Consider the following 64,082-nt stretch of genomic DNA (forward strand, 5'->3'; position numbering starts at 1 on the left):
CGGTGATAGGGTAGAATATTGAATCAGAGGTGATATGGGATATGATATATGTCCTGTCCAGGTCGGTGATAGGGTAGAATATTGAATCAGAGGTGATATGGGATATGATATATGTCCTGTCTAGATCGGTGATAGGGTAGAATATTGAATCAGAGGTGATATGGGATATATGTCCTGTCTAGTTCGGTGATAGGGTAGAATATTGAATCAGAGGTGATATGGGATATGATATATGTCCTGTCTAGTTCGGTGATAGGGTAGAATATTGAATCAGAGGTGATATGGGATATGATATATGTCCTGTCTAGTTCGGTGATAGGGTAGAATATTGAATCAGAGGTGATATATATGTCCTGTCCAGGTCGGTGATAGGGTAGAATATTGAATCAGAGGTGATATGGGATATGATATACAGTGCCTTGCGAAAGTATTCGGCCCCCTTGAACTTTGCGACCTTTTGCCACATTTCAGGCTTCAAACATAAATATATAAAACTGTATTTTTTTGTGAAGAATCAACAACAAGTGGGACACAATCATGAAGTGGAACGACATTTATTGGATATTTCAAACTTTTTTAACAAATCAAAAACTGAAAAATTGGGCGTGCAAAATTATTCAGCCCCCTTAAGTTAATACTTTGTAGCGCCACCTTTTGCTGCGATTACAGCTGTAAGTCGCTTGGGGTATGTCTCTATCAGTTTTGCACATCGAGAGACTGAATTTTTTTCCCATTCCTCCTTGCAAAACAGCTCGAGCTCAGTGAGGTTGGAAGGAGAGCATTTGTGAACAGCAGTTTTCAGTTCTTTCCACAGATTCTCGATTGGATTCAGGTCTGGACTTTGACTTGGCCATTCTAACACCTGGATATGTTTATTTTTGAACCATTCCATTGTAGATTTTGCTTTATGTTTTGGATCATTGTCTTGTTGGAAGACAAATCTCCGTCCCAGTCAAGTCTTTTGCAGACTCCATCAGGTTTTCTTCCAGAATGGTCCTGTATTTGGCTCCATCCATCTTCCCATCAATTTTAACCATCTTCCCTGTCCCTGCTGAAGAAAAGCAGGCCCAAACCATGATGCTGCCACCACCATGTTTGACAGTGGGGATGGTGTGTTCAGCTGTGTTGCTTTTACGCCAAACATAACGTTTTGCATTGTTGCCAAAAAGTTCAATTTTGGTTTCATCTGACCAGAGCACCTTCTTCCACATGTTTGGTGCGTCTCCCAGGTGGCTTGTGGCAAACTTTAAACGACACTTTTTATGGATATCTTTAAGAAATGGCTTTCTTCTTGCCACTCTTCCATAAAGGCCAGATTTGTGCAATATACGACTGATTGTTGTCCTATGGACAGAGTCTCCCACCTCAGCTGTAGATCTCTGCAGTTCATCCAGAGTGATCATGGGCCTCTTGGCTGCATCTCTGATCAGTCTTCTCCTTGTATGAGCTGAAAGTTTAGAGGGACGGCCAGGTCTTGGTAGATTTGCAGTGGTCTGATACTCCTTCCATTTCAATATTATCGCTTGCACAGTGCTCCTTGGGATGTTTAAAGCTTGGGAAATCTTTTTGTATCCAAATCCGGCTTTAAACTTCTTCACAACAGTATCTCGGACCTGCCTGGTGTGTTCCTTGTTCTTCATGATGCTCTCTGCGCTTTTAACGGACCTCTGAGACTATCACAGTGCAGGTGCATTTATACGGAGACTTGATTACACACAGGTGGATTGTATTTATCATCATTAGTCATTTAGGTCAACATTGGATCATTCAGAGATCCTCACTGAACTTCTGGAGAGAGTTTGCTGCACTGAAAGTAAAGGGGCTGAATAATTTTGCACGCCCATATTTTCAGTTTTTGATTTGTTGAAAAAGTTTGAAATATCCAATAAATGTCGTTCCACTTCATGATTGTGTCCCACTTGTTGTTGATTCTTCACAAAAAAATACAGTTTTGTAAATTTATGTTTGAAGCCTGAAATCTGGCAAAAGGTCGCAAAGTTCAAGGGGGCCGAATATTTTCGCAAGGCACTGTATGTCCTGTCTAGGTCGGTGATAGGGTAGAATATTGAATCAGAGGTGATATGGGATATGATATATGTCCTGTCTAGGTCAGTTCTACATCTACACATACAGTTTAAATGTCACAAATAAACTGCTTTTCACAGCTGTTCCCTAACATTAAAACAAATTATACATTTTCACATAGGATTCAAGATGTTTTTAAAATCACAACGTTACAGTATGTTTTATTACGTAGGCTACCCAGCATTCTCTGCTTAAGGACGTAGTTGTGAATGCAGCCGCAGAGCATGTTTATAGTGTGTCGGTTGGTGGGGTTTTTGTTATTGTCATATTTCATCAACATTTAGTCGTCGATGTTACATTCTTTGCAAATGAAGCACATTTCCCCTCATACACTCACCGGGTATTATCAATGGCTGAGCGTACACTCACCGGGTATTATCAATGGCTGAGCGTACACTTACCGGGTATTATCAATGGCTGAGCGTACACTTACCGGGTATTATCAATGGCTGAGCGTACACTTACCGGGTATTATCAATGGCTGCCCCACCTCCAAAAAAAAAAATATATATATTTTGTGATGAAGTGACGTTCCGAAAATTTCGGAAGGTACATGATTGGCTTAAAACCAATTGGAACAAGCTAGGCTCTTCATTGGCAGGTTTTTTGCTCTCTTTCTCTGAATTGGAACAAGCTGAAGCATCTGATTGGAGGAGAGGAGTAATGGAACAATTTGGACAATTGGAATAGAGAGGAATGCGTGAAAGGATCACACAAAGAAATTGCCCGTTCTTCTCAGTCAGGAAGAGGGGGAAATGGGGGCGGAGTTTTGCTGGGTGACAAGAGGACCCGTTCTTCTCAGTCAGGAAGAGGGGGAAATGGGGGCGGAGTTTTGCTGGGTGACAAGAGGACCCGTTCTTCTCAGTCAGGAAGAGGGGGAAATGGGGGCGGAGTTTTGCTGGGTGACAAGAGGACCCGTTCTTCTCAGTCAGGAAGAGGGGGAAATGGGGGCGGGTTTTGCTGCGTGAGAGGAGGAGTCGGCTGGGAACATGTCAACAATGCATATTCAGTAGCCATGTGCTTTGAGCATCAGGTCAAAAACAGTGATGATGAACCAGAGTATACATAGGGAAACAGGATGAAAATGGAAGGTAATTATAGCAATGTAAATCCAATAAACATTAAATTATAATGTCAGCCATCTCTATACACAAAATAACACACCATCGTTGCTCTAATGTATTGTGTGTGTGTGTGTGTGTGTTCGACCTTAGTACACGGGACATTAGCATGCACACAGGCTCTATTTCTTCTAACCGTCAGGTGGATGTATAACATGTGCGGTGATAGGGCGCCTGGAGCATTGATCGATTGGCGTTACACCATCAAGAACAGTTTGAAGAAAGTGCATCTGGGCCACCGACCTGTGGACATGTTCAAAAATAAATATATTTTTTAAAAAGTAAGTTATTCATGTATTATTATTATTATTTTTTAAATTTTACTCCTTTTTCGTAGTATCCAATTGTTGTAGTAGCTACTATCTTGTCTCATCGCTACAACTCCCGTATGGGCTCGGGAGAGACGAAGGTCGAAAGTCATGCGTCCTCCGATGCACAACCCAACCAAAGCCGCACTGCTTCTTAACACAGCGCGCATCCAACCCGGAAGACAGCCGCACCAATGTGTCGGAGGATACACCGTGCACCTGGCAACCTTGGTTAGCGCGCACTGCGCCCGGCCCAGACAATCCTACTGGCCAAACCCTCCCTAACCCGGACGACGCTAGGCCAATTGTGCGTCGCCCCACGGACCTCCCGGTCGCGGCCGGTTCCGACAGAGTACTCATAAAATGTGCATGTTGCTTGGGAACGGTCCGACGTTAGTCTGGTGTCTCGCCTCAGACCCGCCTACCATGGGTTACCCTACCAGTAGGTCTTATAAACTACAGACAATATAGCTCTGAGGGTCCTCAACACACACAAGCCTCTACACCGCGTTCAAGGTCTCGGTCCAGGTAGAGGGGAACTGAACTATTTACAATAGAAACATCCGACCATCACAACCAGTGGCTCAGTGTCCTTCACCTCTCCCCTTAGTGTCCTTCACCTCTCCCCTTAGTGTCCTTCACCTCTCCCCTAGTGTCCTTCACCTCTTCCCTTAGTGTCCTTCACCTCTCCCCTTAGTGTCCTTCACCTCTCCCCTTAGTGTCCTTCACCTCTCCCCTTAGTGTCCTTCACCTCTCCCCCTAGTGTCCTTCACCTCTCCCCTTAGTGTCCTTCACCTCTCCCCTTAGTGTCCTTCACCTCTCCCCTTAGTGTCCTTCACCTCTCCCCTTAGTGTCCTTCACCTCTCCCCCTAGTGTCCTTCACCTCTCCCCTTAGTGTCCTTCACCTCTCCCCTTAGTGTCCTTCACCTCTCCCCCTAGTGTCCTTCACCTCTCCCCTTAGTGTCCTTCACCTCTCCCCTTAGTGTCCTTCACCTCTCCCCTTAGTGTCCTTCACCTCTCCCCTTAGTGTCCTTCACCTCTCCCCTTAGTGTCATTCACCTCTCCCCTTAGTGTCCTTCACCTCTCCCCTTAGTGTCACCTCTCCCCTTAGTGTCCTTCACCTCTCCACTTAGTGTCCTTCACCTCTCCCCTTAGTGTCCTTCACCTCTCCCCCTAGTGTCCTTCACCTCTCCCCTTAGTGTCCTTCACCTCTCCCCTTAGTGTCCTTCACCTCTGCCCTTAGTGTTCTTCACCTCTCTCCTTAGTGTCCTTCACCTCTCCCCTTAGTGTCCTTCACCTCTCCCCCTAGTGTCCTTCACCTCTCCCCCTAGTGTCCTTCACCTCTCCCCCTAGTGTCCTTCACCTCTCCCCTTAGTGTCCTTCACCTCTCCCCTTAGTGTCCTTCACCTCTCCCCTTAGTGTCCTTCACCTCTCCCCTCAGTGTCCTTCACCTCTCCCCTCAGTGTCCTTCACCTCTCCCCTTAGTGTCCTTCACCTCTCCCCTCAGTGTCCTTCACCTCTCCCCTTAGTGTCCTTCACCTCTCCCCTCAGTGTCCTTCACCTCTCCCCTCAGTGTCCTTCACCTCTCCCCTCAGTGTCCTTCACCTCTCCCCTCAGTGTCCTTCACCTCTCCCCTCAGTGTCCTTCACCTCTCCCCTTAGTGTCCTTCACCTCTCCCCTAGTGTCCTTCACCTCTTCCCTTAGTGTCCTTCACCTCTCCCCTTAGTGTCCTTCACCTCTCCCCTTAGTGTCCTTCACCTCTCCCCTTAGTGTCCTTCACCTCTCCCCTTAGTGTCCTTCACCTCTCCCCTTAGTGTCCTTCACCTCTCCCCCTAGTGTCCTTCACCTCTCCCCCTAGTGTCCTTCACCTCTCCCCTTAGTGTCCTTCACCTCTCCCCTTAGTGTCCTTCACCTCTCCCCTTAGTGTCCTTCACCTCTCCCCTTAGTGTCCTTCACCTCTCCCCTTAGTGTCCTTCACCTCTCCCCTTAGTGTCCTTCACTTCTCCCCTTAGTGTCCTTCACTTCTCCCCTTAGCGTCCTTCACTTCTCCCCTTAGCGTACTTCATTTCCTCCAGCCACTGGGCCACGGTCTTACCCCCCGCAGCAACAGAGCAGAACCCCACGCCGCCGAAGCGGCTGTGCCCCGTCTCCCGTCGCTTCGGCAACCCACATTTGGAGCAGACGTACTGCTCGCGTTGCCTTCTCTTCCCAGATGTCCCCTCCTCTTTGTCCTCCGCCATCCTCTTCCTCCTCCAAGCCGTTGTCCTTGGCACCGGAGGAGGTAAAGAGGAGCCCGTCTGTGGTCCTTGGGCTTGCAGGGTTTGGGAGGGGCCGGGAAGTGCGGGGGATTGTTGCTCCAGGTGGGCTGGCAGAATGGGCGCGTGGGCGGGCCCTCCTTGCTGGGTGGTCTGGCGTGGGACTGGTGGGGGCGGCGTAGGGAAAGGGAAGAGTGCCTGGATTCCCTCCCGCTGGTAGTGGAGGGAGGGGCTTGGCTGCAGGGAGGGGCTGGGCTGCAGGGAGGGGTGGGGCTGCAGGGAGGGGCGGGGCTTGGCTGCACGGAGGGGCTGGGCTGCAGGGAGGGGCTGAGCGGTGACGCTGAGTCTTTTCCTAGGACAATGGACGACTTCCCCTTCGTTGCCTTGAACCGCCCCTGAACGATCCTCTCCTGGTGCCGGGCAGGGTAGATCAAGCGCGGCTTGTCTAAGTCCGGCAGCGCCAGCCACAGCGCCACCAGACCGTCTACCCTGCGGTCCGACAGCCCCTGACGGTTCCTCACCCCCACCAAGCCCCTGGCAAGCCGACAGACATGCTGGTAGCCCGGCAGATTATCAGGGCCCTTCGTCTCCCCCTGAAGATAAAGAGACATGGAAGAATCGATGAGGACGATGTCACACACATTTAGGGGTAACACATAAGATTCTTCTACAAAAGGAAATAGGAGATGTTATTTTATATCGTGTAACTGATGGAATCTGTTTAAATGTACCGTGTGTCAAGTTAAACTGTAGTTTGTTTTGTTTACCTGTTTAGTGAATGATCACTGTGAGTAGTTTTAATGGAGTTTAGGCCATGAAAACGGTGTGTATGCTCATTTAGAAACCATGACCCAATCAGATAAGAGGAAATTGCCTAGGATCAGAGACCAGGGCCCAGAAGATGGTTCGCTAAACAAAGAGAGGACCGAGGACATTCCACCGGGGGAAAGACGTTGGGGTCATAGAATGTAAAGCTGGGGAGGCGACGTCTACAAGGGAAGAGTATAAGACGTGCTGTGAGCTTTCTAAGTGGATGCACTCAGCTGATTGGCTGATCCGTGGTATTAAGCTGATTGGCTGATCCGTGGTATTAAGCTGATTGGCTGATCCGTGGTATTAAGCTGATTGGCTGATCCGTTATTAAACACTGTACGACGCCGACAGTGAAGCACCATCTCCTTCCTGCCGTATTAAACACCCAAAAACTTGTCTTGAGTTTGTCTCAATTCCTTATTTCAGAGGTTGCAATAACATTTTTCTTTTTAACAACACAAAAAGGTCAATTATATTTACCTCTGAATCAGAGGAGTGGTCAGGGTGAGGAGAACCGTGTCGACCAGGGGCCTCAGGAGAGGTTCCGTCTTCAGGGGCCTCCGGAGAGGTTCCGTCTTCAGGGGCCTCAGGAGAGGTTCCGTCTTCAGGGGCCTCAGGAGAGGTTCCGTCTTCAGGGGCCTCCGGAGAGGTTCCGTCTTCAGGGGCCTCCGGAGAGGTTCCGTCTTCAGGGGCCTCCGGAGAGGTTCCGTCTTCAGGGGCGGTGGGACTGGTTGGCCCAGACCTGGGTGCGTCAGCGGGTTCCCCTGACAGAGGTGCCGCTGAGCTGGAGGACGGGCCGCTCAAAGGAGGGACATGAGGGATGTGGACTGTCGGGTCCACATCCTCCTCCTGAAAGCCCTCGTCCTCCTCGTCGAGCTGCTCGACGGCGACTGCCTCTTCCGGAAGGTCAGGGTCCGCGCTGACATCCTGCAGCACTCTGCCAGTCTGCGAGTACAGGTACTCCACTCCGAGGAGTTCCCCTATTAAAGCAACAAAAATCAGAGTGCATTCAAAGGCAGAGTAGGGAAGTGTTAATTTAATGGAATGGAATTAATGCGATTGATGTAAATGTTCATTCTCTTACTCGACTTACCCGTGTACTCGCTAGGCTTGGAGTCGTCCTTAACCTGCTCCTTGCCAAGCACCCTTTGGCTGCTAAGGTTAAGGATGTGCTGCAGGTGGCCACTGTAACAGAGCAGGGGCTGCCTGTTCTTTCCCTCCACTGCTGCTTGCGCACGGTCCTCGTTCCACCTCACCAGTCCATCCAACAGGAATGCCTGGAAATGCATTGCATTTGCCCCGGTACCTGAGAGAACAATGCATGATTAGGGAGGGAGAGCTGTTGCTGTTAACATTAAACATTAAGCATTACTTTAAGCTCCACAATGACAATTACCTGGGATGAACCGGTTGAGGTGGAGATGGAATGACTCCAAGGATGTGGAGCCCCGTGCGCAGCGATAAACCGGCAACATCACGCCGCCCTTGGTGATTTTGCCGGTCTCGGTGTACAGCTGTACACCGGGTGGGTCCTGTATGCAGTGGAGGTGGCGCCTCTGCTCTTTCCAGATGGCCTGGATGCGGATGGAGTCCAGCAACGGGATGCCCAGGGTGTCGACCCCTGACCTCTCGCTGTTGAAGGTCTCGAGGAGGTCAAGGAGAAGGACTTCGGTCGCCGCAGCTCCACGCGTACGACGCCGACAGTGAAGCGCCATCTCCTTCCTGCCGATCTGCCTCGAAACCTCCGCCTCGGTGAGGCCGACCATCCCGTGCTCCCCCTCCAGCTCAGACCTCTTGGCCTCCAGCAGTCGGCGGACATCGCCTGCATCCCACTCAAAGATGCAGGCTGACAGCTGACGCATGAAGGGACCGTAGAGCTGGTGGCTCTCAGTAGTGACACCTGACGCGAACCGCCGCATCAGGTGCCAGACGTCCAGCCGAACCACCAGCTGGTCCCACTCATTGTACATGGCAGCTGTCTTTGATCCGCCGAAGCTGGAGCAGCAGTCTCGGTCCACGTACATGAGCTGGGGGGGCGCCACCCCGGCGAGCCGGTACCGCTCCATGAGACCAGCCGCCATGGGGAGCAGGCCCTCGCCCTCACCGGCAGTGAGGACACTGACGAGGACCTGCCCATGCCCACCAACGACGTTGGTAACCCAGGCGGCTGTGTCTGCAGCGGTACCCGCAAGCTTTTTAGTCATCTGGAGACAGACACACAAAGACAGAAAGGTAAAGACATTATTGGGGCGGCAGGGTAGCCTAGTGGTCAGAGCTTTGGACTAGTAACCGGAAGGGAGCTGACAAGGTACAAATCTGTCGTTCTGCCCCTGAACAGGCAGTTAACCCACTGTTCCTAGGACGTCATTGAAAATAAGAATTTGTTCTTAACTGACTTGCCTAGTTAAATAAAGGTGAAATAAAAATAAAAAATAAATAAATATACAAAACCAGACATGACTTATCTCTACATTTTTAAGTGAAAACTCACCTTCTTGGTAGAGTCCATCTTTAAGATGGACCCAAAGATGGAGGTGACCCTGGCCTTCACCTCGTCCAGCCGCGACAGCACGTCATGGCTGTAGACCGTCAGCAGCAAGACGGGTGAGGGCACCAGGGCCATCTCCGGCGGATCGGTGAACTGCCGCCCAATGCCCAAGGCCAGAAACTGCTCGCACTCCCCGAGGTACCGTATACAACTCCGCATCCAGGACTCGCTGTGACTTTCACACAGCTTGCTGTAGGTCTGTGACGCACTGTTCCCCAAAGTTTGCGACCTCAGCATCCTCACAACCCGCAGGTCACAGGACAGCCTAAGAGGAGAGAGAAAGAGAGAGATAAATCATATGAATGACATGCAATTAATTTGACTTCATTACTAACTAACAAAATTCTTGTGAATTTACTTGTATGTCAATATTGCTGGAAACTGGCAGCGATGCCGAGCGTCCAGCTGACTGACAAGGTCCCGTGACCAAGCCGCAACCTTCTTCTTACACCGACCGCATTCCAGGTACTCAGTGGCCATGAGATACCAGCGGTCGATGTCCAAAACCCTCCGGATGGTCTTGTAGAGCCCAGCCTCGCAGAGTGTGCCTCTGCACCCAGACTGGGGGCATGCCAGCCTGTATGCCCATATACGTACGGGCATCCAAAGGAACAGCTGACATGCGAAGAAGGGCTCGGGGGATGCGGGCGGATGATTGTAGATCGGCCGCGGTTGGGTAGGCGTCCACCACGTGACCAGGTCAGTGGCGAGTGTCGACCTCCCAAAGCTGTTCCTGGTGAACAGCGTGCGGCCGATCCACCGCTGCTGCTCCTTGGTGAGAGATGAACGCCAACTCTCTGGAAGCAGCAGCTGAGTGAGAGGAGAGAGTGACGGGGGAGAAAGGATGGTGATGTTTCAGAGAAACGGACAGGGAGAGAGGACGCAGGAGACAAGACAACTGGGCAGAATGGCATACTGTTTACTATCTTAACTGTGTGGTGTCAGTACAGTCGATGAATTTACCTCAGCACTTTCGGAGGCGGGCCTTGGAGGCAGGAAGGACTGCCGGGGCAAATCCTGCTCTTCGCTCCACCCCTGTGGGGCAGGAACAGGGGCAGGAACCGGGGTCGGGACTTGGTCAGTTGGAGACCGAGGGAGCGATGGGGGGAGCTGCAGGGCTACGGCTTTTGCAGTGACACAGAAATAAGTTGAATGAATAAATAAAATAACTAAATGCATGCATGAATGAATGAAGACATATCACAAATTTAGATTACATTGATTAAATTAATTGCACATTCCAACATGCCCACATCAACATCAATCATTGATACGATGTGACAAATGAATGAAATGAGCGTTGGTCAAGTTTTAGAGTAAAACAAATGAAATCAGTGATGAAAATGGAAAAGAGAAACTCATGATTACGCTACATACATGGATGACAGCTACATACTGGATGACAGCTACATGGAGGATGACAGCTACATGGAGGATGACAGCTACATGGAGGATGACAGCTACATACTGGATGACATCTACATACTGGATGACAGCTACATACTGGATGACAGCTACATACATGGATGACAGCTACATACTGGATGACAGCTACATACTGGATGACAGCTACATACATGGATGACTGTTACATACTGGATGACAGCTACATACAGGATGACAGCTACATACAGGATGACAGCTACATACTGGATGACAGCTACATACTGGATGACAGTTACATACATGGATGACAGCTACATACTGGATGACAGCTACATACTGGATGACAGCTACATACTGGATGACAGCTACATACTGGATGACAGCTACATACAGGATGACAGCTACATACTGGATGACAGCTACATACTGGATGACAGCTACATACATGGATGACAGTTACATACATGGATGACAGCTACATACTGGATGACAGCTACATAGATATCCTTGCTAGACAACAGAGACGCACCAATAAAGATCTTTAGACGGGTTCGTAGAGCCAGTGTATTTTATTTTATATTATATTATTACTGTCGTCTAGTTAGTTATCCCATTTAATTTCATATTTACGGTGTTGTTATTAGTCAGCTAGCTGAGTGGTTAAGTTAGCATTAGCCTAGCTATCATCCGCGACCATGAGTTCACTAAGCTACTCTCCTCCTGACAAAGAAGAGGAGGTCTGCTGGACGGAGAAAGAAGGTCTGGGGCTGAACATTGTCGTGAAAGAGGAGAAGGAAGAGGAGGATGTTACAATACAAAAACAAGTAGAGGGTGAGGCTTTTACCGTGAAACAAGAAGAGAAAGGCGTTTCAGTGAAAGAAGAGGAAGACACGTTCAGAGTGAAAGAGGAGGAGGATGTTACAGTAAAAGAAGAGGAGGAAGAGAAAGAGGAGGATGCAGTTTTTGGAGTGAAAGAGGAGGAGGGGGAGATGACTGTCACATCGAAAAAGGAGGAGGAAACTGGACATACTGGATGACAGCTACATACTGGATGACAGCTACATACTGGATGACAGCTACATACTGGATGACAGCTACATACATGGATGACAGCTACATACTGGATGACAGCTACATGGAGGATGACAGCTACATGGAGGATGACAGCTACATGGAGGATGACAGCTACATGGAGGATGACAGCTATATAAAGGATGACAGCTACATACAGGATGACAGCTACATACTGGATGACAGCTACATACATGGATGACAGCTACATACTGGATGACAGCTACATGGAGGATGACAGCTACATGGAGGATGACAGCTATATAAAGGATGACAGCTACATACAGGATGACAGCTACATACAGGATGACAGCTACATACTGGATGACAGCTACATACAGGATGACAGCTACATGGAGGATGACAGCTACATGGAGGATGACAGCTACATGGAGGATGACAGCTACATGCAGGATGACAGCTACATACATGGATGACAGCTACATGCAGGATGACAGCTACATGGAGGATGACAGCTACATACAGGATGACAGCTACATGGAGGATGACAGCTACATGGAGGATGACAGCTACATACAGCATGACAGCTACATACTGGATGACAGCTACATACAGGATGACAGCTACATACAGGATGACAGCTACATGGAGGATGACAGCTACATGCAGGATGACAGCTGCATGCAGGATGACAGCTACATACATGGATGACAGCTACATACTGGATGACAGCTACATGGAGGATGACAGCTACATGGAGGATGACAGCTATATAAAGGATGACAGCTACATACAGGATGACAGCTACATACAGGATGACAGCTACATACATGGATGACAGTTACATACATGGATGACAGCTACATACTGGATGACACCTACATGCAGGATGACAGCTACACGCAGGATGACAGCTACATACAGGATGACAGCTACATGGAGGTTGAAATCTACATGGAGGATGACAGCTACATGGAGGATGACAGCTACATGCAGGATGACAGCTGCATGCAGGATGACAGCTACATACATGGATGACAGCTACATACTGGATGACAGCTACATACAGGATGACAGCTACATACTGGATGACAGCTACATACTGGATGACAGCTACATACATGGATGACAGTTACATACATGGATGACAGCTACATACTGGATGACAGCTACATAGATATCCTTGCTAGACAACAGAGACGCACCAATAAAGATCTTTAGACGGGTTCGTAGAGCCAGTGTATTTTATTTTATATTATATTATTACTGTCGTCTAGTTAGTTATCCCATTTAATTTCATATTTACGGTGTTGTTATTAGTCAGCTAGCTGAGTGGTTAAGTTAGCATTAGCCTAGCTATCATCCGCGACCATGAGTTCACTAAGCTACTCTCCTCCTGACAAAGAAGAGGAGGTCTGCTGGACGGAGAAAGAAGGTCTGGGGCTGAACATTGTCGTGAAAGAGGAGAAGGAAGAGGAGGATGTTACAATACAAAAACAAGTAGAGGGTGAGGCTTTTACCGTGAAACAAGAAGAGAAAGGCGTTTCAGTGAAAGAAGAGGAAGACGCGTTCAGAGTGAAAGAGGAGGAGGATGTTACAGTAAAAGAAGAGGAGGAAGAGAAAGAGGAGGATGCAGTTTTTGGAGTGAAAGAGGAGGAGGGGGAGATGACTGTCACATCGAAAAAGGAGGAGGAAACTGGACATACTGGATGACAGCTACATACTGGATGACAGCTACATACTGGATGACAGCTACATACTGGATGACAGCTACATACATGGATGACAGCTACATACTGGATGACAGCTACATGGAGGATGACAGCTACATGGAGGATGACAGCTACATGGAGGATGACAGCTACATGGAGGATGACAGCTATATAAAGGATGACAGCTACATACAGGATGACAGCTACATACTGGATGACAGCTACATACATGGATGACAGCTACATACTGGATGACAGCTACATGGAGGATGACAGCTACATGGAGGATGACAGCTATATAAAGGATGACAGCTACATACAGGATGACAGCTACATACAGGATGACAGCTACATACTGGATGACAGCTACATACAGGATGACAGCTACATGGAGGATGACAGCTACATGGAGGATGACAGCTACATGGAGGATGACAGCTACATGCAGGATGACAGCTACATACATGGATGACAGCTACATGCAGGATGACAGCTACATGGAGGATGACAGCTACATACAGGATGACAGCTACATGGAGGATGACAGCTACATGGAGGATGACAGCTACATACAGCATGACAGCTACATACTGGATGACAGCTACATACAGGATGACAGCTACATACAGGATGACAGCTACATGGAGGATGACAGCTACATGCAGGATGACAGCTGCATGCAGGATGACAGCTACATACATGGATGACAGCTACATACTGGATGACAGCTACATGGAGGATGACAGCTACATGGAGGATGACAGCTATATAAAGGATGACAGCTACATACAGGATGACAGCTACATACAGGATGACAGCTACATACATGGATGACAGTTACATACATGGATGACAGCTACATACTGGATGACACCTACATGCAGGATGACAGCTACACGCAGGATGACAGCTACATACAGGATGACAGCTACATGGAGGTTGAAATCTACATGGAGGATGACAGCTACATGGAGGATGACAGCTACATGCAGGATGACAGCTGCATGCAGGATGACAGCTACATACATGGATGACAGCTACATACTGGATGAAAGCTACATGGAGGATGACAGCTACATGCAGGATGACAGCTATATAAAGGATGACAGCTACATACAGGATGACAGCTACATACTGGATGACAGCTACATACAGGATGACAGCTACATGGAGGATGACAGCTACATGAAGGATGACAGCTACATGCAGGATGACAGCTGCATGCAGGATGACAGCTACATGCAGGATGACAGCTACATGCAGGATGACAGCTACATGGAGGATGACAGCTATATGGAGGATGAAAGCTATATGGAGGATGACAGCTACATGGAGGATGACAGCTACATACATGGATGACAGCTACATGCAGGATGACAGCTACATGGAGGATGACAGCTATATGGAGGATGACAGCTACATGCAAGATGACAGCTACATGCAGGATGACAGCTACATGCAGGATGACAGCTACATACATGGATGACAGCTACACACATGGGTGACAGCTACATGCAGGATGACAGCTACATGCAGGATAATAGCTACATACATGGATGAAAGCTACATGGAGGATGACAGCTACATACATGGATGACAGCTACATGGAGGATGACACCTACATGCAGGATGACAGCTACACGCAGGATGACAGCTACATGCAGGATGACAGCTACATGCAGGATGACAGCTACATAGAGGATGACAGCTACATGGAGGATGACAGCTACATGCAGGATGACAGCTACATACATGGATGACAGCTACACACATGGATGACAGCTACATGCAGGATGACAGCTACATGCAGGATAATAGCTACATACATGGATGAAAGCTACATGGAGGATGACAGCTACATACATGGATGACAGCTACATAAAGGATGACAGCTACATGGAGGATGACACCTACATGCAGGATGACAGCTACACGCAGGATGACAGCTACATGCAGGATGACAGCTACATGCAGGATGACAGCTACATGGAGGATGACAGCTACATGGAGGATCACAGCTACATACATGGATGACAGCTACATGGAGGATGACAGCTACATACATGGATGACAGCTACATACTGGATGACAGCTACATACAGGATGACAGCTACATGGAGGATGACAGCTACATGGAGGATGACAGCTACATGGAGGATGACAGCTACATGCAGGATGACAGCTACATACATGGATGACAGCTACATGCAGGATGACAGCTACATGGAGGATGACAGCTACATACAGGATGACAGCTACATGGAGGATGACAGCTACATGGAGGATGACAGCTACATACAGCATGACAGCTACATACTGGATGACAGCTACATACAGGATGACAGCTACATACAGGATGACAGCTACATGGAGGATGACAGCTACATGCAGGATGACAGCTGCATGCAGGATGACAGCTACATACATGGATGACAGCTACATACTGGATGACAGCTACATGGAGGATGACAGCTACATGGAGGATGACAGCTATATAAAGGATGACAGCTACATACAGGATGACAGCTACATACAGGATGACAGCTACATACATGGATGACAGTTACATACATGGATGACAGCTACATACTGGATGACACCTACATGCAGGATGACAGCTACACGCAGGATGACAGCTACATACAGGATGACAGCTACATGGAGGTTGAAATCTACATGGAGGATGACAGCTACATGGAGGATGACAGCTACATGCAGGATGACAGCTGCATGCAGGATGACAGCTACATACATGGATGACAGCTACATACTGGATGAAAGCTACATGGAGGATGACAGCTACATGCAGGATGACAGCTATATAAAGGATGACAGCTACATACAGGATGACAGCTACATACTGGATGACAGCTACATACAGGATGACAGCTACATGGAGGATGACAGCTACATGAAGGATGACAGCTACATGCAGGATGACAGCTGCATGCAGGATGACAGCTACATGCAGGATGACAGCTACATGCAGGATGACAGCTACATGGAGGATGACAGCTATATGGAGGATGAAAGCTATATGGAGGATGACAGCTACATGGAGGATGACAGCTACATACATGGATGACAGCTACATGCAGGATGACAGCTACATGGAGGATGACAGCTATATGGAGGATGACAGCTACATGCAAGATGACAGCTACATGCAGGATGACAGCTACATGCAGGATGACAGCTACATACATGGATGACAGCTACACACATGGGTGACAGCTACATGCAGGATGACAGCTACATGCAGGATAATAGCTACATACATGGATGAAAGCTACATGGAGGATGACAGCTACATACATGGATGACAGCTACATGGAGGATGACACCTACATGCAGGATGACAGCTACACGCAGGATGACAGCTACATGCAGGATGACAGCTACATGCAGGATGACAGCTACATAGAGGATGACAGCTACATGGAGGATGACAGCTACATGCAGGATGACAGCTACATACATGGATGACAGCTACACACATGGATGACAGCTACATGCAGGATGACAGCTACATGCAGGATAATAGCTACATACATGGATGAAAGCTACATGGAGGATGACAGCTACATACATGGATGACAGCTACATAAAGGATGACAGCTACATGGAGGATGACACCTACATGCAGGATGACAGCTACACGCAGGATGACAGCTACATGCAGGATGACAGCTACATGCAGGATGACAGCTACATGGAGGATGACAGCTACATGGAGGATCACAGCTACATACATGGATGACAGCTACATGGAGGATGACAGCTACATACATGGATGACAGCTACATGGAGGATGACAGCTACATGGAGGATGACAGCTACATGGAGGATCACAGCTACATACATGGATGACAGCTACATGGAGGATGACAGCTACATACATGGATGACAGCTACGTGGAGGATGACACCTACATGCAGGATGACAGCTACACGCAGGATGACAGCTACATACAGGATGACAGCTACATGGAGGTTGAAATCTACATGGAGGATGACAGCTACATGCAGGATGACAGCTACATGCAGGATGACAGCTACAAGGAGGATGACAGCTACATGCAGGATGACAGCTACATACAGGATGACAGCTACATGGAGGATGAAAGCTACATGGAGGATGACAGCTGCATGGAGGATGACAGCTACATGGAGGATGACAGCTACATACATGGATGACAGCTACATACATGGATGACAGCTACATGCAGGATGACAGCTACATGGAGGATGACAACTACATAAAGGATGACAGCTACATGGAGGATGACAGCTACATGCAGGATGACAACTCCATGGAGGATGACAGCTACATAAAGGATGACAGCTACATGGAGGATGACAGCTACATGGAGGTTGACAGCTACATGCAGGATGACAGCTACATGCAGGATGACAGCTACATGCAGGATGACAGCTACATGGAGGATGACAGCTTCATGGAGGATGACAGCTACATTGAGGATGACAGCTACATGGAGGATGACAGCTCTCAAACCTGTTTGAAAATATCAGGACGTCTGGGACTGCTCAAAGACGTGATCAGTAGCCCTCAGATTGTGTCTCTGACCAGCTCACATTAAATGAGTGTCGGTGACGGCCGCACACCCCGAGTAGGCAACGACACAGTGACTTTGTCCCAATCACAAAAACTTGTCAAAGACAGCTAAATCGGGGCCAAAATCATGTAGTGTACAGGCCCCTTCCTGTACTGTGCCATCCCCACAGCATCAGCAATGGATTTGTCCACTTAAAATATATATAAAAAAAATGTATATAATTTGCAACTGCTCAGGAGGCGAGTAGTTTAGTGAACTCATGGTCGGGGATGTTAGCAAGCTAGGCTAATGCTAACTTAACCAAATGAATAATAACAACAGCATAAATATGAAATTAAATCGGATAACTAACTAGACGACAGAAGCGGGTTTAAAACACAGTGGCTAATATACACTAACCCGTCTAAAGAGCTTTATTGGTTCGTCTATTTTGTCTAGCAAGCTACCGAGGAGTCTGACTAACTGTTGCTGCTGTTGAAAAGAAGCGTTCCGTCCACTAGATTATACGTCACACCAGCAGCATCGCTTTAAAGTCGCACATCGCCACCTGCTGACTGGAGTGGGTAACGCAGTTGAGTAAAATGTAACTTCAGCCAGTTGAGTAAAATATAACTTCAGCCTCTTGTGAAAATGTGAGCTGCTGTCTGATGAAGAGAAACAGATATATCTAGCCTCCAAATACTGAAATAAGATACATATATTTTTGTTAGAGTGCACTGAAAATATTCAGCTGCAATAATAATTATCTTGATAGTTTGTAAAGCTAGCCAATGTTACAGTTTGAATAGCCTAGCCAGCTACTGTAAATGTCCATTTGTGTTTCGAGGCTGTTGTTACATCCTAGATAAAAGCAGGTCATTGGCTGCCTCGATCACAAGAGGTCTGTACTGGACTTCTGATTGGTTCCAAGTTTAGGAGTTTGGCAAATTTGCCTGAGCAGACAGACAGCGTGTTAAAATATACTTTTCATGCGAAAATGTGCAAGAATTTAAGGTGACGACAAAAGTTATAGACATGACAATGTTGTACTGTGATATCTTGCCCACTCGTCAGCAGATGACGGTCTGCGACTTTAAGGCGATGCTGCTGGTGTGACGTATAATTTAGTGGACGGAACTCTTCTTTCAACAGCAGCAACAGTTAGTCAGACACCTCCGTAGTTTGCTAGACAACAGAGACGCACCAATAAAGATCTTTAGACGGGTTCGTAGAGCCAGTGTATTTTATTTTATATTATATTATTACTGTCGTCTAGTTAGTTATCCCATTTAATTTCATATTTACGGTGTTGTTATTAGTCAGCTAGCTGGCTGGTTAAGTTAGCATTAGCCTAGCTATCATCCGCGACCATGAGTTCACTAAGCTACTCTCCTCCTGACAAAGAAGAGGAGGTCTGCTGGACGGAGAAAGAAGGTCTGGGGCTGAACATTGTCGTGAAAGAGGAGAAGGAAGAGGAGGATGTTACAATACAAAAACAAGTAGAGGGTGAGGCTTTTACCGTGAAACAAGAAGAGAAAGGCGTTTCAGTGAAAGAAGAGGAAGACGCGTTCAGAGTGAAAGAGGAGGAGGATGTTACAGTAAAAGAAGAGGAGGAAGAGAAAGAGGAGGATGCAGTTTTTGGAGTGAAAGAGGAGGAGGGGGAGATGACTGTCACATCGAAAAAGGAGGAGGAAACTGGATATCTGGGCCCGGTTTCCCAAACGCATCTTAAGGCATCCAATGGTTCTAACGATGAAGTTAGCCATAAGATGGTTTTGAAAAACCGTTCCCTGATTAACACTAGTAAGTACCGTCTTAAAAACAGAGGCACAAACTCTGCAGTTGTTGAACTGATGTTTGGTGTTAAAGGGGAAATCTGCAGTTTGGACTTTTAAATGATTTATTTATAGCCATTGATTCTTGAAGAATATAACACATGAGCTTAGTTCAACTGTTGTACCCCATCAGAACCCCAAATAAGCTTATTTTTTTACTCCAATGTTTAGAAACAATGTAAACCAACAGTGTATAGCCTCAACATGGTTATAACAAAATGTTGATATCATGGATGGTCAGTCTTTGTGTAACAGTATAACTTTAGACTGTCCCCTCGCCCATACCCGGGCGTGAACCAGGGACCCTTTGCACACATCAACAACAGTCACCCACGAAGCATCGTTACCTATCGTTCCACAAAAGCCGCGGCCCTTGCAGAGCAAGGGGAACTACTACTTCAAGGTCTCAGAGCAAGTGACGTCACCAATTGAAACGCTATTTAGCGCGCACCGCTAACTAAGCTAGCCGTTTCACATCCGTTACACTTGCACCCAAAGGTCTGTCTTTGCATTTGAGAGTAGTTACATTTTTCCAGCCCCATTCCTCATCTTATTACCAAAACAGTGGTGGAATGACAGATTTGTTATTGTGTAAACGGCATATTGGTTGATTGATGTGTGGCTTTTTAAAATGGGGCAAACTAGGATTTAAACAGCAACAAAATGCCTGCCCAGAGATTTGGCTTGGTAAACAGCTGAAGGATGGAGCAATGTAACCACTCTCAAATTCATAGAAAAAGCTATTGTAGGAACCTTAACCCAAAACCTAGTGACCTCATCAAGAAGTTCAGACATCTTGGCGTAACAGATATAAGGTGTTGACAGTCGTTGGACCCAGGTTTGAGTTCAGCTCAGGGCCTCGCTCTGAATTCACTACATTATGAATACAAGGACTGGACATCCATAAGGTCAAAATTATAGTTTTAACCAGATTTTGAGGCTATACAGTGTTTGTTTATGAACAATGGTGTTTAACGAGCTCATGTTTTGGTTTCTGATGGGGAAATACAGTTGAATCATTTGAGGCATTTATAAGTTCTATTCTTCAGGAATCAATGGCTATTATGATGTCATAATGATATAATGTCTGACCCCATTTAGTCGACTGGTCGATAGGCTGTTGGTCGACCAACATCTTTTTAGTCGAGCAAATTATACATGTTTTTTATGGCACAAGACACATGTCCTGCGCCGTTTCAGTGGACTAATCCATTGCGGAGGCTGTGGGGATGGCACAGTCCAAGAAGGGGCGTGTACCCTACATGATTTTGGCCCCGATTTAGCTGTCTTTGACAAGTTTTTGTGATCGGAGACCAAATCCCCATGTTGTTGCCTACTCAGGGTGTGCGGCCGTCACCAACACTCGTTTAATGTGAGCTGGTCAGAGACACAATCTGAGGGCTACTGATCACGTCTTTGAGCAGTCCCAGACGTCCCGATATTTTAAAACATGTTTGATTTTAACGGAACATAATCTACAATGTATTTTTAGTGGTGAGATGTGCAATGACATGTTTTGAGAACGGTGATCAGAAATAGCCAATGAGAGCTCACCAGAGAAGAAGCCATGGAGATGATAACATTGTGTAGACCCCCCTAGTAGGAGAGATGACTACTAGTATGTGTTTGTATTTGCCTTTTAACCAAAGCCAGTGTGAAATCGATACAGCTTTGATGTTCACGAGCAACATAATCTACAATGTTATTCAATTCAAAGTGTTTGGTGGATATGTCAACTCTGTAGTGTGAGGGTGAATATCTGACTGAAAAGGTTTATGCTTCTGCTTTCAGACACAGCTTGTTCTAGCTCCGTTAACAATCTAATTACATAATCACATCATTGTGTAATTACATCATCACGTCATTGTGTAATTACATCATCACGTCATTGTGTAATTACATCATCACGTCATTGTGTAATTACATCATCACGTCTTTGTGTAATTACATCATCACGTCATTGTGTAATTACATCATCACGTCATTGTGTAATTACATCATCACGTTATTGTGTAATTACATCATCACATCATTATCATCACATCATTGTGTAATTACATCATCACGTCATTGTTTTAGAGAGGTTGTAAATCAAATCAAAGTTTATTTGTCATGTTCAACTTACAGTGAAATGCTTACTTACAGGCTCTAACCAACAGTGCAGTTCAAGAAGAAATATTTACCAATTCTTAAGTAAAAAAAAATAGACAAGTAAAGAAATCAATTTAAAAAACAGTTAAATGACAGTGAAAATAACAGTAGCGAGGGTGGTACTGGTACAGAGTCAATGTGCGGGGGCACCGGCTAGTCGTGCTAATTGAGGTAATATGTACATGAATGTATAGTTAAAGTGACTATGCATAGACGATAAACAGAGAGTAGCAGCGCCGTAAAAGAGGGGTTGGGGGAGGGGGTGGTGGGTCACAATGCAAATAGTCCGGGTAGCCATTTGATTACCTGTTCAGGAGTCTTATGGCTTGGGGGTAAAATCTGTTGAGAAGCCTCTTGGTCCTAGACTTGGCGCTCCAATACCGCTTACCATGCGGTGGTAGAGAGAACAGTCTATGACTGGGGTGGCTGGGGTCTTTGACCGTTTTTAGGGTCTTCCTCTGAAACCGCCTGGTGTAGAGGTCGTGGATGGCAGGCAGCTTAGCCCCAGTGATGTACTGGGCCGTACGCACTACCCTCTGCAGTGCCTTGCAGTCGGAGGCCGAGCAGTTGCCGTACCAGGCAGTGATGCAACCAGCCAGGATGCTCTCGATGGTGCAGCTGTAGAACCTTTTGAGGATCTGGGGACCCATGCCAAATATTATCAGTCTCCTGAGGGGGATTAGGATTTGTTGTCTTGATGTGTTTTGACCATTCTAGTTTGTTGGTGATGTGGACACCAAGGAACTTGAAGCTCTCAACCTGCCCCGTCGATGAGAATGGGGGCGTCCTCGGTATTCCTTTTCCTGTAGTCCACAATCTCCCTTGTCTTGATTACGTTGAGGGATAGGTTGTTATTCTGGCACAAACTTAATGATTGTGTTAGAGTCGTGCCTGGCCATGCAGTATTGGGTGAGTAGGGAGTACAGGAGAGGACTGAGTACGCACCCCTGAGGGACTCCAGTGTTGAGGATCAACGTGGCAGATGTGTTGCTACCTACCCTCACCACCTGGGGGCGGCCCGTCAGGAAGTCCAGGATCCAGTTGCAGAGGGAGGTGTTTAGTCCCAGGATCCTAAGCTTAGTGATGAGCTTTAAGGGCACAATGGTGTTGAACGCTGAGCTGTAGTCAATGAATAGCATTCTCACATAGGTGTTCCTTTTGTCCAGGTGGGAAAGGGCAGTGTGGAGTGCAATAGAGATTGCATCATCTGTGGATCTGTTTGGGCGGTATGCAAATTGGAGTGGGTCTAGGGTTTCTGGGATAATGGTGTTGATGTGAGCCATTACCAGCCTTTCAAAGCACTTCATGGCTACGGACTTGAGTGCTACGGGTCTGTAGTCATTTAAGCAGGTTGCCTTTGTGTTCTTGGGCACAGGGACTGTGGAGGTCTGCTTGAAACATGTTGGTATTACAGACTCAGACAGGGAAATTGAAAATGTCAGTGAAGACACTTGCCAGTTGATCAGCACATGCCCAGAGCACACATCCTGGTAATCCGTCTAGCCCAACGGCTTTGTGAATGTCGACCTGTTTAAAGGTCTTACTCACATCGGCTGCGGAGAGCGTGAAGACACAGTCGTCCGGAACAGCTGATGCTCTCATGTATGTCTCAGTGTTTCTTGCCTCGAAGCGAGCATAAAAGTGATGTAGGTCATCTGGTAGGCCCATGTCACTGGGCAGCTCGCAGCTGTGTTTCCCTTTATAGTCTGTAATAGTTTGCAGGCCCTGCCACGGTGCAGTACGATTCAATCTTAGTACTGTATTGGCACTTTGTCTGTTTTGATGGTTCATCTGAGGGCATAGCAGGTTTTCTTATAAGCTTCCGGGTTAGAGTTAAAATTTTCGGTGGGGGAACCTTCCTCTTGGGGGGGGGGGTGTATTATGCTAATTCGTTTTCAGGGGGGGTGCAGACATCAACTCTAGGGGGTTAACCTGTCTCCCCCTCATCTACACTGATTGGAGTGGATTTAACAAATAACATCAATAAGGATCATGTCTTTAACCTGTCTCCCCCCTCATCTACACTGATTGGAGTGGTTTTAACGAGTGACATCGATAAGGATCATGTCTTTAACCTGGATTCACCTGGTTAGTCTGTCATGGAAGGAGCAGGTGTTCTTAATGTTTTGTTCATTCAGTGTATAAAGTCTTCTGTCCCTGTAAGTTCACATGTGGAACTGCATGAAATGGGTTTTAGTTTCCAGTCATTTAGAAATGTCCCACATTATCCTCTTTATTAACAGAAACTCATATACAGTATAGTATTAGTTTAAAACTAAAATGGACCAATCCTGGATCGCCCCCTGTATTATCAGCCACTGAAATAGGAGAGACCAAAACACCCCATGTAGCCCATGGCAACCTGATGACTCAGAGTCACGTCATAAACAAGTACAACGGTCACCGGTTACCAGGTTATTACTGCTAAATAAACTGTTCACCATCTGGGACCATTCAACAGTCTAGATTTACCAGGTTATTACTTCTAAATAAACTGTTCACCATCTGGGACCATTCAACAGTCTAGATTTACCAGGTTATTACTTCTAAATAAACTGTTCACCATCTGGGACCATTCAACAGTCTAGATTTACCAGGTTACTACTTCTAAATAAAAACACTTTTGAGGCTCTCATAGGCTTACAATTACAAATACAGATACATTCTCTTGGTAAATAAATAACTTCAATCATTTATGTATTTATGAATCATCCACTATACAAAACATGTATGTTGTTGCTCACTTGACTTCTTCTTTTTAAGATAATTATCAAGTAAGTTTCTAAAAGCATTTAAACATTCATTACAGACGACATGGGCGTCATCTTTTAGCTAAAAGACTTCTGCTGTTGTGGGCCTTTCTTTAACCATCTGTCTGACTTTGTTGTTCATACAGGAGAGAGACGTGACTCTTGTGGATCCTCCGGGGAGCCTCAACAACATCATGAAGCTGACGAGGCAGAGAAGAGTCTCTCCACATCAGAACACCTCAAGAAACACCAGCAGAGACCCACAGGGAAGAAACATCACCACTGCTCTGACTTTAGAAAGAGTTACTCAAGATCATATTCACTAAAAGTACACCAGAGAATTCACACAGGAGAGAGAACATATCGCTGTAATCAATGTGGAAAGAGGTTTGCTCACTTAAAAACACTGGTATTACACCTGAGAATACACACTGGGGAGAAATGTCACAGCTGCTCTGATTGTGGGAAGAGGTGCACCTCTTTAGTAACACTTAAAATACATCAAAGAATCCATACAGGAGAGAAACCTTATAGCTGCTCTGACTGCGGGAAGAGGTTTTTTTGGTCAGGACATTTAAAATCACACCAGAGAATACACACGGGAGAGAAACCTTATAGCTGTGACCAATGTGGGAAGAGTTTTACTCAGTCAAACAACCTGATATCACACCAGAGAACACACACAGGTGAGAAGCCTTACCACTGCTCTGACTGCGGGAAGAGTTTCTCAAGAACAGATACACTAAAAGTACACCAGAGAATCCATACAGGAGAGAAACGTTATTGCTGCTCTGACTGTGGGAGGAGATTTTTTTGGTCAGGACATTTAAAATCACACCAGAGAAGACACACCGGAGAGAAGCCTTATAGCTGTGATCAATGTGGGAAGACTTTTACTCAGTCAAGCAACCTGATAGCACACCGGAAAACACACACAAGAGAGAAATGTCACAGCTGCTCTGATTGTGGGAAGAGATGTACCTCTTTAGTAACCCTTAAAATACATGAGAGAATCCATACAGGAGCGAAATGTTATAGCTGTGACCAATGTGGGAAGAGTTTTACTCAGTCAAACAACCTGATATCACACCAGAGAACGCATACAGGGGAGAAGCCTTACCACTGTTCTGACTGCGGGAAGAGTTTCTCCAGATCAGATTCTCTAAAAAGACACCAGAGAACACACACAGGAGAGAAATCTCATAGCTGTGATCAATGTGACAAGAGATACTCTGATAAAAGATCACTGATTAAACATCAGAAAATTCATACATGAAGGAGTTGTTCCATGATATCGATGAAATGATGTCACAATATAGAATGTTTTAACATTGTAGTAGGAGTATTCTAATGATGTCACAATGTAGAATGTTTTAACATTATAGTAGGAGTATTTTAATGATGTCACAATGTAGAATGTTTTAACATTGTAGTAGGAATATTCTAATGATGTCACAATGTAGAATGTTTTAACATTGTAGTAGGAGTATTCTAATGATGTCATAATGTAGATATGACATACATGATATCAATGATATAATAATGAGTATTTGAATGATGTTCTATTGATTTCAGTGTAACATGGATATTAAATAGCCTGATAGCCTCATCAGGGGAAAAATCCAGGTTCTGAATTGAAAGATGACTATTTAACAACAAAAGGTGTTGCGTTCACACTTACCGCGTTGGTGACCCACTTGAATTAAAATGCAACACATCAACATGTAGCTGTTTGCTACTCATTGTTGTTTAACTGGTGATGTACATATTATTCACAGATTCCATGTGGTTTTTGATCTGTTAGTTTTAACAGGACGTCACCCCCCACCCCGCCCCTCCCCCCTCTTCGCGCAATTTATTTCCAAGTGATATCGATTTGAGTGATGACAAATAAGTGTTGCATTTCTCTTAGTTTTGGGGCATCGGACATTTAAATGCATCACTCCAAAAATGTAGGTTGACTGTCTTCTGCTAATTGTCTTTATTCCACTACTGAAGAAGCATGTCTCAAATCACCTCATATTTCAAACATTCAGCCTGACAAAATATACATGTTTTATTATTCTATGCCTCACCATTAAGTGAAGTATTGCCACTACATATTAACAAAGGGGTGTATATTTGGTTTTGATATTGAATATTTCATAACATTTTCAATTCATGTAACGTTTGCAACCAACTTACAGTTTGTATAAATGTTTATAAAACAATGTAGTAAAACAAGTTTATATTTCTGGTTGGATGTTACATCCTATTCTTACTATTTTAATGTATTTTCCTCAGAATGATCATTAGTCTTTCAGTTTTTATTGTTATTCTTTAGTTTTTCTATCCTCATATTAGTTTTTGAGGGGTCTCCATTTTGCAGTGTAATAATGATGTTGAATAATAATAAACTACAATCATCAATCTGACTCCATTACCATGTGAACGCTATAGGGCCCGTAATAGAATCCAGTGGGTGTAGCCAAGGTTGTGAGTCTATCGTCACCACTCAGAATACTATAAGATGCAAGTGTCTAGGTTTAGGGCCCGTAATAGAATCCAGTGGGTATAGCCAAGGTTGTGAGTCTATCGTCACCACTCAGAATACTATAAGATGCAAGTGTCCAGGTTTACCATTATGCAACTATTATTAAGGCTGAGGAACAAGGAGCTAACATTGATGTCTTAGCATTAAATGATTGAGTTAACCTTAGCTCAGAGATGCACAGTTAGAGACTGAGCATTTATGCTATGTCCAGTGCGTTTGGAAAGTATTCAGACCTTGAAATATCATAAATATATATATATATATATATATATATATATATATACATAAATATACTTTTTTCACATATTATTATGTTATTATTCTAAATGGGTCTTATTAATCAACTAATTATTCTAAAATGGATTAAAAAATATTCATAATCCTCATCAATCTACACAAAATACCCCGTAATGACATCACAATACCCCGTAATGACATCACAATACACCATAATGACATCACAATACACCATAATGACATCACAATACACCATAATGACATTATTATTATTATTATTTTTTTCTTCTTTTCTTTTCTTTTTTTCTACTGTGTTATTGACTTGTTTATTGTTTACTCCATGTGTAACTCTGTGTTATTGTCTGTTCACACTGCTATGCTTTATCTTGGCCAGGTCGCAGTTGTAAATGAGAACTTGTTCTCAACTAGCATACCTGGTTAAATAAAGGTTAAATAAAAAATAAATAAATAAATATGATGTTATTATTCTTATTAATCAACTAATTATTCTAAAATGGATAAAAAATATATTAATAATCCTCATCAATCTACACAAAATACACCATAATGACATCACAATACCCCATAATGACATCACAATACACCATTATGACATCACAATACCCCATAATGACAAAGCAAACACTGATTTTTTGTATCTTTTTTGGCTCATTTATAAAAAATATAAAAAAATAAAAAATGAAATATGACATTTACATAAGTATTCAGACTCTTTACTCAGTACTTTGTTGAAGCACCTTTGGCAGAGATTATAGCCTCGAGTCTTCTTTGGTATGACACTACAAGTTTGGCACATCTGTATTTGGGGAGTTTCTCCCATTCTACTCTGCAGATCCTCTCAACCTCTGTCAGGTTGGATGGGGAGTGTCACTGCACAGCTATTTTCTGTTCAAGTCCGGGCTCTGGCTGGGCTACTCAAGGACATTCAGAGACTTGTCCCGATGCCACTCCTGTGTTGTCTTGGCTGTGTCCTTAGGGCCGTTGTTCTGATGAAAAGGGAACATTTGCCCAAGTCTGATGTCCCGAGCGCTCTGGAAAAGGATTTCATCAAGGATCTCTCTGGACTTTTCTCCGTTCATCTTACCCTCGATCCTGACTAGTCTCCCAGTCCCTGGCGCTGAAAAACATCCCCACAGCATGATGCCACCACCATGCTTCACCATAGGGATGGTGCCAGGTTTCCTCCAGATGTGACGCTTGGCATTCAGGGCAAAGAGTTCAATCTTGGTTTCATCAGCCCAGAGAATCTTTTGTTATCATGACTCATCAGAGTCTTTTCGGTGCCGTTTGGCAAACTCCAAGTGAGGCTTTCATGTGCCTTTTAGTGAGGAGTGGCTTCCATCTGACAGTTAGAAGCAGCCTCTTCCCGTCTGCAGTCGCATAGGTTGGGAATGAGACAGAGTGAGTCACAGCCTAGAGAAACCTTGAACCTGGTGAGTCATCAAACACTGTGAGCAAACCTCAAGTTATATTTCTAAGTGCACCATTATACTGTCTGTCCCTGTCCCTCGCTCCTCTCTCTCCCACCAGCCTTATACCCTCTGTCCCTGTCCCTCGCTCCTCTCTCTCCCACCAGCCTTATACCCTCTGTCCCTGTCCCTCGCTCCTCTCTCTCCCACCAGCCTTATACCCTCTGTCCTTGTCCCTTGCTCCTCTCTCTCCCACCAGCCTTATACCCTCTGTCCCTCGCTCCTCTCTCTCCCACCAGCCTTATACCCTCTGTCCTTGTCCCTTGCTCCTCTCTCTCCCACCAGCCTTATACCCTCTGTACCTCGCTCCTCTCTCTCCCACCAGCCTTATACCCTCTGTCCCTGTCCCTCACTCCTCTCTCTTCCTCCAGCCTTCAAGCTGCTAGAAATAACAAGGTCATGTCTTTACTTCCCTTCTTCTTTTAGTAGGAAAGTTCATGTTTTTTTATATCTTACAATCAATATAGTTCTTATTGCAAGCTGAATATTTCAAATGCACTCTGAAACATATATTTATCATTAGACAGCAGCTCACGTTTTTCACAAAAGGCTGTTCCAAGTTTAGGAGTTTGGCAAATTTGCCTGAGCAGACAGTGTTAAAATATATTTTTTTATAAGAAAATGTGCAATAATTGAAGGTGACAACAAATGTTATAGTCATAACAATATTTTACTGTGATATTTTTCCCACTCCAGTCAGCATACGGTGATGTGGAATTTAAGGCGATGATGTTAGTGTGACGTATAATTTAGTGGACGGAACTCTTCTTTCAACAGCAACAACAGTTAGTCAGACACCTTGGTAGCTTGCTAGACAAAATAGACGAACCACTAAAGCCACTTAGACCACTTAGACGCTTTCGTGTATATTTGCCACTGTGTTTTAAATCAACTTCTGTCGTTTAGTTCGTTATCCCATTTAATTTCATATTTACGGTGTTGTTGTTAGTCAGCTAGCGGGCTAGTTAGCATTAGCATAGCTAGCTAACATCCCGACCATGAGTTCACTAAACTACTCTCCTCCTGCTACAGAAGAGGAGGTCTGCTGGACGGAGAAAGAAGATCTGGGGCTGAACATTGTCGTCAAAGAGGAGGAGGAAGAGGAGGCTGTTACAATACAAAAACAAGTAGAGGGTGAGGCTGTTACAGTGAAAGAAGAAGAGAAAGACGTTTCAGTGAAAGAAGAGGAAGACGCGTTCAGAGTGAAAGAGGAGGAGGATGTTACTGTAAAAGAAGAGGATGAAGAGAAAGAGGAGGAGATGACTGTCACGTCGAAAAAGGAGGAGGAAGAAGAGAAGGAAACTGGATATCTGGGCCCGGATTCCCAAAGGCATCTTAAGGCGTCCAATGGTTCAAATGATGAACTTAGCCGTAAGATGGTTTTGAGAAACCGTTCCTCGATTTACACTAGTAAGTACTGTCTTAAAAACAGAGGCACAAACTCTGCAGTTGTTGAACTAATGTGTGGTGTTAAAGGGGAAATCGGCAGTTGCTTCATCCATATTTGGACCTATAAATTATTTAGGACTGGCCGTCCATGAGGTCATAATGATAGTTTTAACCAGATTCCGAGGCTATACAGTATATTCTAGAATTCATCCATGATGTCATAATTATAGTTTAACCAGATTTCTAGGCTATAGAGTATATTCTAGAATTCATCCATGATGTCATAATGATAGTTTTAACCAGATTCCGAGGCTATACAGTATATTCTAGAATTCAACCATGATGCCATAATGATGGTTTTAACCAGATTTCGAGGATATACAGTATATTCTAGAATTCATCCATGATGTCATAATGATAGTTTTAACCAGATTTCGAGGCTATACAGTATATTCTAGAATTCATCCATGATGTCATAATGATAGTTTTAACCAGATTGAGGCTATACAGTGTTAATTTACCAACAGTGGCGTTATAGGAGCTCATGTTTTGGTTTCTGATGGGGAAATAGAGTTGAAACATTTGAGGTGTTTTATAAGTTATATTCTTCAAGAATCAATGGCTATTATGATGTCATAATGATATAATGTTTGACCCCGTTCAGTCAGCTGGTCGATTGTTTTGGTCGACAGGCTGTTGGTCGAGCAAGATCTTTCTTGTCAAGCAGTCGCAAATTATATACATGTTTTATCGCACAAGAGACACCTTGTCTGATTCACGCCTGTCTCGGTGGACTAATCCATTGATGAGGCTGTGGGGATGGCGCAGTCCAAGAAGGGGCGTGTACCCTACATGATTTTGGCCCCGATCTAGCTGTCTTTGACAAGTTTTTGTGATTGGGACAAAGTCACTGTGTCGTTGCCTACTCAGGGTGTGCGGCCGTCACCGACACTCGTTTAATGTGAGCTGGTCAGAGACACAATCTGAGGGCTACTGATCCCGTCTTTGAGCAGTCCCAGACGTCCTGATATTTTCAAACAGGTTTGATTTTTATCTGCACAAAATATGCTCAGCGGTGGATTTTGACAGTCGTTTAGTGGTCCACCTGGCATAAGATGCTTAAGGCATGTCTCTTTCTCCAGAAGGCCTTCTCTCTCTCCAGAAGGCCTTCTCTCTCTCCAGAAGGCCTCCTCTCTCTCCAGAAGGCCTCCTCTCTCTCCAGAAGGCCTCCTCTCTCTCCAGAAGGCCTCCTCTCTCTCCAGAAGGCCTCCTCTCTCTCTAGAAGGCCTCCTCTCTCTCTAGAAGGCCTCCTCTCTCTCTAGAAGGCCTCCTCTCTCTCTAGAAGGCCTCCTCTCTCTCCAGAAGGCCTCATCTCTCTCCAGAAGGCCTCCTCTCTCTCCCACCTACTTCTTCTTGCACCTTCATTGTTTCCTAACTTCATAGTGTGAATTGTTTGCCATTTGATTGTTAGTTGACTTCACTCCCTTTCCACACACTGAGCAGATGTTTTCATGAGAAGGTTTTCACTTAGACAAATTGTTTTATGTGGGGGTTTTGTATTATGCTAATTGTGTCTTCCACTTCATTCACCACTGATTGGACTGGACAAGGGATCATATCATTCAGCGTATAAAGTCTTCTGTCCCTGTAAGTTCACATGTGGAACTGCATGAAATGGGTTTTAGTTTCCAGTCATTTAGAAATTTCCCACATTATCCTCTTTATTAACAGAAACTCATATACAGTATAGTATTAGTTTAAAACTAAAATGGACCAATCCTGGATCGCCCCCTGTATTATCAACCACTGAAATAGGAGAGACTTTGTCCCCTCTCCGTTTGTCAGGGGTCTTGGGGTCAGGGGTCTTGCCGGGGCCCGCCTCTCCTATGGCGCCCTGAGCACCCCCCCCCCAGCACAAGACGATGGGGCAGGAGAGGGAACCCACCATCATTCAGTAATTAGTCATTAGCAGAGAACCCACGCTACGAGCAGAACCCGGAGCAACATGTTCACAACACACAGAACGTAACCGTGGTTACATACACCCACAGGGCAAGACAGTCGTCAAGTTGTGTAAAAGGTCAAATACAGTTTGTGGCAGCAAGAGCCACCATACTAATGGATACACACGGAGTCGTAGTGTACCGCTAACAAAACACCAGTATGACAAACCACACGCAGGGTCGTAGTGTACCGCTAACAAAACACCAGTACGTCAAACCACACGCAGGGTCGTAGTGTAACGCTAACAAAACACCAGTACGACAAACCACACACAGGGTCGTAGTGTACCGCTAACAAAACACCAGTACGACAAACCACACGCAGGGTCGTAGTGTACCGCTAACAAAACACCAGTACGTCAAACCACACGCAGGGTCGTAGTGTAACGCTAACAAAACACCAGTACGACAAACCACACACAGGGTCGTAGTGTACCGCTAACAAAACACCAGCACGACAAACCACACACAGGGTCGTAGTGTAACGCTAACAAAACACCAGTACGACAAACCACACGGGTCGTAGTGTAACGCTAACAAAACACCAGTACGACAAACGTAACCGTGGTTACATACGTAGTAATCTTCGATTCAATATAGTGAAACGTAACCGTGGTTACATACGTAGTAACCTTCGATCCAATATAGTGAAACGTAACCGTGGTTACATACGTAGTAACCTTCGATCCAATATAGTGAAACGTAACCGTGGTTACATACGTAGTAACCTTCGATCCAATATAGTGAAACGTAACCGTGGTTACATACGAAGTAACCTTCGATCCAATATAGTGAAACGTAACCGTGGTTACATACGTAGTAACCTTCGATCCAATATAGTGAAACGTAACCGTGGTTACATACGTAGTAACCTTCGATCCAATATAGTGAAACGCAACTTGTGATATAAAGGCCTTTATTGTTGAGATCTTTTCTTTGTTTTTTTAAGCACTACCTCACTGCACATGGCCACATTCACATGTTCAAGCATTTCGCTACACTCGTAATTGTAATCTACTTGAAGTTAATAAAGTATTTTATTGTTGACATCTTTGTTTTTTTTAAGCCTCACTGCTTTATCACATGGCCACATTCTCATGTTCCAATGTGAATTCTTTGAGAGATGGGCGGGTCTAAGGCTCTAGTGGGAGTGAAAGATGATAAATGGGCGTGAACAAAGAGCAGCACTGAAGATATACAGCAATAGACAATGTAATACTGTTAATGGTTTGCCTAATGGGGGAACCTGGTGAGATAAATACTGTTAATGGTTTGCCTAATGGGGGAACCTGGTGAGATAAATACTGTCAATTTGGTGAAAGTATTCCTTTTCTAAATAACATGTTTCCCAATGATTAATGTAGAGCAAGTGTGAAAACCACAGAAACCTTTCGAATGCCCCTTTGTCCTGAATGGGATTCTAAATGTAATTTTTTTAATCTACATTACTTCCTCATGTTTTCCTCCAATCACAGTGTATGATACCATGTAGAAGCTCTGAGTCATTACTTCCTCATGTTTCCTCCAATCACAGTTTACGATACACCATGTAGAAGCTCTGAGTCATTACTTCCTCATGTTTCCTCCAATCACAGTGTATGATACCATGTAGAAGCTCTGAGTCATTACTTCCTCATGTTTTCCTCCAATCACAGTGTATGATACCATGTAGAAGCTCAGTCTGTACTTTTATCCAATGTATGAAATAAACACCAGTTAAAAGGTTGCTACATAAGACTGAATAGAGACGGCGGGTCACATATTTGGTTGTGAAAGTTGCAAAATACCTATTTTGGATGCAGAAGTTGTTAGCTTGAATGCTAAACGCTCATTGACAAAGGCTGGTAGCAAAGCTGTTAGCTTGAATGCTAAACGCTCATTGACAGGCTGGTAGCAAAGCTGTTAGCTTGAATGCTAAACGCTCATTGACAAAGGCTGGTAGCAAAGCTAGCCAATGAGCATTTTACTGGTTGAAGTTGAAGTGTTTTTTTAAGTATGAAGCAGTTGATTTGTGACAATAACACATTATATTACAATTATAATCCAAAAGTAGTGTGAAATGCACTCATAAGCAACCTGTAAATGGAGGCTATTTTTGCTGTCAGCCTATGAGAACTCCCCTGAGTTTTCTCCACGGTGGTGAATTAATGAATAGACACAGAGCTTAATGTGAGTTTCAGATATACAGATATATGCAGATATACAGTACTACATCCATAACTAGTGGTTTCCTCATTAGCAGATATACTACATCCATAACTAGTGGTTTCCTCATTACCAGATATACTACATCCATAACTAGTGGTTTCCTCATTAGCAGATATACTACATCCATAACTAGTGGTTTCCTCATTAGCAGATATACTACATCCATAACTAGTGGTTTCCTGATGACCAGATATACTACATCCATAACTAGTGGTTTCCTCATTACCAGATATACTACATCCATAACTAGCGGTTTCCTCATTAGCAGGGAAGAGTTTCTGCAACCAAATTGTGTGTGCATCGGCCCTTGTGGGGCAATTTTAGCAAACACAGAATGGGGCCTATATTGGTGATCAAAAAGTCGTCTGGCACACTGCTTAGGATTTCAGCAACTTTAAAAACGTATTTCTAGCCTAAAATCATCCACTTTACTACTAAGGTGAAGAAAATAAGACTAAATATGGCTATTGTTGCTTGACTGGTCTTTTTAAGACAATTGTCAAACAAGTTTGTACACAACATCATGGGCATGAGGCCTTTCAGCTAAAATAAACGGTGGATTTCTGTTGTGGGCCTTTTAACCTTCTGTCTGACTTTGTTTTTGTTGTTCACACAGGAGAGAGACGTGACGATCGTGGATCCTCTGGGGAGCCTCAACAACATCATGAAGCTGAAGAGGCAGAGGAGAGTTTTTCCGCATCAGAACATCTTAATAAACAGAAGCGGAAACGCACAGGGAAGAAACCTCACCACTGCTCTGACTGTGGGAAGAGATTCACATCTTCAGCAGACCTCAAAAGACATCAGAGAATCCATACAGGAGAGAAACCTTATAGATGTGATCAATGTGGGAAGAGATTTACTGATCTAAGCAGCCTGAAAAGACACCAGAGAATTCACACGGGAGAGAAACCTTATAGCTGCACTGACTGTGGTAAGAGTTTTAATGTTCCAAGCAGCCTGAAAACACACCAAAGAATTCACACGGGAGAGAAACCTTATAGCTGCACTGACTGTGGGAAGAGTTTTAATGTTCCAAGCAGCCTGAAAACACACCAAAGAATTCACACGGGAGAGAAACCTTATAGCTGTGATCAATGTGGGAAGAGTTTTGTTTCATCTAGCCAGCTGACTGTACACCAGAGACCACACACAGGAGATAAATGTTATAGCTGTGATCAATGTGGGAAGAGTTTTGTTTCATCTAGCAAGCTGACTGCACACCAGAAAACACACACAGGAGAGAAATCGTATAGCTGTGATCAATGTGGGAAGAGATACTCTGGTAAAAGATCTCTGATTAGACATCAGAAAATACATGAAGGAGTTGTTCCATGATATCAATAAAATGTCATAATGTAGAACCCTAAACGTTTGTCCCCTGATCTATTGATTTCATCATGATGTGGATATTAGCCTCATCAGGTGAAAAGTCCAGGTTCTGAATTGAAAGAGTACTATTTATGTGATTAACAAAAAGTGTTGCGTTACACTTATCTCGTCGGTGATCCACTTGAATCAAAATGCAACACTTCAAAATGTAGCTAGCTGTTTACCACAAGTTGTCCTCTAACCAGTGATGTACACATTAAACCCAGATTCCATGTGGTTTCAGAGCTGTTCGTTTAATCAGGATGCGCAACCTCATACCCCCCTCTCTCGCGCAATTGATTTCAACTTGATTTCGATATGAGTGATGACAAATAAGTGTTGCATTTCTCTTCGTTCTGGGGACCTCTACATTTAAATGCATCACTCCGAAATGTAGCTGACTGTCTTCTGCAGATTATCTAACCAGTGAGATAAAAGATGTTAAAATTCCAAAAGATATCTCCCATTTCCACGTGTTATTTTAGTTGTTAGTTTCAACAGCAGTTTCAACCTGATTTCCCCCCAATAGATTTATTGCCAGTTGTCAAAACAGCGTTTTTGGTGCTTATAAGGAGCTCGTTTAAAAAAGATTTGTTTCACACTTTGTTGGTTACTACATTCCATATGCATTATTTCATAGTTGTGATGTCTTAATTATTATTCTACAATGTAGAAAATAGTTAAAATTAAGAAAAACCCTTGAATGAGTAGTGAGTGTGTCCAACTTTTGACTGGTACTGTATGTCTGAACTATCAAATCTAATTGTATTATGTTTATTTGTCACATGCGCCGAATACAACAGTGAAATGCTTATATTTCGATGCACTCACAACATTCAGACATTTGTGTTACTGTTACTGTCGACAATAAAAAGTGGCGTCACAAACTGGCGTCTTCTCCCTTCGGACAACGACAACACTCTGACCTGAGTGGGCGAGTGTAGTGTCCAGATGCGCATTTCGAAGCGCTCTGATTGGTTGGGAATTTGCAGGGCTATGATGGGTGAGGGATAATTTAGGTAGGCTGAGCAGCCAATCTAACGGGACTAAATGGAAACTGAAGGGACTGTGAGGGGACGTTAGGTAGAGAGGAGAGGAGCAGGATGTACTTTTTACTCACTACCAAATATGGCGATGAGAGGAAGCGCAGTGAAAGATGAGTGGGAGATGATAGAGTGAAATGGATTTTGTCCAACATTCTGCACATTTTCTCATAGATGAAACGTTTGATCTCAATACAGTTTTCTGTTTCCATAACTAAAATCTGTAACAAACAGAGTGTACTACGTTTTGCGTTAGAATGGCGTTAAAAGGAGTGCAAGCGTTAATTAATTATGAATAATTAATAAGCTAAATCCTACAAATATAACTTGTCTGCAGTACATACGAGAACTAACGGGACTGCCCCTGTACAGCTCCTGACAGACGTGTACTATTGGTGCATTGAGTTGGTTGGAACCTCTCCAGCAAGCTGACAATAAAGAATGATGAATTAACTATTGACTTTGAGTGTCCCTTTGTTGAATTTCCATGACAGTCCTTTAGATGCCTTTTGGGAAACTCCAAGAGAGCTGTCATGTGCCATTTACTGAGGAGTGGCTTCTGTCTGGCCACTCTACCATACAGGCCTGATTGGTGGAGTGCTGCAGAGATGGTTGTCCTTCTGGAAGTTTATCCTATCTCCACACAGGAACTCTGGAGCTCTGTCAGAGTGACCCTCGGGTTCTTGGTCACCTCCCTGACCAAGGCACTTTGCCCCTGATTGCTCAGTTTGGCTGGGCGGCCAGCTCTAGGAAGAGTCTTGGTGGTTCCAAACTTTTTCCATTTCAGAATGATGGAGGCCACTGTGTTCTTGAGGACCTTCAATGCTGTAGACATTTTTTGGTACCCTTCCCCAGATCTGTGCCTCGACACAATCCTGTCTTGGAGCTCTACGGACAATTCCTTTGGCCTCATGGCTTGGTTTTTGCTCTGACAGGCACTGTCAACTGTGGGATCTTATATGGACAGGGGTATATCTTTCCAAATCATGTCCAATTAATTGGATTTACCACAGCTGGAAGGAAATCAAGTTGTAGAAACATCTCAAGGATGATCAATGGAAACAGGATGCATCTGAGCTCAATTTTGAGTCTCATAGAAAATGGGTCTGAATACTATGGAATACAAAGGGTCTGATATTTCTGTTTTTACATTTTTTATAAATATTCTAACATTTCTAAAAACCTGTTTTTGCTTTTTTTATGTGGTATTGTGTGTAGATTGATGAGAGGAAAACAGCGATATTATATATTATAGAGTAAGGCTGCAATCTAAGAAAATGTGGAAAAAGTCAAGGGGGTCTGAATACTTTCCAAAATGGAAATATCACATTTACATAAGTATTCAGACTCTTTATTCAGTACTTTGTTGAAGCACCTGTGGTAGCAATTACAGCCTTGAGTCTTCTTGGGTATGACGCTACATGCTAGGCACACCTGTATTAGGAGAGTTTCTCCCATTCTCTGCAGATCCACTCAAGCTCTGTCAGGTTGGAAGGGGAGTGTCGCTGCACATCTATTTTCAGGTCTTCGATCGGGTTCAAGTCCGGGCTCTGGCTGGGCCACTCAAGGAAATTCAGAGACTTGTCCCGAAGCCACTCCTGCTTTGTCTTGGCTGTGTACTTAGGGTCGTTGTCCTGTTGGAAGGTGAACGTTGGTCCCCAGTCTGAGGTCCTGAGTGCTCTAGAGCAGGTTTTCATCAAGGATCTCTCTGTACTTTGCTCTGTTCATCTTTGCCTCGATCCTGACTAGTCTCCCAGTGCCTGCCGTTGAAAAACACCCTCACAGCATGATGCTGCTACCACCATGCTTCACCGTAGGGATGATGCCAGGTTTCCTTCAGACGTGACGCTTGGCATTTAAGCCAAGAATCTTGAGAATCTTGTTTTTCATGGTCTGAGAGTCTGCAAACTCCAAGCGGACTGTCATGTGCCTTTTACTGAGGAGTGGCTTCCGTCTGGCCACTCTACCATACATTTCTGATTGGTGGAGTGCTGCAGAGATGGTTGTCCTTCTGGAAGGTTCTCCCATCTCCACAGAGGAACTCTGGAGCTCTGTCAGAGTGACCCTCGGGTTCTTGGTCACCTCCCTGACCAAGGCCCTTCTCCCCCGATTGCGTCACGTCTGGAGGAAATCTGGCAACATCCCTACGGTGAATTATGGTGATGGCAGCATCATGCTGTGGGGGTATTTTTCAGTCAAGTTTGGCTACTTCGAAGAATCTGAAATATAAAATATATTTTGTATTGTTTCACTATTATTCTACAATGTAGAAAAGAGTACAAATAAAGAAAACCCCTTGTGTGTCCAAACGTTTGACTGGTACTGTATATGATTGGAATGTTTTGTTAAGCCAGCAGCTAGTTACTTGAAATGAGACATATAATCATGACATGATTAAAAAATACTATTAACTGACATGGATAGGTAGCTAATGAAACACCAATGGACATTTACAGTAGCTGGCTAGGCTATTCAAACTGTAACATTGGCTAGCTTTACAATACATTGGATAAATGGTCCATGAAGTTACCTCTTCATACTATCAAGATAATTCTTATTGCAGCTGAATATTTTTAAGTGCACTCTAAAACATATTATTATCTAATTTCAGCCTTTGGGAGCTAGATACGTCTGTTTCTCTTCATCAGACAGCGGCTCACGTTTTCACAAGAGGCTGTAGTTACATCGTAGATAAAAGCAGGCTTTTTTTTAAAGCATAAAAGCATTCAGTTGTAAATAAAAGTAAATAAAAGCATTCAGTTGTACTTTAAACTTGTCTGAAAATTAAATATAAACTCTACGTTTTACTCATCTGCGTTACCCACTCCAGTCAGCAGATGGCGGTCTGGGAATTTAAGCCGATGCTGCTGGTGTGACGTATAATCGAGTGGACGGAACGCTTCTTTCAACGGCAGCAACAGTTAGTCAGACACCTCGGTAGCTTGCTAGACAAAATAGACGAACCAATAAAGCTTTTTAGTGTATATTAGCCAATGTGGTTTATCCCACTCCTGTCATCTAGTTAGTTATCCGATTTCATTTCTTATTTACGTTGTTGTAGTTATTAGTCAGCTAGCGGTCTGGTTAAGTTAGCATTAGCCTAGTTAGCTAACATCCCCGACCATGAGTTCACTAAGCTACTCTCCTCCTGCTGAAGAAGAGGATGTCTGCTGGACGGAGAAAGAAGGTCTCGTCAAAGAGGAGGAGGAAGAGGAGGCTGTTACAATACAAACACAAGTAGAGGATGAGGCTATCACCGTGAAGGAAGAAGAGGAAGACGTTTCATTGAAAGAAGAGGAAGACGCGTTCAGAGTGAATGAGGAAGAGGATGCAGTTTTTGGAGTGAAAAAGGAGGAGGAGGAAGAAGAGGAAGAAACTGGATATCTGGGCCCGGTTTCCCCAAAGCACCTTAAGGCATCTAATGATGAACTTAGCTGTAAGATGGTTTTGAGAAACCGTTCCCTGATAAACACTAGTAAGTACTGTTTTAGATACAGAGGCACAAACTCTGCAATTGTTGAACTGATGTTTGGTGTTAAAGGGGAAATCTGCAATTTTAAATGATTAATTTATAGCCATTGATTCTTGAAGAATATAACATATGCCTCATGATCTTAGTTCAACTGTTGTACCCCATCAGAACCCAAATAAGCTTTTTTTACTCCAATGTTTAGAAACAATGTAAATCAACACTATAGCCTCAACATGGTTAAAACTATAATGTTGATATCATGGATGGTCAGTCCTTGCATCCATAGATCTGTCTATGAATTTGAGAGTAGTTACATTTCTCCAGTCTCATCCATCATCTTATTACCAAAACAGTGGTGGAATTACAGATTTGTTATTATTTCAACTGCAGATTGATTGATTGATGTGGTTTTTTAAAGGGGCAACCTAGGATTTAAACAGTAACAAAATGCCTGCCCTGAGTCTTGGTTTGGTAAACAGCTGAGGGATAGGGTCTGGAGAAATGTAACCACTCTCAAATTCACAGAGAAAGTTATTATAGAAACCTTAACCCAAAACCTAGCGACCTCGCCAAAAAGTTCAGACATCTTGGCATAACGATTATAAGGCTTGACAGTCACTATGTATACAAGGACTGGACATCCAGAAGGTCAAAATTATAGTTTTAACCAGATTTTGAGGCTATACAGTGTTTGTTTATGAACAATGGTGTTTAACGAGCTTATGTTTTGGTTTCAGATGGGGGAAATACAGTTGAGTCATTTGAGGTGTTTATAAGTTCTATTCTTCAGGAATCAATGGCTATTATGATGTCATAATGATATAATGTTTGACCCCATTTAGTCGACTGGTCCATTGTTTGATCGATCGGCTGTTGGTCGACCAATATCTTTTTGTTGAGCAGTCGCAAATATAGATATTTTTTTTATGGCACAATAGACACTTGTCTGATTCGCTCCTGTCTCAGTGGACTAATCCAAATGTCTGAATCGCTCCTGTCTCAGTGGACTAATCCAAATGTCTGAATCGCTCCTGTCTCAGTGGACTAATCCAAATGTCTGAATCGCTCCTGTCTCAGTGGACTAATCCACTTGTCTGAATCGCTCCTGTCTCAGTGGACTAATCCAAATGTCTGAATCGCTCCTGTCTCAGTGGACTAATCCAAATGTCTGATTCACTCCTGTCTCAGTGGACTAATCCAAATGTCTGAATCGCTCCTGTCTCAGTGGACTAATCCAAATGTCTGAATCGCTCCTGTCTCAGTGGACTAATCCACTTGTCTGATTCGCTCCTGTCTCAGTGGACTAATCCACTTGTCTGATTCGCTCCTGTCTCAGTGGACTAATCCATTGTGAAGGCTGTGGGGGTGGCACATTACAAGAAGTGGTGTGTATACTACATGTCAGGTGTAGACGACACGATTTCTGTCCCTGATTTAGCTGTCAGACAAGTTTTTGTGATCGGGACAAAGTCCCCATGTCATTGCCTGTTCGGGGTGTGCGGCCATCACCAACACTCATTTAATGCCGGCTGGTCAGAGAGACAATCATGTCTTTGAACAGTCCCAGATGTCCCAATCATTTCAAAACATGTTTGATTTTTTTCGGCCCTAATCTACAATGCTTTTGTAGTGAGTGGTGAGATGTGGAACGACACGTTTTGAGAATGGTGATCAGAAAGAGCCAATGAGAGCTCGCAAGAGAAGAAGCCATGGAGATGATAACATTGTATAGACTACTACTAGTACTATTACTACTACTAATACTACTACTACTGATACTACTACTACAACTAGTACTAATACTACTACTACTAATACACTACTACTACTACTAATACTACTACTAATGCTTATACTACTAATACTACTAATACTACTACTAATGCTTATACTACTACTACTAATACTACTACTCCAGTAGGAGAGATGACTACTACTAGTACTATTACTACTACTGATACTACTACTACAACTAGTACTAATACTACTACTACTAATACACTACTACTACTACTAATACTTATACTACTAATACTACTAATACTACTACTCCAGTAGGAGAGATGACTACTACTAGTACTATTACTACTAGTTCTACTAATACTACTACTAATACTAATACTACTACTACAAGTACTACTTGTACTACTACTAATACTACTACTCCAGTGGGAGAGATGACTACTACTAGTACTACTAATACTACTGATACTACAACTAGTACTAATACTACTACTACTAATACTACTACTACTACTAGTACTACTACTAATACTACTACTACTACAATTACTACTACTAATACTACTACTACTACTCAGGAGGAGAGATGTACCATTCATTACCATAATTTCTCATCTACAGTGTGTGTTTGGAGACGGTAACTTCTGTTAATGCACCCCATGTAATATTATTACAGTCTTACCATGGTGAGAGTGGACACGCTGTTTACAGAGCTTATAACCTATGTTTACAGAGCTTATAACCTATGTTTACAGAGCTTATAACCTATGTTTACAGAGCTTATAACCTATGTTTACAGAGCTTATAACCTATGTTTACAAAGCTCATAACCTATGTTTACAGAGCTTATAACCTATGTTTACAGAGCTCATAACCTATGTTTACAGAGCTTATAACCTATGTTTACAGAGCTTATAACCTATGTTTACAGAGCTCATAACCTATGTTTACAGAGCTTATAACCTATGCTACACTGGTGAGAAACATGTTAGTTTATTTCATTCCATTTATTAGTTTTGTAAATTTATTTTAATTGTCTTTTGTTTGTAGTGCTCCTGTCAATCAAAAAGTATTTATTTTTTTTCTCTTCAAACAGCAAGTAAACAAAGTGTGTTTTTACATCCATTGAGAATGACAATAGTTCCTCGACGTGGCAGATTTAGGTTGTTCCCTTTTAGATAACCACTATTTTTTATTTTTCCTTTATTTTACAAGGCAAGTCAGTCAAGAACAAATTCTTATTTTTAATGACGGCCTAAGAACAGTGGGTTAACTAACGACAGATTTGTACCTTGTCAGATTACTTCCTGTCTGTGTGGATCTCACTGGCACGTGAAACCAAGAGCATATTGGATGACTGTCATATTTCATTCACCCGGTAGATGATACTCAAATGTTCACTGTACCCATCATGAGCTTGCTACCCATCACAAATTAATGTTTACAACAACGTAGGGTGCACAGGTTGAGAGAAACATTTGAGTTATTCCTTCTCGCATCTACGCGCTCTCACATGTTCGTTTCTGGACTTCAATGCACAACACATCAGCTGTATGTGACCAGGAGAAAAAACCTTTCCAAGCCAAACCACATCATAACCGCTGCACACAGCCTACATCATTGTCACCATAATAGCTAAAGTAACGTCGTAGTCAACACAGCTAATAGGACTAACGCGTTAGTAAACCTGCTACAATCATGAGGTAACTTTACAGTGTACAGTCAGTAAGCAGTTTGGCAGTTACACCGGCATGCCACGTTGGTTTTCCTTTGTGAAACCAAAAGCTTGCCTTGACTTGGAAGAGTTCCAGTGTTGTGTTAGATAGTCATAGCCAGCTAGCTAACATAGCATCCCTTTGTTATAGCCAGCTAGCTAACATAGATAGCATCCCTCTGTTATAGCCAGCTAGCTAACATAGCATCCCTTTGTTATAGCCAGCTAGCTAACATAGCACCCCTCTGTTATAGCCAGCTAGCTAACATAGCATCCCTCTGTTATAGCCAGCTAGCTAACATAGCAACCCTCTGTTATAGCCAGCTAGCTAACATAGCATCCCTCTGTTATAGCCAGCTAGCTTACATAGCATCCCTCTGTCATAGTCAGCTAGCTAACATAGCATCCCTCTGTTTGAGCAGGGTGTTTCAGTAGGCTAAACTAGCTAGCTGCATTTGCTAGCTAAGTAAGTCAAACTAAAAAAAAATGACACTATTGCTTTTCATTAATTTTGAACTATTGTCTATCTCACCACATGTTCTACACTGCAGTGCTAGCTAGCTGTAGCTTCTGTTTTCAGTACTAGATTCATCATGTTATGCACTGCAGTGCTAGCTAGCTGTAGCTTCTGTTTTCAGTACTAGATTCATCATGTTATGCACTGCAGTGCTAGCTAGCTGTAGGATATGTTTTCAGTACTAGATTCATCCATCATGTTATGCACTGCAGTGCTAGCTAGCTGTAGCTTCTGTTTTCAGTACTAGATTCATCATGTTATGCACTGCAGTGCTAGCTAGCTGTAGCTTCTGTTTTCAGTACTAGATTCATTCTCTGATCCTTTGATTGGGTGGACAACATGTCCGTTCATGCTGTAAGAGCTCTGATAGGTTGGAGGACAACCTCCGGAAGTTGTCATAATTACTGTGTAAGTCTATGGAAGGGGGTGAGAACCATGAGCCTCCAGGTTTTGTATTGAAGCCAATGTACCCAGAGGAGGACGGAAGCTAGCAGTTCTCTGGCTACACCATGGTGCTACCCAGTGGTGTAAAGTATTTAAGTAAAAATACTTTAAAGTACTACTTAAGTCATTTTTGGGGTATCTGTACTTTACTATTTATATTTTTAACTACTTTTACTTCACTACATTACCCTCAGAAAATGTTTTTTACTATTTACTCCATACATTTTCCTTTACACCCAAATTTTGAATGCTTAGCAGGACAGGAAACTAGTCAAATTCACGCACTTAACAACCGAACATACCCGGTCGTCTCTACTGCCTCTGATCTGGCGGACTCACTAAACACTAATGCTTTGTTTGTAAATTAGGTTGGAGTGTGCCCCTGGCTTTCCGTAAATACATTTGAAAAACAAGAAAATGTTGCCATCTGGTTTGCTTAATATAAAAATTAGAAAATATTTATTCTTACTTTTGATACTTAAGTATATTTTAAACCAAATACTTTTAGACTTTTACTCAAGTCGAATTTTACTGGGTGACTAGAGTCATTTTCTATTAAAGTATCTTTACTTTTACTCAAGTATGTCAATTTTGGGTACTTTTTTCCAACACTGGTGCAACCCAACAGAGTGCTGTTGTGGCTACTGTAGACCTTCATTGAAACACAGTCTTTTAATAAATGATTTGGTGACGTGAACGTATTTATCTACAAAGTTATGATCGGGGAAGAAGAAGAAAACACGCCAAAGGGAACAGTTGGTTAGGATCCCATAAGATGGCCGCTTTCCAATGCATTTCCAATGCACAACACTCTCAAACAACTTCTTAAGGCTAGCCGTCCCGCTAGTGGGACACCAGTTGACAACATCCGGTGAAATTGGAGGGCGCGCAATTCAAATAAATAATTGTAATATTAAACATTCATGAACATACATGAAGTATCTTATATCATTTAAAAGCCACAATTCTTGTTAATCTAACTGCGTTGTCCAATTTACAATAGGCTTTACAGCGTAAAGCATACCATGCGATTGTCTGAGGACGGCGCCCCTCGCAAAATCACAAATAGCGATTTTAAATAAATCACTTACTTTTGAAAATCCTCCTCTGTTTGCAATCCAAAGGGTCCCAGCTACAACATGAATGGTCATTTTGTTAGATAAAATCCTTCTTTATATCCCAAAAAGTCTGTTTAGTTGGCACCATCGATTTCAGTAATCCACTCGTTCAACATGCAAACAAAGGAATCCAAAAAGCTACCGCTAAACTTTGTTATTTATATTATGATAATATAATATTTCGCAACTACATTTCTATTTAATCCTCAGGTACCCTAAAATGGAAAGCGGAAAGCAGTAAAGCAGTATGTTCAATTGAAAAGTAAAACGCGTCCTCTTCATCGCGCGACGACAGACTGATATTGTACTCGGACTCTTTGTACAAAAACTCAAATTCTTACTCGTTTTTGAAGAAACAAGCCTGAAACAATGACCAAAGACCGTTGACATCTAGTGGAAGCCATAGGAATTGCAATCTGCGAGCCGGAATTACATAGGACCCATACCTTTCTATTATAAGAGCCTGGGACCTCACAACAACAAAAAATCTGGTTTGTTTTTCTTTGGATTTTTTTGCCTGCCATATCAATTGTGTTATAGTCTCAGACATCAGACAAACGGCAAAGTGTTTTCTATTCAATGCTACCAATTATATGCAAACCCTGACTTCTGGGCCAATTGTAATCCTTTAGTACTTGATTTTAATAAAGTATTTTATTGTTGACATCTTAGTTTTTTTAGGCCTCACTGCTTTATCACATGGCCACATTCTCATGTTCCAATGTGAACTCTTTGAGAGATGGGCGGGTCTAAGGCTCTAGAGGGAGTGAAAGATGATAAATGGGCGTGAACAAAGAGCAGCACTGAAGGGGCGGCAGGGTAGCCTAGTGGTTAGAGCATTGGACTAGTAACCGGAAGGTTGCAAGTTGAAACCCCTGAGCTGACAAGGTACAAATCTGTCGTTCTGCCCCTGAACATGCAGTTATGGCCACATTCTCATGTTCCAATGTGAATTCTTCGAGAGATGGGCGGGTCTAAGGCTCTAGAGGGAGTGAAAGATGTCCTATGCCGTCATTGAAAATAATAATTTGTTCTTAACTGACTTGCCTAGTTAAATAAAGGTAAAATAAATAAATAAATAAAAAATATACAGCAATAGACAATGTAATACTGTTCATGGTTTGCCTAATGGGGGAACCTGGTGAGATAAATACTGTTAATGGTTTGCCTAATGTGGGAACCTGGTGATATAAATACTGTTAATGGTTTGCCTAATGGGGGGAACCTGGTGAGATAAATACTGTTAATGGTTTGCCAAATGGGGGATCCTGGTGAGATAAATACTGTTAATGGTTTGCCAAATGGGGGGAACCTGGTGATATAAATACTGTTAATGGTTTGCCTAATGGGGGGAACCTGGTGAGATAAATACTGTTAATGGTTTGCCTAATGGGGGAACCTGGTGAGATAAATACTGTTAATGGTTTGCCAAATGGGGGGAACCTGGTGATATAAATACTGTTAATGGTTTGCCTAATGGGGGGAACCTGGTGAGATAAATACTGTTAATGGTTTGCCTAATGGGGGATCCTGGTGAGATAAATACTGTTAATGGTTTGCCTAATGGGGGAACCTGGTGAGATAAATACTGTTAATGGTTTGCCTAATGGGGGAACCTGGTGAGATAAATACTGTTCATGGTTTGCCTAATGGGGGAACCTGGTGAGATAAATACTGTTAATGGTTTGCCTAATGGGGGATCCTGGTGAGATAAATACTGTTCATGGTTTGCCTAATGGGGGAACCTGGTGAGATAAATACTGTTAATGGTTTGCCTAATGGGGGATCCTGGTGAGATAAATACTGTTCATGGTTTGTCTAATGGGGGGAACCTGGTGAGATAAATACTGTTCATGGTTTGTCTAATGGGGGGAACCTGGTGAGATAAATACTGTTCATGGTTTGTCTAATGGGGGGAACCTGGTGAGATAAATACTGTTAATGGTTTGCCTAATGGGGGATCCTGGTGAGATAACTACTGTTAATGGTTTGCCTAATGGGGGAACCTGGTGAGATAAATACTGTTAAAGGTTTGCCTAATGGGGGATCCTGGTGATATAATGTTCAGAGAATCCATTTAGGCAATTTGGTGAAAGTATTCATTTTCTAAATAATATGTTTCCCACGGATTAATGTTTTGTGAACAAAGAGCAGCACTGTAGCTGTACAACAGAAAAAAAGATATCTGACACACTGCTTCGGGTTTCAGCAACTGTAATAATGTATTTATAGCCTAGAATCATCCTGTGGAAACAATAATACAAAATAAGTCTATTGTTGCTCACTTGACTGTCTTTTTAAGATAATTGCCAAATAAGTTTGTAAAAGCATTTAAACATTCATTAAGGATGTAAATTGTTGTACAACATCATGGGGATCACCTTTTAGCTCAAATAAACAGTGGATTTCTGCTCTTGTGGGCCTTTAAACCATCTGTCTGACTTTGTTGTTCACACAGGAGAAGGATGTGACTATTGTGGATCCTCTGGGGAGCCTCAACAACATGATGAAGCTGATGTGGCAGAGAGAAAATCACAATTACACCAGAGAATACACACAGGAGAGAAATCTTTTAGCTGTGATGAATGTGGGAAGAGTTTTACTAAGCCAAGCAACCTGATATCACACCAGAGAACACACACAGGAGAGAAGCCTTACCACTGCTCTGACTGCGGAAAGAGGTTCTCAAGAGCAGAGAACCTAAAAGTACACCAGAGAAGCCATACAGGAGAGAAACCTTATAGCTGCTCTGACTGTGGGAAGAGGTTTCTTTTGTCAGGACATTTAAAAGCGCACCAGAGAATACATACAGGAGAGAAACCTTATAGCTGTGATCAATGTGGGAAGAGTTTTACTCAGTCGTGCAACCTGATATCACACCAGAGAATACACACTGGAGAGAAATATCACCGCTGCTCCGACTGTGGGAAGAGATGCACCACTTTATCAGACCTCAAAAGACATCAGAGAATCCACACAGGAGAGAAACCTTATAGCTGTGATCAATGTGGGAAGAGGTTTACTCAGTCAAAGAACCTGATATCACACCAGAGAACGCACACAGGAGAGAAGCCTTACCACTGCTCTGACTGCGGGAAGAGTTTCCACAGATCAGATTCACTAAGAAGACACCAGCGAACACACACATGTGAGAACTCTCTTAGCAAGAAATCTCATAGCTGTGAACAATGTGACAAGAGATACTCTGATAAAAGATCTCTGATTAAACATCAGAAAATACATGAAGGAGTTGTTCCATGATATCAATGAAATGTCACAATGTAGATTGTTTTAACATTGTAGTAGGAGTATTTTAATGATGTCACAATGTAGAATGTCTTAACATTGTAGTAGGAGTATTTTAATGATGTCACAATGTAGAATGTCTTAACATTGTAGTAGGAGTATTTTAATGATGTCACAATGTAGAATGTCTTAACATTGTAGTCGAAAAATCCAGGTTCTGAATTGAAAGAGTTAAACATACAAAGTGTTGTGTTACATTTACCTCGTTGGTGGCCCACTTGAATCAAAATGCAACACTTCAAAATGTAGCGAGCTGTTGTCTACAAATTGTCCTCTAACCACAAATGTGCACATTATTCCCAGATTCTGTGTGGTTTTTGAGCTGTTAGTTTTAACAGGACGCGCAACCACACCCCGCCCACCCCCCCTCGCAAAATGTATTTCCAAGTGATATCGATATGAGTGACGACAAATAAGTGTTGCATTTCTCTTAGTTTTGGGGCATCCGACATTTAAATTTATCACTCCAAAAATGTAGATGACTGTCTTCTGCTAATTGTCGTTATTCCACTACTGAAGAAGCATGTCTCAAATCACCTCATATTTCAAACATTCAGCCTGACAAAATATACATGTTTTATTATTCTATGCCTCACCATTAAGTGAAGTATTGCCAATACATATTAACAAAGGGGTGTACATTTGGTTTTGATATTGAATATTTCATAACATTTTCAATTCAAGTAACGTTTGCAACCAACTTACAGTTTGTATAAATGTTTATAAAACAATGTAGTAAAACTAGCTTATATTTCTGGTTGGATATTACATCCTATTCTTACTATTTTAATTTATTTTCCTTAGAGTGATCATTAGTCTTTCAGTTTTTTATTGTTATTCTTTAGTTTGTTATCCTTATGATTGTTGTGTACTAAATATTTCAGTTTTTATTTTTAATTAATAATATATATATATAAAATTCCTGTGAATACTTTGTGTTGCATCCGTGTCTGAAATGTGCTGTATAAATAAAGCTTGATTTGATTTGAACATATTGCAAAACAAATGAACCCAATGACCGACCAATCAAAACAAATGAACCCAATGACTGACCAATCAAAACAAATGAACCCAATGACTGACCAATCAACAGACTCTTGCTAAACCAATGAACAAATATGTGCAAAAGCAACACACATCTTGGTCGATCTTAGTATGATAAACTATAAATTCAGTATCGGGCTGCAGGTAGCCTAGTGGTTACAGCGTTGGGCCAGTAACCGAAAGGTTTCTGGATCAAATCCCTGAGCTGACAAGTTCAAAATCTGTCGTTCTGAACAAGGCAGTTAACCCACTGTTCCCCACCTTCATTGTAAATAAGAATTTGTTTTTAACTGACTTTCCCAGTTAAATAAAGGGTCAATTGAAAAAAATGAAATGTAAAAAATAAAAAAAGTCTATATTCAGTATATTTTCCACCTTGTCTAAACAGTGCATACTATGTACATTTTATCACTTTTCAAATCAAATGTATTTATATAGCCCTTCTTACTGCAGCTGATATCTCAAAGTGCTGAACAGAAACCCAGCCTAAAACCCCAAACAGCAAGCAATGCAGGTGTAGAAGCACGGTGGCTAGGAAAAACTCCCTAGAATTCCAAAACCTAGGAAGAAACCTAGAGAGGAACTAGGCTATGGAGGGGTGGCCAGTCCTCTTCTGGCTGTGCCAGGTGGAGATTATAACAGAACATGGCCAAGATGTTAAAATGTTCATAAATGACCAGCATGGTCAAATTATATTAATCACAGTAGTTGTCGAGGGTGCAACAAGTCAGCACCTCAGGAGTAAATGTCAGTTGGCTTTTCTGTAGCCGATCATTAAGAGTATCTCTACCGCTCCTGCTGTCTCTAGAGAGTTGAAAACAGCAGGTCTGGGACCTGTAGCACCACATTCAGAGTATCTCTACTGCTCCTGCTGTCTCTAGAGAGTTGAAAACAGCAGGTCTGGGACCTGTAGCACCACATTCAGAGTATCTCTACCGCTCCTGCTGTCTCTAGAGAGTTGAAAACAGCAGGTCTGGGACCCGTAGATGTATGATTGGATGTATAATATTTAGTCAAAGGGTGGATATGCTGAAGGATTTTGATCAATAATGACTAAATAATGTATACATTTGGCGTAGAGTTGAAACTAACAGAGTTATATGCTGTCTGTTGGAGAATATGTTGGTACATAGGCCAAGAGGAAGGGTCAACAGACAACTCGTGACCACAGTGAAACTAACAACAGGAAAGATGTCTGGTCCACAACCAGGGAGGGGAGAAACCATTGGGCTTGCAGTAGATTGTGTAACATATGGTAACATAAGATAAGCAATATGTACAGTGGGGCAAAAAAAGGATTTAGTCAGCTACCAATTGTGCAAGTTCTCCTACTTAAAAAGATGAGAGAGGCCTGTAATTTTTATCATAGGTACACTTCAACTATGACAGACAAAATGAGAAAAAAAATCCAGAAAATCACATTGTAGGATTTTTAATGAATTTATTTGCAAATTATGGTGGAAAATGAGTATTTGCTCAATAACAAAAGTTTATCTCAATACTTTGTTATATACCCTTTGTTGGCAATGACAGAGGTCAAACATTTTCTGTAAGTCTTCACAAGGTTTTCATACACTGTTGCTGGTATTTTGGCCCATTCCTCCATGCAGATCTCCTCTAGAGCAGTGATGTTTTGGGGATGTTGCTGGGCAACACGGACTTTCTACTCCCTCCAAAGATGTTCTATGGGGTTGAGATCTGGAGACTGGCTAGGCCACTCCAGGACCTTGAAAAAAAAATCTAAAAAAATACTAAAAAATCTTTAAAAAATCCTCTCTCGACTGGGATCGATTAATTTCACTATTTTCAGCTTCAGCCCACCACCTAATAACACAACCTCTACAGATAGAACAATGAGCCAGACCTGAGGAATAAATGTGAAACATCCGGTTGGCTTTTTCACTCACTACCAAATATGGTGATGAGAGGAAGCCTAGTGGCCGGCAGTGGGAGAAGACGGATGGATTTTGACCGACATTCTGCTGATTTTCTCATCAATTAAACATTTGATCTCAATAAAGTTTTCTGTTTCCCTAACTAGAATCTGTAACAAACATAGTGGAATACATTTTGTAGACTTTACCCTTTGCCAAAGTTTTTTAATGGCGTTGTTTTGAAGGAGTGCGAGGACGTATTGAGTTATTTCACACCGGTTAACTTCACAGCGTTCCCTAATGGTAATATGCAAACAAATACTCAAACGCGCCAATAGGATCTTTCTTTCTTGTGCTTGGCTCTGCCCACCTCTCTTGTTCTGCCCACGATGATTAATTTGCTCCCATTAGAAACGACAGGTTCTGGTCCATCTTGGGTTAGTTATAAAGTTTAATCTTTGTCCACACAGTCCGTGAAGAGCACGATGTGTTGCTGACTGACGAGATAGTATAAGACCTGCATAGCACAGAGTATATCAATTCGACATTGCAACATCGTACATTGTGGGTAGTTTAGAAGATATCCGGAAATAAGTTAATAAATATGTAATAACGCAAAAACTTAACTGTTTGTACTTAATAGTAAGTAGGTAACCAGATCGTGACTACAACTAAGTTACTATTTCTCCCACTCCAGTCAGCAGATGACGGTCTGCGACTTTAAGGCGATGCTGTTAGTGTGACGTATAATGTAGTGGACGGAACGCTTCTTTCTGCAGCAGAAACAGTTAGTCAGACACCTCGGTAGCTTGATAGACAAAATAGACGAACCAATAAAACTCTTTAGACGCTTTCGTGTATATTAGCCGCTGTGTTTTAAACCCACTTCTGTCGTCTATCCGATTTAATTTCATATTTAAGGTGTTGTTGTTATTAGCCTAGCTAGCGGGCTGGTTAAGTTAGCATTAGCCTAGCTAACATCCCCGACCATGAGTTCACTAAACTACTCTCTTCCTGCTGAAGAAGAGGCGGTCTGCTGGACGGAGAAAGATGCTCTCGTCAAAGAGGAGGAGGAAGAGGAGGCTGTTACCGTGAAAGAAGAAGAGAAAGGCGTTTCAGTGAAAGAAGAGGAAGACGCGTTCAGAGTGAAAGAGGAGGAGGATGTTACAGTAAAAGAAGAGGAGGAAGAGAAATAGGAGGATGTAGGGGAGGAGGGGGAGATTACTGTCACATCGAAAAAGGAGGAGGAACCTGGATATCTGGGCCCGGTTTCCCAAATGCAACTTAAGGCATCCAATGGTTCTAACGGTGAACTCAACCGTAAGATGGTTTTGAGAAACCGTTCCCTGATTAACACTAGTAAGTACTGTCTTAACAACAGAGGCACAAACTCTGCAGTTGAACTGATGTTTGGTGTTAAAGGGGAAATCTGTAATTACAACATCCATATTTGGACTTTTAAATTATTTATTTATAGCCATTGATTCTTGAAGAATATAACACATGCCTCATGAGCTGAGTTCAACTGTTGTACCCCATCAGAACCCCAAATAAGCTTTTTTTACTCCAATGTTTAGAAACAATGTAAACCAACACTGTTTCGCCTCAACATGGTTAAAACTATAATGTTGATATCATGGATGGTCAGTCCTTGCATCCATAGGTCTGTCTATGAATTTGAGAGTAGTTACATTTCTCCAGCCCCATCCATCATCTTATTACCAAAATAGTGGTGTAATTACAGCTTTGTTATTGGTTGAACTGCAGATTGGTTGATTGAATGATGTGGCTTTTTAAAGGGAACCTAGTATTTAAACAGCAACAGAATATTTAAGCAATAAGGCACGAGGGGGTGTGGTATATGGCCAATATACCACGGCTAAGGGCTGTGTCCACGGTGCATCGTGCTTAAGAACAGCCCTTAGCCGTGGTATATTGGCCATATACCACACCACCTCGTGCCTTATTGCTTAAATATAACACATGCCTATAACATCAGCTTAGTTAAACTGTCAGAATCCAAAATAAGCTTTTTTTACTCCAATGTTTAGAAACAATGTAAACCAACACTGTATATCCTCAACATGGTTAAAACTATAATGTTGATATCATGGATGGTCAGTCCTTGCATCCATAGGTCTGTCTATGAATTTGAGAGTAGTTACATTTCTCCAGCCACATCCATCATCATCTTATTACCTAAACAGTGGTGGAATGTGTAATTACATCATCACATCATTGTTACATCATAAACGTTTATGAAGTGGCAGAGTGACGCTTTATTGTTTGAGCTGCAGATTGGTTGATTTGATTATGGCTTTTTTAATGGGGCAATCTAGGATTTAAACAGCAACAAAATGGCTGCCCAGGGACTTGGTTTGGTAAACGGATGGGGGTTGGAGAAATGGACCCCTCTCTCAAATTCATAGAGAAAGTTATTGTAGCAACCTCGTCAAGAAGTTCAGACATCTTGGCGTAACAGTTATAAGGTGTTGACAGTCGCTGGACCCAGGTTTGAGTTCAGCTCAGAGCCTCACCCTGAATTCACTACACTATGAATACAAGGAATGGCCGTCCCATGAGGTCAAAATGATAGTTTTAATCAGATTTTGAGTCTATACAGTGTTAGTTTACAAACAATGGCGTTTAACTTGCTCATGTTTTGGTTTCTGGGTGGGAAATACAGTTGAAACATTTGAGGCATTTATAAGTTCTATTCTTCAAGAATCAATGGCTATTATGATGTCATAATGATGTATGATGCTGTAAGGGCTGATTCCATTCAGTCGACTGGTCGATTGTTTGGTCGACAGGCTGTTAGTCGAACAGTCCCAAATATACAGTCAGTGTTTACTCTGCGTTCATTTGTCTCTGCGCCACGTCAGAATCATTGCCGCCACACCAAAATAAACATCCGATTTATAACAGACATAGTTTACAATTAAGTTCTGTAAATTCACGTTCGCTTTTTCTTGGTAAATAGATAATCTTTGTTGGGTTCAACACAGTTCTGAAGGTTATTTAGCTCTGTGAGCTGCGGCCTCAAGAGTCAAGAAACTCACCAGTGACCAGTTCGTAGTACAGAAGTGTAACGGATGTGAAACGGCTAGCTTAGTTAGCGTGGGCGCTAAATAGCGTTTCAATCAGTGACGTCACTTGCTCTGAGACCTTGAAGTAGTAGTTCCCCTTGCTCTGCAAGGGCCGCGGCTTTTGTGGAGCGATGGGTAACGACGCTTCGTAGGCGTCAGTTGTTGATGTGTGCAGAAGGTCCCTAGTTCGCGCCCGGGTATGGGCGAGGGGACGGTTTAAATTTGTACTGTTACAGAAGCTCTGCGGCGCGAAACACAATTCACTTGAATCAACCTCAGAGCTCCAATAAAGGTACGTTAGCTTGTTGTGTTTGACTAACGTTAGCTAGCCAACTAGTTAACTACATCAGCTAGCTATAACCTACAAACACAATTCACTTGAATCAACCTCAGAGCTCCAATAAAGGTACGTTAGCTTGTTGTGTTTGACTAACGTTAGCTAGCCAACTAGTTAACTACATAAGCTAGCTATAACCTACAAACATAATTCAGATCTATGAAAATTGTAACTTTTAACTAGCCACCAGTATGTCGATGATAGACACAGGGTTAACTAACGTTACTAGTCTAGCAAGTTAGCTAGCTAGTTGGTTTGGATCTGTATCAAGTGCTAGCAAGATAGCTATATTTATCAGTCTTCCATTTATTTATTTTCTATTTATTTTGTCAGATGAGTTTATTGTATTTTTCCAGCCACTGCAGCAAAAGAGAAATGGGGGAGAAATGGGGGAGCTTGGATAAGAGTGTCAGGTAACCTTAACTTAGCTAGCTAACCTCAAATCAGCCTGAATTAAATTAAACTTTCTTTAGTTAACTTTTTTAAAAGCTTAAGCTATCGTTTTTATAACAAGTGTATGGCTTACTTTACTAGACAGAGAAGAGGCAGAATCCCGGGAGTGAGGTAGGGATGCACGAAGGACAGAGAGGAGAGTGGAAGAGAGGAACAGAGGAGAGTGGAAGAGAGGAACAGAGGAGAGAGGAACAGAGAAGAGAGGAGAGTGGAACAGAGGAGAGAGTGGAACAGAGTAGAGTGGAAGAGAGGAGAGTGGAAGAGAGGAGAGTGGAAGAGAGGAGAGTGGAAGAGAGGAGAGTGGAACAGAGGATAGAGGAAGAGAGGAGAGTGGAACAGAGGAGAGTGGAACAGAGGATAGAGGAAGAGAGGAGAGTGGAACAGAGGAGTAGGTAAAAGGAGAGGAGGAAGGCCAAGGAAGCACCACCGCCAACCCAAAGTGGCTTAACATTGATACGACTGAAGCCTTGGCTTTATAATACGCCACATGGTGAGTCACCTCTCCTTTAATTAGGCAAAGGGTTAAACATGTTGGTGCATATTTAGTCTGAACTAGTCAACAGTGTTGTCAGAGGTGGAGAGGTGGAGGCCAGGTGGAGGAGGAGGAGAGGGAGAGGCCAGGTGGAGGAGAGGGAGAGGCCAGGTGGAGGAGAGGGAGAGGCCAGGTGGAGAGAGAGAGGCCAGGTGGAGGAGGAGGAGAGGGAGAGGCCAGGTGGAGAGAGAGAGGCCGGGAGGAGAGGGAGAGGCCAGGTGGAGGAGGAGGAGAGGGAGAGGCCAGGTGGAGGAGGAGGAGAGGCCAGGTGGAGAGAGAGAGGGAGGAGGAGAGGGAGAGGCCAGGTGGAGGAGGAGGAGAGACCAGGTGGAGGAGGAGGAGAGGGAGGGAGAGGCCAGGTGGAGAGGGAGGGAGAGGCCAGGTGGAGGAGGAGAGAGAGAGAGGCCAGGTGGAGAGGGAGAGAGAGGCCAGGTGGAGAGGGAGGGAGAGGCCAGGTGGAGGAGGAGGAGAGGGAAAGGAGAGGCCAGGTGGAGGAGGAGGAGAGGGAAAGGCCAGGAGGAGGAGAGGGAGAGGCCAGGTGGAGAGAGAGAGGCCAGGTGGAGGAGGAGGAGAGGGAGAGGCCAGGTGGAGAGAGAGAGGAGAGGGAGAGGCCAGGTGGAGGAGGAGGAGAGGGAGAGGCCAGGTGGAGGAGGAGAGGCCAGGTGGAGGAGAAGGAGAGGGAGAGGCCAGGTGGAGAGGGAGAGGCCAGGTGGAGAGAGAGGCCAGGTGGAGAGGGAGGAGGAGAGGGAGAGGCCAGGTGGAGGAGGAGGAGGAGAGGCCAGGTGGAGGAGGAGGAGAGGGAGGGAGAGGCCAGGTGGAGAGGGAGAGGCCAGGTGGAGGAGGAGAGAGAGAGGCCGGGAGGAGAGGGAGAGGCCAGGTGGAGGAGGAGGAGGAGAGGGAGAGGCCAGGTGGAGAGGGAGAGGCCAGGTGGAGAGGGAGAGGCCAGGTGGAGGAGGATGAGAGGGAGGAGGAGGAGAGGGAGGGAGAGGCCAGGTGGAGAGGGAGGGAGAGGCCAGGTGGAGGAGGAGAGAGAGAGGCCAGGTGGAGAGGGAGGGAGAGGCCAGGTGGAGGAGGAGGAGAGGGAGAGGCCAGGTGGAGAGGGAGGAGGAGGTAAAAACATTTTGTTTTTAAATGCTGTGAAGGAAACCAATGTGTTGGATAAACTAAAACAAACTAGTTATTAATCACTTATTTTCTTTTCAGTAGCATGAATCTTTGAATTGAAATGAAGCATTTTATAGATGCCCCCACCAACTAGCTAACTTTCCCCCAGAGGAAACAAAACAAAGGTTGTAAAAGTATGCTAGACATTTATAGGATAAATCATATCTAGTTTGATGTTTCTGTGATAATTAATTAGTTATTGACTTTTTACCATTTTAAATGGCTGTATTTCCTTTGACTTTTTTCTTTTTCCACTTTCACAGCCTTATTCTAAAAATGCATTCAATGTTTTTTAAAAACATCCCCACAGCATGATACTGCCACCACCATGCTTCACTGCAGGGATGGTGCCAAGTTTCCTCCAGATGTGACGCTTGGCGTTCAAGCCCATGAGTTCAATCTTGGTTTCATTAGTCCATAGAATCTTGTTTCTCATGGTCTGAGAGTCTTTGGGTGCCCAAGGGTCTTCTCCCCTGATTGGTCAGTTTGGCCGGGCGGCGAGCTCTAGGAAGAATCTTGGTGGTTCCAAACTTCTTCCAATTTAAGATTGATGGCCACTATGTTCTTGGGGAACTTCAAAGCTGCAGAAATTTGTATCGGAGGGGCCTGTATCGGAGGGGCCTGTATCGGAGGGGCCTGTATCGGAGGGGCCTGTATCGGAGGGGCCGGTATCGGAGGGGCCTGTATCGGAGGGACCTGTATCGGAGGGGCCTGTATTGGTGACACGGTCTGCTTAGAGTTTCTAGCCTACAATCATCCACTTTACTACTAATAGGAAATAAATAAGACAGAATATGACTATCGTTGCTCACTTGACTGTCTAAGACAATTGTCAAATACGTTTATCAAAGCATTCAAACATTAAGGACAAATTATTGCACATCATCATGGGCTTTTAGCTGAAATGAACAGTGGATTTCTGCTTTTGTCTCCTTTAACCATCTGTCTGACTTTGTTGTTCACACAGGAGAGAGACTTGACTATCGTGGATCCTCTGGGGAGCCTCAACAACAACATGATGCACAGCAGAGTCTCTCCACATCAGAACATCTCAAGAAACACCAGCAGACACCCACAGGGGATAAATCTAACCACTGCTCTGTCTGTGGGAAGAGTTACTCAAGATCAGATTCACTGAAAGCACACCAGAGAATTCACACTGGAGACAAATCTTATACCTGTGATCAATGTGGGAAGAGTTTTGCTACATCGAGCAAGCTGACTATACACCAGAGAAAACACACGGGAGAGAAATCTTTTCACTGCTCAGACTGTGGGAAGAGTTACTCAAGATCAGATTCATTAAAAGCACACCAGAGAATTCACACTGGAGAGAAACCTTATAGCTGTGATCATTGTGGGAAGAGTTTTACTACATTGAGCCAGCTGACTATACACCAGAGCAATCACACAGGAGAGAAACCTTACAACTGCTCTGACTGTGGAAAGAGTTTTGTTATATCAGGATATTTAAAATCACACCAGAGAATACACACAGGAGAGAAACCTTATAGCTGTGATCAATGTGACAAGAATTTTAGTCACTCAAGCAGCCTGATTGTACACCAGAGAACACACACAGGAGAGAAGCCTTATAGCTGTGATCAATGTGGGAAGAGTTTTACTGAATCTACTCAGCTGACTAAGCACCAGAGAAAACACACAGGGGAGGAAATATCACCATTGTTGTGACTGTGGAAAGAGTTTTGTTTTGTCAGGACTTTTATAATCACACCAGACAAGACACACCGGAGAGAAGTCTCATAGCCGAAAACAACATGACAAAAGATACTCTGATAAAATATCTGATTAAACATCATACATGAAGGAGTTGAATGCTTTTAACATTGTAGTGGGAGTATTTTAATGATGTCACAATGTAGAATGTTTTAACATTGAGGTAGGAGTATTTTAATGATGTCACAATGTAGAATGTTTTAACATTGAGGTAGGAGTATTCTAATGATGTCACAATGTAGAATGTTTTGACATTGTAGTAGGAGTATTCTAATGATGTCACAATGTAGAACCCTAAACGTTTGTCCCCTGTTCCATTGATTTCAGCATGATATGGATATTAGCCTCGTGAGGGGCAAAATCCAGGTTCTGAAATTAAAGAGTTCTATTTATTTGATTAACAAAAAATAAAGTGGTGTTGCACTATTTTAGTTTTTTTATCCTCTTATGTTTTGTTGTAAATATTTCAGTTTTTATTTCCATTGTTTTTATTTGTCCATGTCTGAAATGTGCTGTATAAATAAAGCTTGATTTGATTTGAACAAATGAACCCAACGACCGACCTTAACGAATCCAGTGCATTTATGTTGAAAAAATTAAAACAAACAAATGGATCAAACAGATCAATTCCACTTTTCCAGCCTGGTGGAGTGGTAAACAACACCCCTGCTCTACCACGACTCCATTTAGTTGCTTCCAGCCTATAGACAGAAACTAAAACAGGAAGCTCCCGCGCACAGGTCTGTTCGACGCTGGTCCGACCAATCTGATTCCACGCTTCAAGACTGCTTCGATCACGTGGACTGGGATATGTTCCGCATGGCGTCCAACAACATTGACGAATACGCTGATTCGGTGAGCGAGTTCATTAGAAAGTGAATCGGCGATGTCGTACCCACAACAACTATTAAAACATTCCCAAACCAGAAACCGTGGATTGATGGCAGCATTCGGGCAAAACTGAAAGCGCGAACCACTGCTTTTAATCAGGACAAGGTGACAGGAAACATGACCGAATACAAACAGTGTAGCTATTCCCTCCGTAAGGCAATCAAACAAGCTAAGCATAAGTATAGAGACAAAGTAGAGTCACAATTCAACGGCTCAGACACAAGAGGTATGTGGCAGGGTCTACAGTCAATCACGGATTACAAAAAGAAAACCAGCCCCGTCGCAGACCAGGATGTCTTGCTCCCAGACAGACTAAAAACTTCTTTGCTCGCTTTGAGGACAATACAGTGCCACTGACACGGCCCGCTACCAAAACCTGCTGACTCTCCTTCACTGCAGCCAACGTGAGTAAAACATTTAAACGTGTTAACCCTCGCAAGGCTGCAGGCCCAGACGGCATCCCCAGCCACGTCCTCAGAGCATGCGCAGACCAGCTGGCCGGTGTGTTTACGGACATATTCAATCAATCCCTATACCAGTCTGCTGTCCCCACATGCTTCAAGAGGGCCACCATTGTTCCTGTTCCCAAGAAAGATAAGGTAACTGAGCTAAATGACTACCGCCCCATAGCACTCACTTCCGTCATCATGAAGTGCTTTGAGAGACTTGTCAAGGACCATATCACCTCCACCCTACCCAGACCCACTCCAATTTGCTTACCGCCCCAATAGGTCCACAGATGACGCAATCGCAACCACACTGCACACTGCCCTAACCCATCTGGACAAGAGGAATACCTATGTGAGAATGCTGTTCATCGACTACAGCTCAGCATTTAACACCAGAGTACCCTCCAAACTCGTCATCAAGCTCGAGACCCTGGGTCTCGACCCCGCCCTGTGCAACTGGGTACTGGACTTCCTGACGGGCCGCCCCCAGGTGGTGAGGGTAGGTAACAATATCTCCACCCCACTGATCCTCAACACTGGGGCCCCATAAGGGTGCGTTCTGAGCCCTCTCCTGTACTCCCTGTTCACCAACGGCTGCGTGGCCATGAACGCCTCCAACTCAATCATCAAGTTTGCGGATGACACTACAGTGGTAGGTTTGATTACCAACAACGACGAGACGGCCTACAGCGAGGAGGTGAGGGCCCTCAGAGTGTGGTGTCAGGAAAATAACCTCACACTCAACATCAACAAAACAAAGGAGATGATCGTAGACTTCAGGAAACAGCAGAGGGAGCACCCCCACATCCACATCGAATAGACAGTAGTGGAGAGGGTAGTAAGTTTTAAGTTCCTCAATAGATGAGGAACTTGCAGTAGATGCTATAGAATACAGTATATACATATGAGATGAGTAATGTAGGGTATTTAAACATTATATAAAGTGGCATTGTTTAAAGTGACTAGTGATACATTTATTACATCCAATTTGTAATTATTAAAGTGGCTAGAGATTTTAGTCAGTATGTTGGCAGCAGCCACTCAATGCTAGTGATGGTTGTTTAACAGTCTGATGGCCTTGAGATAGAAGCTGTTTTTCAGTCTCTCGGTCCCAGCTTTGATGCACCTGTACTGACCTCGCCTTCTGGATGATAGCGGGGTGAACAGGCAGTGGCTCGGGTGGTTGTTGTCTTTGATGATCTATTTGGCCTTCCTGTGACATCGGGTGGTGTAGGTGTCCTGGAGGGCATGTAGTTTGCCCCCGGTGATGCGTTGTGCAGACCTCACTACCCTCTGGAGAGCCTTACGGTTGTGGGCGGAGCAGTTGCCGTACCTGGCGGTGATACAGCCCGACAGGATGCTCTCGATTGTGCATCTGTACAAATTTGTGAGTGTTTTTGGTGACAAGTCAAATTTCTTCAGCCTCCTGAGGTTGAAGAGGCACTATTGCGCCTTCTTCACCACGCTGTCTGTGTGGGTGGACTATTTCAGTTTGTCCGTGATATGTACGCCGAGGAACTTAAAACTTTCCACCTTCTCCACTACTGTCCCGTCGATGTGGATAAGGGGTTGCTGGATCGAATCCCGAGCTGGCAAGGTAAAAGTATGGTGTTGAACAAGACAGTTCAGGGGCAGTGTCCAGAAGCACATTTCGAAGCGCTCTGATTGGTTGGGAATGGCAGGGCAATGATGGGTGAAGGATAATTTAGGTAGGCTGAGCAGCCAAACTAACGGGATTGAAGGGACTGTTAGGTAGAGGAGAAGGATGGCTTTTATTACACCCCCACTACCAAATATGGTGATGAGAGGAAGCCCAGTGGTACAAAATGGCGAGATGGATTCTGGCCGACATTCTGCTAATTTCTCATCGATGAAACGTTTGATCTCAATACAGTTTTCTGTTTCCATAACTAGAATCTGTAACAAACAGAGTGGACTACGTTGTAGACTTTACCCTTTTGCCAAAGTTTCAAAGACATTGCGTTGTTTAGAAGGAGTGCGAGGACGTATTGAGTTGTTGCACACGCGCACTTCACACAGTAGGCGTTCCCTAACGGACATATGCAAATAATACCAGAACGCGCCAATAGGATCTCGCTAGCTCCTAATTGGCTCTGCCCACCTCCTTGCCTGTTCTGTCCACTATGATTAATTTGCTCCCATGGGAAACGACAGGCTCTGGTCCATCTTGGGTAAATTATACAAATATTTGGCCACGCGGTCTGTGAAGGGTATAAGGTGTGACTGACATTAGCCAACTTGAGCTAGCTACCGAGCTAGCATACAAACTTTATTTGAATGTTTTATTAACCACAAATTAATAGGAAAAGTACATGGTTTCTATAAGTGTATATGAAGGACATCTAGGCTAGGGGGGATAGGGGCGGGCGGGGCAATAACACATTACACAAGGACCTTTAAAGGAACATACACACAGTTATAATAGTATTTTTGATGGGAAAGTATTTCATTGTCTTAAAATATAGTTACATTTATTTTTTGTAAGGTAATAAAATGTGGTGTTTTGTTTGTACATTTACATTTGTGAATTTAAAATAATTTAAATTAATTACATCAAATTGTAATCATCTTATTTCTATCGTAAGTGAAGAATCCAAGCAGTACATCTCTCCATGATAGTGTAAAATCTTCATAAACGTGTTAAATTATAAGTGGTGTAAAGTACTGCTTAAGTTGTTTTTGGGGGTATCTGTTCTTTTACTATTTATATTTATATTTTAGCTAACTTTTACTTCACTTCATCCCTAAAGAAAATGATGTACTTTTTACTCCATACATTTTGGCAGGAAAATGGTCCAATTCACACACTTATCAAGAGAACATCCCTGGTCGTCCCTACTGCCTCTAATCTGGAGGACTCACTAAACAGAGAACATCCCTGGTCATCCCTACTGCCTCTGATCTGGAGGACTCACTAAACAGAGAACATTCCTGGTCATCACTACTGCCTCTAATCTGGAGGACTCACTAAATAGAGAACATTCCTGGTCGTCCCTACTGCCTCTGATCTGGAGGACTCACTAAACAGAGAACATCCCTGGTCATCCCTACTGCCTCTGATCTGGAGGACTCACTAAACAGAGAACATTCCTGATCATCACTACTGCCTCTAATCTGGCGGGCTCACTAAACAGAGAACATCCCTACTGCCTCTGATCTAGCGGGCTCACTAAACAGAGAACATCCCTACTGCCTCTAATCTGGAGGACTCACTAAACAGAGAACATCCCTGGTCGTCGTTAATGCCTCTGATCTGGAGGACTCACTAAACAGAGAACATCCCTGGTCGTCCCTACTGCCTCTGGCGGACTCACTAAACAGAGATGCTTCATTTGAAGGTTATTTCTGAGTG

General features: G+C 43.5%; 3 protein-coding genes across 3 annotated transcripts; 2 read left to right on the top strand and 1 right to left on the bottom strand.

The window, feature by feature from the left end:
• Positions 1-5,387: 5,387 nt before the first annotated feature.
• On the bottom strand, positions 5,388-7,892 carry LOC110506157 (SH3 and multiple ankyrin repeat domains protein 1). Its single transcript, XM_036939862.1, has 3 exons — positions 7,676-7,892; positions 7,063-7,562; positions 5,388-6,362 (listed from the first exon to the last, which is right to left on the bottom strand). The coding sequence occupies exons 1-3, from the start codon at positions 7,869-7,871 to the stop codon at positions 5,577-5,579; spliced, it is 1,482 nt and encodes a 493-aa protein (XP_036795757.1). The 5' UTR covers positions 7,872-7,892; the 3' UTR covers positions 5,388-5,576.
• An 11,293-nt stretch (positions 7,893-19,185) lies between these two features.
• LOC118938504 (zinc finger protein 501-like) lies at positions 19,186-26,370 on the top strand. Its single transcript, XM_036942543.1, has 2 exons — positions 19,186-19,618; positions 24,698-26,370. Exons 1-2 carry the CDS (start codon positions 19,186-19,188, stop codon positions 25,825-25,827), a joined length of 1,563 nt encoding a protein of 520 aa, XP_036798438.1. The 3' UTR covers positions 25,828-26,370.
• Positions 26,371-29,574: 3,204 nt separating this feature from the next.
• Positions 29,575-59,792, top strand: LOC110506155 (zinc finger protein 271-like). Its single transcript, XM_036942544.1, has 6 exons — positions 29,575-30,221; positions 35,028-35,746; positions 39,949-40,300; positions 48,292-49,088; positions 53,260-53,416; positions 58,600-59,792. The coding sequence occupies exons 1-6, from the start codon at positions 29,810-29,812 to the stop codon at positions 59,322-59,324; spliced, it is 3,162 nt and encodes a 1,053-aa protein (XP_036798439.1). The 5' UTR covers positions 29,575-29,809; the 3' UTR covers positions 59,325-59,792.
• Positions 59,793-64,082: the final 4,290 nt, after the last annotated feature.

This window comes from Oncorhynchus mykiss, chromosome 13, assembly GCF_013265735.2.
Source record: "Oncorhynchus mykiss isolate Arlee chromosome 13, USDA_OmykA_1.1, whole genome shotgun sequence".
Lineage (NCBI taxonomy): Eukaryota > Metazoa > Chordata > Actinopteri > Salmoniformes > Salmonidae > Oncorhynchus > Oncorhynchus mykiss.

What these genes read in the sequence shown, in the direction of transcription:
- LOC110506155 (XM_036942544.1), top strand. Translation starts at nt 29,810, where the DNA reads ATGAGTTCACTAAACTACTCTCCTCCTGCTACAGAAGAGGAGGTCTGC. An exon ending in TACATGAAGGAGTTGTTCCA is followed by an intron (nt 35,747 to 39,948) that starts TGATATCAATAA and finishes ACATCCCCGACC; the next exon opens with ATGAGTTCACTAAGCTACTC. An exon ending in CCGTTCCCTGATAAACACTA is followed by an intron (nt 40,301 to 48,291) that starts GTAAGTACTGTT and finishes TTGTTCACACAG; the next exon opens with GAGAAGGATGTGACTATTGT.
- LOC110506157 (XM_036939862.1), bottom strand. Translation starts at nt 7,871, where the DNA reads ATGCATTTCCAGGCATTCCTGTTGGATGGACTGGTGAGGTGGAACGAG. An exon ending in CAAGCCTAGCGAGTACACGG is followed by an intron (nt 7,563 to 7,675) that starts GTAAGTCGAGTA and finishes TTGCTTTAATAG; the next exon opens with GGGAACTCCTCGGAGTGGAG. An exon ending in ACCACTCCTCTGATTCAGAG is followed by an intron (nt 6,363 to 7,062) that starts GTAAATATAATT and finishes CTTTATCTTCAG; the next exon opens with GGGGAGACGAAGGGCCCTGA.
- LOC118938504 (XM_036942543.1), top strand. Translation starts at nt 19,186, where the DNA reads ATGAGTTCACTAAGCTACTCTCCTCCTGACAAAGAAGAGGAGGTCTGC. An exon ending in CCGTTCCCTGATTAACACTA is followed by an intron (nt 19,619 to 24,697) that starts GTAAGTACCGTC and finishes TTGTTCATACAG; the next exon opens with GAGAGAGACGTGACTCTTGT.